At 39.2% G+C, this 72,089-nt stretch overlaps 2 protein-coding genes across 2 annotated transcripts; one reads left to right on the top strand and one right to left on the bottom strand.

Annotated features, from left to right (window-relative positions):
- Nucleotides 1–22,505: 22,505 nt before the first annotated feature.
- On the bottom strand, nt 22,506–41,304 carry LOC133805763 (protein DETOXIFICATION 45, chloroplastic-like). Its single transcript, XM_062243921.1, has 15 exons — nt 41,086–41,304; nt 40,558–40,907; nt 26,868–27,017; nt 26,613–26,755; nt 26,238–26,381; nt 25,950–26,127; nt 25,515–25,651; nt 25,284–25,380; nt 25,090–25,190; nt 24,636–24,799; nt 24,325–24,396; nt 23,524–23,573; nt 23,311–23,443; nt 23,126–23,193; nt 22,506–22,554 (listed from the first exon to the last, which is right to left on the bottom strand). The coding sequence occupies exons 1-15, from the start codon at nt 41,302–41,304 to the stop codon at nt 22,506–22,508; spliced, it is 2,055 nt and encodes a 684-aa protein (XP_062099905.1).
- A 9,850-nt stretch (nt 41,305–51,154) lies between these two features.
- LOC133805764 (uncharacterized) lies at nt 51,155–51,622 on the top strand. The gene has a single exon (XM_062243922.1). It carries the CDS (start codon nt 51,155–51,157, stop codon nt 51,620–51,622), a length of 468 nt encoding a protein of 155 aa, XP_062099906.1.
- The last annotated feature ends 20,467 nt before the right edge of the window (nt 51,623–72,089 follow it).

Genomic DNA, 72,089 nt, shown 5'->3' on the forward strand with positions numbered 1-72,089 from the left:
CAATGAGTAAGATATCATCTACATAAAGAACCAGGAATACCACTATTTGATTTGCCTTCAGTTGGTAAACACATGGCTCATCAATATTTTGTTCAAAGTCATAGGTTTTGATTATTTCATCAAACCTAAGATTCCAGGAACGAGAAGCCTGCTTAAGTCCATAGATGGACCTATTCAACTTGCAAACTTTTCCTTCTTATCCAGATACGTTAAATCCTTCTGGCTGATCCATATAAATGACTCCGTCAAGCTTTCCATTAAGAAAAGTTGTCTTGATGTCCATTTTCCAGATCTCATAGTCGAGAGCGGCTACTATGGATAGGAGGATGCGAATGGATTTGAGCATGGCTATCAGACTAAAAGTTTCCTCATAGTCCACGCCTTCTCTTTGGGTATAACCCTTTGCCACTAATCAAGCTTTATAAGTCTCGATATTTCCATCAACACCTCGTTTCTTCTTGTAGATCCACTTGCACCCAATGGCCCTAAAGTCACTAGGTGCTTCCACAAGATCCCAGACGGAATTTAAGTACATGGACTCCATTTCCTATTTCATGGCTTCGCACCATAGTTCCTTTTCAGGGCTAGCCATTGCCTGTTTGAAAGACAACAGATCATCATCACTAGTGTCACCAACGACCATATTGGTTTCACCATCCAAACCATAGCGAAATGGGCTCCTAGAAACCCTCCCACTACAATGAGGCTCCGTGATTGTTTGCTTAGGAACAGTGGTACTTTCTTTATTTAAACCGACTTGCGTCGGTTGGACGTGAAGAGTGGAAATTTCATCATCAACTCGCGTTGATGATGATGGAACATTGGTTGGAGTCAATTCTTTAACCATCTCCTCTAAAACTACTTTGCTGCGAGGTTTAAAGTTCTGGACATAATCATTTTCCAGAAAAGTAGCATTTGTAGAAGTAAACACTTTCTTTTCTGAATGACTATAGAAAAGTCCACCCCGAGTACCTTTAGGATAGCCAACAAACATGCAAACTTCAGTTCGCGGTCCTAGCTTTCCCTCCTTTTCCTCAGGACGTGAGCGGGAAACCCTCAAATTCTATAATGGTGTAAACTAGGTTCACGACCATTCCAGCGCTCTAAAGGTGTTTTGGGGATTGATTATGACGGACGACATTGAGAATGTCATTCGCGGTTTCAATTGCATGTCCCCAGAATGAAGTTGCTAGATTTGAGTAACTAAGCATGCATCTAACCATTTTCAATAAAGTTATGTTTCGGCATTCCGTTACACCATTTTGTTGCGGAGTACCTGGGGTAGTAAGTTTTGATAAAATCCCAAGTTCAGTTAAATGATCTTGGAACTGTATATCCAAATATTCTCCACCCCTATCAGATCGCAAGATCTTTAATGTTTTACCTAATTGGTTCTGAGCCATTGCTAGGAATTCCTGAAACTTTGAAAATGTTTCTGATTTCCTATGCATTAGGTAAAGGCATGAGTATCTAGAGTAATCGTCAATGAAAGTGATGAAATACTCAAAACCACCCCTGGCTTGTACATTCAAAGGTCCACAAACATCTGAATGCACAAGACCAAGTGGTTCTCTGGCCCTATCACCCTTTGCAGAGAATGGACGCTTGGTCAGTTTGCCTTCTAGACAAGATTCACAGACAGGTAATTCACCTAAGGTGAGTTCCCTCAAAGGTCCGTCCTTTGTAAGTCTTTGAATCCTATCATAGCCAATGTGACCTAGTCTCAAGTGCCATAAATATGTCATATTATTGTTATCGGTCTTTTGACGTTTATTGGTCCTAGGTTTAGCAACTTTGAATAAATCATTATTAAGAGCGAGGGGTTCGTTAGGTCGCAGAATATAAAGCCCGTTTTCCAAACATGCAATACACAATTGTGATCCATTGAAAGAAATAGATATATTAAAACTTGTGAAAGTCATAACAAATCGTTCTAATTGCAACATGGAAACTGAAATTAAATTTCTACTAATATCCAGAATAAAAAATACATCTTTTAAAATTAAAAATTTATTTCTGAACTTCAGACGAGCTCTTCCTCTAGCTTGGACCGCAACGAACGCTCCGTTCCCAACTCTAAGCTTTAAGCCTCCTTTGTTCACTTCCTCGCACGATTCAAGAAGCTCTAAAGAGTTACAAACATGGTTAGTAGATCCAGAATCAATAATCCAAACAGAGTTATCATTCTCTAAAACACATGTTTCCAAGATAAATGAACTATAATCATTACCTTTGTTTTTATCTGCTAGAAACTTGGGGCAATCTTGTTTCCAATGCCCCTTCTCTTTGCAGTGAAAACATTTACCTTTACCTTTCTTGTTTTTCTTGTTTTTCCCCTTAGGCGTCTGTGCACTTGGTTGTGCACTCGCCTTTGCAGGCTTGGGGTTGTTGTTTTGCCCACATTTCCTTTTGTTTCCAGCTTTTGAAGATGAAGCTTGGTTAGCTTTAGCCTTAGCTGGATCAGTAGCAGTAGTGGTAGTTGTCTTCTTTTCTCCTCCCTTACTAGGTCCACCCATGATAGACTCAAAAGTCTGAAGCTTATTCATGAGCTGCGTCAGACCATAGTTGAGTTTATTCAACACATAGTTGGTGGTGAATGGAAGGAAAGCTGGAGAAAGACTATTGAGGATTAAGCCAACTTGAGTTTCCTCATCTATTATGGCTCCGTGCAGATCAGCTTACTGAAAGTAGTTTGTTATCTTGATCAGGTGATCACGAACATGTTGAGAAGGAGCCATTCGAGCATTGGAATATTTCTTGGTGGCCTCAAAACGAGTCTGCGCTGACTTAGCACAAAACATGTCTTGGAACTGATCTATGATTTCGTGGGCTATCTCGACATTCTCCATCTTTGTCTTGCGAGTGTCGACCATACTAGTCAACATGTAGTACCGCGCCTTGTTGTTAGCCGCCTGCCAGCGCTCATACTTGTATTAATTTTACTTTTTACAAGTTATGAAAAACGGTTGGTCATTTTATGTGACTAATCACTTATAAGTGTAAGATCTTTTTTATCACTCGTACAGACACATTTTGTCCATTTATTACGAGAAATATAAGGGACTATGCGCAGCCAGTCATTTTTGCCAATTATTGTATTTTATACAGGTATTTTCTCATTACGTGTGTTGTTTTGCTGTATTACAATTTTAACTATTTTGCTACGAGTTGTATTGTTCAAACAGGTTTAGGTCAAGGAAAGTGACCAAGGACCTAAAGTGTAAGACCCAAAATCACTAATATGGCTTAAGGGCCTTGATTAGTGTGCCGGGAGGGCATAATTGGTTTATGTGTGAATTTATTGATTTAATGCATGATTACATGATAAGAATGCTTGTATGATTATATGATTATAAATGTGATTAAATGTTATACTTGTGAGAACCACATTATTATGTGGGTAAATCTGCAGCAGGCAACTTGAGGCGATCTTAGGGAGCTAGGTAGCGGGAAAGTCACAACGGGGCCTAATGCTTGACTTTGGACAAGTCAAGGGGTATTTCAGGTATCGAGAGGTTATTTAGATTACCGGGTAATGAAAATAAATAATTGGAGATATATTTGAGGTTAGGAAGTCTAGGTGGGAATATTGGGAAATTTTACCATTTTGCCCTCGGGGACGTTTCCGGTACCCCAAGCCTTGGGAATAACTTAATTGCTTAAGGATATACTTAAGAATATTTTAGAAAACTGTGGAATATAGCAAACCGACCCTCTCTTCCTTTCTCTCTTTCTCTCCCAAAGAAAAACACAGAAACTTAGTGGCTTTGGCTGGAATTCTAAGAATTGAAGCTGGAGTTTAGAGGATTAGCTCAAGGATTATCAAAGGAACTTAATCAAGGTTGAGGTAAGCATTGAATCCCATTTTCTATGGTTGAAATTATGTGATTTTGAGTGTGTTCTAAGTGGTTTTTGGGTTTTGGATTTGAAGATTAAATTGAGGCTGGAACCTTGGAAGTTAGGCCAGAAAACTCTTGGAGGATTGGTTCTGCAGCTGAGGTAAGCTCTAATTTAAGGTTTAAAGGTTGAATCATAGTGTTTCCATGGCTGGGTTATGTTGCTGGAATCTTGTGGGAAGTTTTTAGATAATTGAGTTGTGGAATTGGGGTAGTTTTGGGTGAGTTTGCATGAGGTTTGAGAGTTAAAAATGGAGGTTTTTCTGGGTTCAAAGGGGTCGGACCGTGGCATAGTTCTTGGTGAGCCGCGACCCTTCAAAACAGATGTGTGCTGAGGAAGGAGGGTGGGCCGCGACATGGTCTGAGTAGGGCCACGACCCTTAGCTGTTTTTGGGCATTGGGAGGTCTCTAGTTGGGGCCATGCCGCGGCATGGGTGGCTAATGCTGCGACACTTAAGGGATTTTGGGATTTTGAGATTCTAGGCTTGGGAATCTAACCTAGGGTGCTCGGGATTGAATCTTTTACCATGTTTGGTGAAGTTCAATGTTCTGGAGACTAGAGCTTTGTCTAGAAGCTCATTTAAGATTGTTGATGGTATCCTTTATCTTTGTTGTGACTAGGTTCTAAGCTAGGGCTCGGGGATCGGATCGCACTCAAGGAGCATCACTCGTAACTAGTTCACTTGGAAGCCAAAGGTAAGAAAATTGCACTTGGTTGTGTATTTGTAATGGGACTAAGGGTTCCCTAATATGTATGCTTTGAAAAGGATGGTATTGTGCCATGTAAAGAGTAAACCAACGGCCTAAGAGTGCCAAAGGTTACACTTGCGCACAGGGCGCGGCTCGGCCACTGGTAGCCGATGACAACTTAATATGCACTGAGCTCAGTTTAAGCGGGCCGGAGTCAGTGGGGTAAACAGAGGGTGCGGCCTAAGTTGTCGGCCCTAGTTAGTATGTGATTTGACTGTTATTAATGATTGGTTGCATCTTTGATTCTGATTACATGCTATGTGATTAAACAAATTAATTTTTTTTTAAAACCGAAGTCCTATAATTTCTTATTAATTCTAAAGTGTCACATTGAAACAAATTCAATTAATTTAGAATTAATTTGTTGCTAATCAATATTTAGGTTTAACTAATATAATGAACATATACAATTAAGTCCAACTTAGGTAAATGGGCCTTAACAATTGGGCTTGTATGGAGGAGGGCTGGGTCCAGTATGTCATTCCCACTACAAAGGCCCCCTATCTTCCATACAAGGTCCAAAAGACAGGAATTTAAAACTTCGTTTTATTAATTGTTATTAATTGATTAGGCCCACTATAGTCATGCAAAGCAAATGAGCCTTCACAAGTGGAATCACCCACAAGAGAGGAATTTAAACTTTACATTTTTCGAATGGGCCCAAATAAAACCTATCATTTTATGAATATTTTATTTGGAAAAATACCATATATCTAACAAACATATGGGCCACTATATGCATCTAAGTCCAATTGCAAAAATACCACATATAGTGCAAACAGACATGTTATAATTGGATGGGCCTAATCATGTTACTATATGAGCAATTCTAAGAATTTGTGCAAAAATACCACAATTTATTTCATTTGCAAAAATACCACAATTAATTATCTAGAATTTATGAAAAAAATTCAAATTAATTAAATTTTTACAAAAAATAAGTCAATTTAAATGAAATTTATCACCAATTAACAAAAATTAATTTAAATTTCATTTATCAACAATTAACTTGGTTTTAAGTTAATTTGAAAAAAAAATATTAATTTAATTTAAATAGGATTTATCAACAATTAACCAAAGTTAATTTAAATCCCATTTATTAAAAAATATTTTAATAATTGGCTGAAAAATGATATTTTTCAAAATTTAACCAATTTTAAATTTTAAAATCAATATCTAAACTTTTTTCCAAAAATATCTGTTGTTACAACTATTAGCTAATATTTTAACCATTTAAAAAAATATATAAATAGTTATAACAACTCTAAAATATCTCAAAATAGTTAAACAAATTCAAATATCCATAAAAATATCTAACTAACAATATTCAAATTTCAAATAATTTAAATATTAAAAACTATAGAATAAAAAGATATTTATATTTTCAAATAAAGATTTAATAAAATTATCAAGAATTTAAATGAAAATATCTTAAATATCTGATATCATAATTATAATATTTTAATATATTAAAATATTTAAAATTAAGTTGATAGTCTATTTTTTAAATTTGAATTTGAATGTTTGTAGAAAATATCTAATTATTTAAATCTCAACTAACAAAAATATCTTATTAAAAAACAATTTTATATACAAAACATATATGATATTTTTGGCTTTGATTATAAATAATAAATTTTTACAATTTTTAATTTTCTTTATAAAAAAAAATTTGACTAACAGTACCCGTCCGTACGGGTACTATTCACTGGCTAAGCTGCTGGTGGTGCGCGCGAATGGGAGCCAGTGCAAAAAAAAAATTTGAGCAATTTTTCAAACCAGAACCATTTTCTAATTAATTATTAACATGTTTTACACAAAATAAAGCATATATGAAAATTAATAACATAGAAAACACAACAAAATAACCTAAAAATTACTAAAATTCACATAAAATCAATATGCTTCATAAAAACATAAAAACCATCCAATTATTCAAACATATCAAATAATTCAATTTTAAACATGTTCATACATGAAAATAAAGATTACCAAACGCTCTGATGCCAGTTGTTAGATTTGCTTATACATGATCTTTATTTATTTTCATGTATATCTAATATTAAACAAATTAATACGAGATAGCCTAAAACATGTTTCTAAAATTGAATTCAAAGAGAAACAAAGAATAGAATACTTACAGTATATGCAGCGGAATGAAACAGTCCTTCCTTCAGTTTCTCTAACTCTTGTATCCTCTCTGTCGCAAAGTATTATCAAGAAACTGAACCGATCTTGTATTTTCTTCACAATCTTCTAATGTATCCTTAGAACCACCTACACTAGTGTGGGCAATTCTCAACACATGAGATAGATATAGAGAGAAGAATAGAAAATAACAAAGAGGCTTAGAAAATGACTTGTGTTTAGAGAGATTCTAAAACTATCAGAAAATCTGACTTGTGACTTATATTTTGACTTCTTTCTAAGCACTCCTTTTATAGACTCAATTAGGCCATTTAATTTAATGAAAAAATTAATAAAATAATAGCCATTTTGAAGCCCTAGGTTGAAATCCCGTGAAATTTCCCATTTGATTATAAGCCCATTGGACTTAAAATCAAGGCCTGTATTATTTTCTATTGATTTAATTATTTAAATCCTTTATCAAATTAATTATTTATAATTTGAACATTGATTTAAATTTATTTATTAATTTAGATACCAATTTATCTTAATTAATAAATCTGCCATAATTTCTCTTTTCTTCTCAAAATTACATAACTCTGTGAAACTATCCAAAATTGACCTGGTCAACTTTGATAATTCTAATTGATGATTAAATCAATTAATTGAGACTATCTAGATGATTTTATCCAAGGTACAATGGGACCTTGGGCCTGTGAAATCAAGCTCCAATAAGTTATCATAAATCTAACAAATAAATTTACTAACTTATTAATTTCTCGTGACTCCACTATAGACTCGGAATTGCACTCTTGAATTCATAGAACGCTCTATAAAAATATAGATACGCTATTAATTATCCATTGTTACACCCATAATTGTCACTCAATCCTCTATAGACGGTCTACAATGAGATGGGACTAAGATACCGTTTTACCCCTCATTGTATTTTCTCCTTAAAACACTTAGTTCCTTGTAAATGATAGTTAAGTAAACTAATTTAATTACTGAAATGAGATCTCTATCATTGAACACCTTAAACCAAACTAAAAGGAAACCATCGTTTCACTTCTTCATCAGAAGCTATAGATGTTCATATCTATGATTAACACTCCCACTCAATTATACTACCGAGTTCCCAAGATGTAAGTATGGGCTAGCCCGTAGGGTAAGCTGGTAACGAACAAGTCAAAGAACTCAAATAAGACAATCAGTTAGAATACTAACCACTCAGAATTGAGATTGAATTGACCTATGGTTAACTATATGATATGACTAGAATAGATAATAACGGTATGTTTTCTTATCTTATCAACTGTCAATATCGGTCCAGTCTGATGTAACAAATACATCCGATCTTATCTACTTTGCTAATGTTCTGGAAAGAACATAACACTGTAATGTGTAAGTAGATCATATCGTAGATTGGCAAGTCATTGTAAATCCTATGCACTGACTAATCTTAGGACTAACTTATTTGAATATATAATCATACTTATATTCCACTGTGATGACGTCACTATAAATAAGATTAGTTATATGCTCGCGATTTAATAGAAGTTTATATTAAACAAATAATCATGAAAATAAAACATGTGAGCAAAGAGATTGACCAAGTCAAAAAATAATTTATATTCTTTATTGATAATAAAATAAGATTACAAAGAATTTGGGTTTTAATTAGGGCATAAAACCCCAACAAAACGCTGGTGCGACTAGTCAACCACATGTTTAAGGTACTGATCGGCACATACATGGAGGTCTACGTCAACGACATGCTAGTCAATTCAAAAAGGACGGAAGGGCATGTAAGGGATTTGCAGGAATGCTTCAACGTCTTGATCAAATATCAAATGAAGCTGAATCCCCTTAAATGCTCTTTCAGAGTAGGATCATGGAAGTTCTTGGGATTTATAGTTAACTCGAGAGGAATTGAAGCCAATCCCGAGAAAATTAAAGCCCTGATCGATATGAAATCGCCAACAAAGATTAAGGATGTTCAAAGTTTAACCGGAAGAATTTTCGCTCTTAGTATATTCATTTCGAAGTCAACAGATAAGTGTGTTCCATTTTTTAATCTACTTAGAGGCAACAAAAAGTTTGAATGGACGGAGGAGTGCGAGAAGGCTTTTCAAACTTAAAAAACTCACATGGCGCAACCACCCATCCAGTCAAAGCCAATCGATAAAGAAACTTTGTTCATCTACCTAGCGATCACGGAATCTGCTACTAGTGCCATTTTAGTAAGGGACGAAGAAGGCGTGCAGAAGGTTGTTTACTATGTCAGAAAAAGGCTAATTGGAGCATAACAACAATACCCTCCCATCGAGAAGCTAGCCTATTGTCTAATTTTGGCCTCTAGGAAGCTGCAGCCTTACTTTCAAGCTCACCCAATTACAGTTTTGACCGACCAGCCTCTACGACAAGTCCTACAAAAACCAGAGGCTGCGGGTAGATTGCTAAAATGGGCAGTCAAACTTGGGCAGCTCGATATATATTACTTTCCGCGAGCAGCGATAAAAGGGCAACCCCTGGCTGACTTCATTGCAGAGTTCACTGAACTTACAGACGTCGAGCAGATTGAAGAGCCTAGAGAGCCTGAGTGTCAAAACCAAGCTCCCTCGTGGAAATTATTTACAGATGGTTCTTCTAACGAGTGCCATGCTGGAGCAGGAGTGATATTGATAACTCCAGAAGGGCATCGATTTCACTGCACAATCAGGTTTGACTTCACTGCTTCTAACAACGAGGCCGAGTATGAAGCATTACTCGCTGGGTTGCGGTTAGCCAGGGACATGAATATAAAAGTGCTTGACATCTACAGTGATTCTCAACGGGTGGTGAATCAAGTCATGGGAGAATACCAGATGCAAGGTTTAAAGATGGTTGCCTATCTAAACAAAACAAGAGATATGTTGGCTCAGTTCGACAAATATAGCCTCCAGCAAGTACCTCGCGACCAGAATTCCAATGCTTATGCTTTGGCCAAATTAGCAAGTGCGAAGGATGCTGATACTCTAAATATAGTACCGGTTGAATGGCTATCAATGCCAAGCATTGAAGCAGAAGAGACCGCTATGGTGATCCAGATGGAGGATACGTGGATGACACCATATATAGAGTATCTAACGCAAGGCGTATTACCAACGGACAGAAACAAAGCCAGGACCCTTCAGTGACAGTCTGCTAGGTATATCCTGGTCGATGGAATCTTGTACCAAAGGGGATACTCAATACCACTCCTCAGATGTATCCCAAAAGAAAAGCCCAAAGAATTGATGAAAGAGGTACACGAAGGCTTTTGTGGAGACCACGCTGAGGGGGCAAAGCTTGTCAAGAAAGATACTAAGGCAAGGATACTCTTGGCCCATGATGAACGAAGACTCGATGGAGTTTGTGTGGAGGTGCGACAAGTGCCAGAGGTTCTCCAAAATCCCACGAGCAGCCCCTAATGAGCTGAAACAGATGCAAAGTCCATGGTTGTTGGCAGTTTGGGGCATAGATCTAATCGGATCCTTGCCCACAGGAAAGAGCGGCGTCAAGTATGATGTGGTTGCCGTCTACTACTTCACTAAATGGGCCGAAGCCAAGCCACTCGCAACCATAACAACCAAGAAGGTGCTGGATTTTATGATCAAAAACATTGTTTGTCACTATGGAATGCCAAGGAAGATCGTCTCGGATAACGACACCCAGTTCAACAGTGATTTATTCACGGATTTTTGCAGACGGCATGGAATTATCAAAAGCTTTTCTTCAGTCGCTCATCCCCAAGAAAATGGACAAGTCAAAGTAGTCAACAAAATGCTAAAGGATACACTAAAGAAAATACTAGAAGAAGCTAAGGGGGCGTGGCCAGAGTAATTGCCTGAAGTCCTTTGGTCGTATAGAACTCCCCATCAAACAACAACAGGCCATACTCCATTCTATTTAGCTTATGGATACGAGGCAATGTTGCATGTTGAGTTAGATTCGCCTTCGCATCGTAGAATAACATACGATCAGGCCTCGAACAACCAACTACTGATGGAAACCCTAGACTCGATCGATGAGAAGTGTGAGCAAGCCTAACTCCGAGTAGCTGCGTACCAGCAAAAATTCGCTCGGTATTTCAATTCTAAAGTTCGAGAAAGGAAATTCAGTGTCAGAGATCTGGTACTTCGAAGAGTTTTCCTGAACACCCGCGACGAAGCTGCTAGAGTACTCGGACCTAATTGGGAAGGGCCATATCAAATCGAAGAAGTCCTTCACCCAGGCACCTACAAACTTTCTCGCTTAAACGAAAATCTCATTCCTCACTATTGGAATGGAGAACACCTACGCAAGTACTACTAGTAAACAATCCTTCTTAAAGGATTGGCTTGTATTAATTTTACTTTTTACAAGTTATGGAAAACGGTTGGTCATTTTATGTGACTAATCACTTATAAGTGTAAGATCTTTTTTATCACTCGTACAGACACATTTTGTCCATTTATTACGAGAAATATAAGGGACTGTGCGCAACCAGTCATTCTTGCCAATTATTGTATTTTATACAAGTATTTGCTCATTACGTGTGTTGTTTTGCTGTATTACAATTTTAACTATTTTGCTACGAGCAGTATTGTTCAAACAGGTTTAGGTCAAGGAAAGTGACCAAGGACCTAAAGTGTAACGACCCAAAATCACTAATATGGCTTAAGGGCCTTGATTAGTGTGCCGAGAGGGCATAATTGGTTTATGTGTGAATTTATTGATTTAATGCATGATTACATGATAAGCATGCTTGTATGATTATATGATTATAAATGTGATTAAATGTTATACTTGTGAGAACCACATTATTATGTGGGTAAATCTGCAGCAGGCGACTTGAGGCGATCTTAGGGAGCTAGGTAACGGGAAAGTCACAACGGGGCCTAATGCTTGACTTTGGACAAGTAAAGGGGTATTTCAGGTATCGGGTGGTTATTTAGATTACCGGGTAATGAAAATAAATAATTGGAGATATATTTGAGGTTAGGAAGTCTAGGTGGGAATATTGGGAAATTTTACCATTTTGCCCTCGGGGACATTTCTGGTACCCCGAGCCTTGGGATTAACTTAATTGCTTAAGGATAGACTTAAGAATATTTTAGAAAACTATGGAATATAGCAAACCGACCCTCTCTTCCTTTCTCTCTTTCTCTCCCAAAGAAAAACACAGAAACTTAGTGGCTTTGGCTGGAATTCTAAGAATTGAAGCTGGAGTTTAGAGGATTAGCTCAAGGATTATCAAAGGAACTTAATCAAGGTTGAGGTAAGCATTGAATCCCATTTTCTGTGGTTGAAATTCTGTGATTTTGAGTGTTTTCTAAGTGGTTTTTGGGTTTTGGATTTGAAGATTAAATTGAGGCTGGAACCTTGGAAGTTAGGCCAGAAAACTCTTGGAGGATTGGTTCTGCCGCTGAGGTAAGCTCTAATTTAAGGTTTAAAGGTTGAATCATAGTGTTTCCATGGCTGGGTTTTGAGTTCTTGAGTTAGAAAGTTTCAGTGATTGAAGTGGGTTTTTGATGGGTTTCTAGTCTAGGTTTCAGCTGGGTTATGTTGCTGGAATCTTGTGGGAAGTTTTTGGATAATTCAGTTGTGGAATTGGGGTAGTTTTGGGTGAGTTTGCATGAGGTTTGAGAGTTAAACATGGAGGTTTTTCTGGGTTCAAAGGGGTCGGGCCACGGCATAGTTCTTGGTGAGCCGCAGCCCTTCGAAACTGATGTGTGCTGAGGAAGGAGGGCGGGCCGCGGCCCTTAGCTGTTTTTGGGCATTGGGAGGTCTCTGGTTGGGGCCATGTTGCGGCATGGGTGGCTAATGCCGCGGCCCTTAAGGGATTTTGGGATTTTGAGATTCTAGGCTCAGGAATCTAACCTAGGGTGCTCGGGATTGAATCTTTTACCATGTTTGGTGAAGTTCATTTTTCCGGAGACTAGAACTTTGTCTAGAATCTCATTTAAGATTTTTGATGGTATCCTTTATCTTGGTTGTTACTAGGTGCTAAGCTAGGGCTCGGGGATCAGATCACGCTCAAGGAGCATCGCTCGTAACTAGTTCACTTGGAAGCCAAATGTAAGAAAACTGCACCTGGTTGTGTATTTGTAATGGGACTAAGGGTTCCCTAATATGTATGCATTGAAAAGGATGGTATTATGCCATGTAAATAGTAAACCAACGACCTAAGAGTGCCAAAGGTTACACTTGCGCACAGGGCACGGCTCGGCCAATGGGAGTCGAGGACAGCTTAATATGCACTGAGCTCAGTTTAAGTGGGCCGGAGTCAGTGGGGTAAACAGAGGGTGCGGCCTAAGTTGTCGACCCTAGTTATTATGTGATTGACTGTTATTAATGATTGGTTGCATCTTTCATTCTAATTACATGCTATGTGATTAATGTGGAATGCTAAGTGGTTGATCATGCTTGATGAATTATTCTCTTGATATGATTGTTGAGATGTGTAATATGTTTTCTTGCTGGGCCTTGGCTCACGGGTGCTATGTGGTGCAGGTAAAGGCAAAGGCAAACTTGATCAGCCCTGACTTGGAGAGCTTTGTGAGCAGAATGTACATGACCAGCTGTTCAGCCGCCACGGCTGAGAGAGGGATAACGGGAACAGAAAAGCTATAAATGTCTGTTTTACCTTAGAGTGGCTGACGGTAGTCTATATTTTGGAAATTTTGTAAACTAACTTTTAAACACTGTTCCTTGTTGGGATCCCATATGTAAATTTGTTTAAGTATATGAAATGTATCTTTTGAGACCAAAAGCATTTTATATTTAGCACATTTATGGTTTAGTGACACATTTTGACTAAATGACTTGATTAGCACGTCCTGCACCTTATAAGTACACAGTGTAGCGGTCCTGGCTATCCAGGGCGTTACAACTTGGTATCAGAGCGTCCTAGGTTTAAGAGTTCCTGAAGACCAGCTGGACATGTACATTCGCTGCTAGAGACAAGCTCGATTCAGGGTTTGGTAATGTGTATATGTGCTTATATGCTTATATGCCTGGAATTACCTATAATTGTTGTTATCTATTTACTACGACAAAAAATGCTTTTAATAACACAGAAAATGTGTTATCAAAACATACCATAACACTTTTTGATGTGTTAAGACCGACTATGTTATCGTAGGTCAAGGTACTTTACATAACACTTTATCATTGTTATACAGATGTGTTATTATACTGTCAACAATAACACACTTTCTGTGTTATTTTAATATATAGATAAGTGTTTAATTATGTTATTTATAGTCGATTATATAACACATTTCAATACTTATAAATTTGTGTTATACTACACTTTAGTATAACACTTTTTTTGTGTTATACTACACTTTAGTATAACACATTTTTTGTGTTATACTATAGTTTAGTATAACACATTTTTTGTGTTATATAATGAAGTTTGCATAACACAATTCTTTGCATAAAAAGTGTTATTGTAATAGATATTATAACACAATTTTCGTATTATTGTTATATTTAGATATGTTTAAATTCTCATTATATATTTTATTTATATAACACTAATTTATTCTATTATATTTTAATTTTTTTTATATAATTAAAATTAGCTTTCTAATATATACTAGTATCATCAAATGAACTTGATTTTCAAATAACAAAAAGTAAGAACATTCAACATTGTATTAACAATCCACAAATTAGTTTAAAACATTCAACACTGTCATCAACAACAAAATGTTCTTTAAGTATTCAAGGAGACTTAAATATTCAACATAGTTAAAAGTTACTACTTTCAACACAAAGTAATAAATAAAGTTACTACTTTCAAGGAGTCTTAAGTATCCTTTTCTACTTCGCTTGTCACATCTGCAAAATAAACAAAGAAATATTTTATTGTTATTATCTAGCATCACAAATTACTTCAAGAAAAATGCTATGGAAATTATATCCAAGAAAGGACACAACATACAAAATAATGAATTCACAACTACACCAAAGCAAAAAAAGAAACCAAACACTAAATTATAAGACATTGGTTATTTTTTGAGTATGAAAATGTACCTCTTGGAATAACTTTTTTAGAAGGCCATGCAACTGTGGAACCAACTGCTTCTTATATTGTAAGCATCGCATGATTAGGACGAAATAAGTAAGATTCTGGTACTATATCAACATCAACCCATACTCGCATAAAGTCTGGTCCAAGAGGTTTTCCATGTACAGTTATCTTTGGATCACTAGAATCCCAACGACCTTCAACAACAATTACATCTGCCCAATCAAGCAAGTAGCAAGTATTCTTCCCTTCTGTAAATTTATGTCTTTTTTCTAGTGCAATACTCTACCAAATTTATTTTAAAGACAATATATTAGTTTCTGTATTTGTTCTTCTAAAATGAAAATTTAAAACAATAACAACTTTAATAATTTACCTTAGGGGACTGAATATTGTTTGATTGCGGTACATTGCAAGACTGTCCTTCGCTTGGTTACTAACCTGTTACGATGGATCCAACTTTTATCCATCTCCAATGAATTTGAATTTGATGTTGTTATCTTAATAAAATCTTGTTTTTTGTCTGGGTTTAACAACTGTTAGACAAGATAATCACATTATTTGTGATTGTAATTTCAGGGTCATGACAAGGTCATTAACACACATACTTTTAAAACCCTAAACATTACAAGGTTGAGTTAGATTGAGAGGCTCCCCTTTCCCAAAGATTGCCAAATTCTTTTCTCAGTAAATCTCACTCTCTATCTACAATATCTTCCCAACCTAACAGCCCAGACAACTTCTAACACAAGTCTTTCTTATTGGAGGCTTATCTAAATGCTTATCTAGTTATCTTATTGGAGGCTTATCTAAACACAAGTCTTGACCACCAATTTTTGTTAATTCTGCTGGTTTATTTTCTATCCATTTAATAGTCTCTAGTTCAAGAGATTCTAGTGTTGTTTTTAATTTAAAAATCAAATTCTAAAATGGTAGCCACTAACTAATTGGGTTTGGATCAAAGACAAGATTTTAGCTTGGGTTATGGCAATTTTGTTATGGCAATTAAATCTAATCTATACATGTGGAAATAATGAAAACAATATGACTAAACGAAAATTTTAATCTATACATATAATGAAAAATCTAATCTATACATATAAAATCTTACCTAACCATCTATCAATACCAAGTCAAAAAATTCATACAACACACAATAAGTTTTCTTCCTTATATCATTGCAGCACACAAACAAATTTTCTAGAACCTACTTCTCTAATACACACAAGTTTTCAACCTTCCGTTATCACCGCAGCACATAATTTTAATCTCATAACCTACTTCTCTATGGATGAATATTTAAGATATTCAAACTCCTCTAACATTTTTAAGATATTAATAATAAGAGTTAAAAGAACAAATTCTGTACCTCTTGCAAATTAACTTTGCAATGCTCCTTGCCAATTCGATCCCCAACCTAAAGAATATAATCAATACCTAAAAGATTAATACAAAATTAAAATTTGTCAATAGATATTAAAACAGCCTTTGAAATCCAAAATTTATCTAATTCGATCTAAAATTTGGGGATAAAATATATACACACATTTACTTTAAAGGCATTTTAAGTATGACTTAGTAAATTTTGACAAAATGGATAGGAAAGTGTACCTATTTCACACAATACAACAGTAAGTTTTGATCGTTTTCAAAATATATGGGATTAAATGGTAATTTTTCCATAATTGAATTGTTTCTTTCCGGGGATGATTGAGATGTTATTATCCAATAATTTTTTTTCTAGGGGATGCCAGGTATATTCAGTATATACTTGTAGAGTCCAAGAACTTTACTTAGCTAGTTAGATAGTAGTATTATCTTTATGACTGTGGATTTTTGGTTCAGACCGGGAATTATTTGGACACTCATAGTAGTACTTGTAGATTTTCTAAGTTTAACCTATAGTTTAAGAATATTAATTTTAACCTAAGGTTTGATTAATATGACTGATATTAAGGATAATATTTATTATACTATAAGGTTTAGATAACAACCAATAGGATTTTAAGCACATGTTATGAATGGGTGATTAAGGATTAAGTATTTTGAGGATTTAATTTAATAAGGGTAAAGTTTGAATGCCCTAAGGTCAATCAGCAGCTTTGAATACGTTTAAGGGCTTAGTCAAGGCTGTTTACTCCATTCAAACTAAGCTAAAAATGTGTAATTTCGTGTTTAAATAATCAGCGTGTGCCGATATATCGCAGCTATAGGGGGCGATATATCGCAGCACGTAGATACGGAAAACACGAAACGATGCACGACAGCCTCGGGCATACTGGCCCAGGCGATATATCGCCTACAAGGGGCGATATATCGCCCCTCTCAGATTATTTTGAAAGCTTTTGAATTCTTTTTCCATTCATCCATTCAACCTCTTGATAAGTCCAGCACCTTTTTGAACGAGTCTTCAGCCTTTGCTGAACGATTATTCAAATTATTTTCACCTAAAAAGCCATTATTTTTATTCAAGTGAAATTAAGATCCTTTCATTCCTAAACTCTATAAATAGGACCTAGCCATTATTCACCTTTTACTCTAAGTTCAGAGGCTGCAAGTTGCTAGGTGAGTGTGAGAGTTAAACACTTGGGTGGGGAAATCATAAGCTTGATCATCATAAGCTTATCAAACACTTGGGGAAGTAAGGTTTTATAGTATTTCGGTTTGAGGTGTAGATTGGTCTTACAAGTCTTCAAGGTAACCCAAAACTCTAGTTCAATTCTGTACTTTTCTTTCAAGTTCTCATAGTCTTCTACTCAGCCTCTAACCTTAATTTTTATTTTGGTTAGGAAATCTAAGTTCTTGAGCAAAAAGGTTTTGGTAAGTATGTTTCTCAAAGGTTTAGTCCTTCCATTCCTTTCATTTCTTTTTCTTCAAATCTACTCACCCTGTTATATATAGTTTTAGGAGTGTTCCAAAAGTCCCAACTCTGTCCTCACATCCCGGTAACTTTGGTAAGGAAAATAGGATAGAAATTCATATGTTATATGTTTTATATGTTATCTTATGTTTCTTATGTTATGATAAGTATTATGATATGTATGTTTGTAGGCTTGGGCATATGACCCATATGACTAACAAGACCCCAAATAGATTATGGGCATATGACCTGCTTAGCTAGTAGGACCCCACTAATCTCATGGGCATATGACTTGTTTAGTCTATGGGACCCCAAGTAATAATGGCCATTATAGCATGTGCATAATATAAGTGTTATGTTAAGTTTTTATGTTTCTTATGAAATTTATGTAATGAACTATGTGTTAGATTTTTCCTTGCTGGGCATTAGGCTCATTCCTTTTTGTTTATATGTGCAGGAAAATAGCTATAGTGGCAGTAAGATTCGTGGATGCTTGGGGAATGTGTATCGGTGGTGAATGGAGTCAAGGAGTCGAGAGTTCGATTTTTCGAGGATGTAGTCTTGTTTTATGGTTTTACATGTATTTTTCCGCACTTATTATGTAACTCCTTTTATTTTAAATAATGTTTTGTTTTTAAGACAATGGGATCCCATATCCTTCTTGATATTTTATGTAAGTAACTCTTATTTCTACAAGTTTTTCTAATAAAGTTATGGTATTTTCGCAAATGTAAGTTTTATTAAGGATTTGTATGTATAGTTTCGTTAATGGTCCAAAAGTCTAGAGTAGGTGGGTCATTACAATACTCTGGCTGAAATTACAGAGAGAAATTGAAAGGGTAAAGGCTGAACTGAAATTTAGAAGTGATAACCAAAATCTAGGCAAAGTAAATGAGAAATGACCAGCAGGGAAAATGAGTTCATCAAGCGTAGCTAATGAGTGAAAATGAGAAATAACCAACAGAATATAAGCAGTAAAAAAAATAACATATAAGTGATATTCTTTCAAGGCAAAGTAAATGAGACATAAATTCATCAAGCGTAGCAAAAAATGAGAAATAACAAGCAGAATATAAGCAGTAAAAAAAAGAGCTTAGAAGTGATATTCTTTCTAGGCAAAGTACAGATATAAAGATTGTATGAACCCAAACTATAAAAATTGGGAGCTGATATTATTTCAAAACATCAATTAGGATCAAAATTTTATATGCATTGTTAACGTTCATTAATATGGATTCATATTTGCAATCAAACTTGTATGTTTCAATCTAATCCATGCAACTTTCAAAAAAATAATTCCCTACAACTGTCATCACCACTCACTAACCATGTATAATACAGCACTATCGATGGTGAAATTCAATTTTCAGTCATATTGAGGGCCAAAAGGATAGTGCTATAGATCCAGTCATTGGTAAAATGACTTTGATAAAATAGTATAGCATTAATTACTACTGATAGAGAAATTGAGTAGTAAAAAGTAATATCAATGACATGGTTTCAATTCTAGGTGGCACTAATGGGAAAATGTGGATTGACCAACTAATTACAAAGAGCAATAGGAATGAATACAATCTTTAAACATAAACTGGTAAATGCCCAAATAAAAACTCAAAATAAACTGGTAAAGTTGATAAATGAACTCAAGAACAGTTCATCAACACTTGTTTTTTGACTGTAGCTTTTCTCATCAGTTTTGGGAGCTGACTAAAGACTGGTTAGGCACTGCCATTTGGCCCAAGAATTTTGTTCAATGGAAGCTGTGGTTAGAAGGGGAGCCCAAAAATTGGTTGTTGCGGTTTATGGCATCTGGTGCAACAGAAATGCATGTTATTTTTCTCTTTGCTCCAGCACTCCTCTTTGTTTAGTTAAAATGATAAGTTTGAGTTTGAAAGCTAGATTTTTTGGCTGTTTGAGTCAACAGTGTTTGGCTAAGAATAGATCAATTGCTGAGTTGGTTAGGAGTTTATGATTTGGCTTGTATTTTAGTCTCTGTTTTGAGTTTGTTGTAAGTTTGGTGGTGTTTCAAATCTGGCAGTTGTAATTTTTTTCTGTGTTTTTAATATACTCCTTTTTTTGATAAAAAAAAAAGTTGAAAAAACTAAAAAACTCAAAATAGATGGAAGTTGTAACATAAATACTCAAATATCAAATCTGGTAGTTGTAATTTCTTTCTATGTTTTTAATTACATAGAAAGTTTGCTATGTTAGTACATAAAATAGTTCCACCTTCAACAGGGATAAGTATTAAAACTAGAATGATGGACTCTCAACAAATTCATAAAAGGCACAGGATAGAGCAACAACAAAAAAATGGCTGTTCAAATACACAAAATTAGCGAAGATTCATTAATTTATGAGAATGGGGGAAGAGAAGAAAGAGGAGTACAAAACCATTAGACATAAGAAAACTATTGGAACACAGGATAGCCTGGGGAGAAGTTTTTGTAATGACCCAACTACTCTAGACTTTGGACCATTAACGACAACTATACATAGACACTAATCTTTAATAAAACTTACAAGTGAAATAATCATTACTTCATTAAAAACTTGTAAAAAAAACAAATGTTAAACTACATAAAACTTAAAGTAGGATATGGGATGCCATTGTTTTAAAAGAAAAATATAACATAATTGTAAATAAAATTGATTACATAACAAAGTACGAAAAATACATATAAAACCATAATTAACGAGACTTCATCCTCGAATCGAACTCTCGGTCCTTTGATTCCATTCCGCCTCAATACACATCCCCAAGCTTCCAAGAACCTTTCCCGCCACCAAAGCTATTTTCCTGCACATATAAACATAAAGGAGTGAGCCTAATGCCCAGCAAGGAAAACCTAACACATAAACCATATACATAAAATTCATAATGCAACATAAAACATATCATAAAAATATGTCACATATACTATAATGGCCATTATTACTTGGGGTCCCATAAACAAACAAGTCATATGCCCATTAGATTTGTAGGGCTTGCTAGCTAAGCAAGTCATATGCCCATAAATTTATTGGGGCTTGTTAGTTATACAGGTCATATTCCCAAGTCTACAAACATACATAACAACACATAAATCATAGGTTAATCATAACACATATATTATAAAATAATACATAACATAACATATAGAATCCTATCCTATTTTCCTTACCAAAAGTACCGGGATATGAGAACAGATTTGGGACTTTGGAACACTCCTAAACCCATAAATGGAAGGGTGAGTATACTAAAGAGAATGAGATGAAAATAATGGACGAACTATACCATTAAGAATATACTTACCAAAAACCTTATGTTCAAGATTTTAGATTTCCTATCCAAGAATAAAGAATAAAGTTAGGGTGCTGAGTAGAAAACTATAAGAACTTAAAGAAAACAATACCAAAATGAACTAGAGTATGGAATACCTTGAATGCTTCTATGACCAATCTAAACCTTGAACCAAAATGTTCTATAAACCTTACTTCCCAAGTATTTGGTAAGCTTATAATCCCCAACCCAAGTGTTTATACTCTCAAAATAACCTAGCAGCCTCTGAACTTAGCTTGATGAATGAATAAATGGCTGGGTACTAGGTCCTATTTATAGAGTTCAAGAATGAAAATATCTTCATTTAACTTAAATAAAATAATGGCTTTTTAAGTGAAAAATATTTAAATTATCGTTCAGCAGAGGCTGAAGACTCGGTCAGAAAGATGCTGGACTTATCAAGAGGTTAAAGATTAAAATGGGAACGTTTTCAAAAATATTCAAAAGTATATCAAAGGAGCCGATATATCGCCCGTTGTAGGAGATATATCGCCTGGGCCAGCATGCCCGAGGCTCGTCGAGGTGCTCGTGCGAAGTTACGTGTTTTTCGTATCCCCGTACTGTGATATATTGCCCCTATAGTTGCGATATATCGGCATACGCTGAATATTTAAACACGAAATTGCACATTTTAAGCTTAATTTGAATTGAGTAAATAACCTTGACTAAGTCCTCTAACGTTTTCAAAGCTGCTGACAGACCCTAGGATATTAAAATATTACTCTTAATAAACTTATTCCTAAAAAATACTTAAGTATCATTAAACATACACATGACAAGTGTTACTTTCTTATTGGGTCTAACTAAACATTATAATATAATAAATATCACCATCAATATCAGTCATATTAATCAAACCTTAGATTAAAATTAATATTCTTAAACTATAGGTTAAGCTTAGAAAATCTACAAGTGTTACTATGAGTGTCCAAATAAATCCCGGTCTGAACCATAATCCATAGTCATAAAAATACTACTACTATTACTATTATTACTACTTATCTAACTAGCTAAGTAAAGTTCTTGGACTCTACAGTTTTAAAAGCAAGGGTGGTTACACACAAAATGACATATTTGCATCAAAGCTCAAGTACTGAACAAACACCAAATGAGAAGGGGGGGGGGGGGGGGGGGGAGGATAGGACTACGTGTTGGATAACATAAATTCTGTAAGAACACAGAATTTAGTATCGAATATTATGTGACCAAAATGATAAAAGTAACTGAAAAAAAAAAACCCAGCAAAATGCCAATGGTGACAAGCACCAAATGAACAAATAAAGCAATATCATAATACTACTTTCAACGTGATAATGTTAATGTCACGAAATATAGATTGAAAAAAAAACTATCTAGTATCTAGGGGCTAATTTTTTTTTCTTTCTGATTCTTTGATCCCTGAAAGTTTAAGATCCTTAACTCAGTTGATTAGTAAGAATGACCATAACCAATTAACCAACCAAATCAGAATGCATATGAGACAAAAAAGCACAGAAGAAAATCTTTCTTTCAATCAATATCAGTTTTACCATTCTTAGTAATAGAATAGGAAACATACCTATCATGTTTTGACACAATAAAGCTCCATGACTTAATCGATTTTTAATAAACACATCTTCTCACCAATTTCCAAAAATAAACTACCACTAACTATTATTATTTTACTTATGCCAAATACATAAACCATCAAAAGGAGCATGTGCACAAACCAAAAGTAATTCATAACAACTGTAAGGAAAATGAAGAAGAGGAGAAAAATAAAGCAAGAAATAAAAATAGAAATGTAATACGTGATATGTACTAAAAACCCATTAGTAAAAAAATAAAAATCTTCAAATATATATATACTAAAATAGGGAGACAAATTACTTTGCTAGTTCATATAACCACCAAAATTTTCTTCTTCTTTCAATTTAGTTTGACTCCTTTCCCACTTCGCAAGTAACCATAGAAAAATCATTATTGGATACATATATAATATATGTATATAAATATTCATACATATAATTTTATATAAGCCAAAGTGAAAACCAAAAATTGATTTCATTTCAATTAAAAATAAGGCAAACTTAGTTTTTGACAGCTATTGTCGTCTCCAAAAATGAGGACCTCAAAGTTCAAACACATACCATGTATTGAAACTCAAAGAAATCAGAGAAGCATGTGGCCCCCGTATCTCATCATTGTCATTTTTTATCTGCGTAGAGGCCAAAAGAACATTAAAATACAGAAGAAGAAAAAACAGAATCCATTTAACAAAATAATGATTAGAGACAGAAAAAAAAAACCATTAAATCCCACAGCCCCATCTAACCCAATAGAACAACTTATGAACCTTTCTATTGCAGTGAATCCCATCACCTCTCTCGAAGCCCATCCGTGCCAAGTCTACTGCTTTCAATAAGCCCTTAGTCCTTGGCACTTGCGGGGCTTTAAAAAGTAAAAATCTGCAATCACCAACACTCAACGCTAGAAAATGAAATGAAATGCAGCACAACATTATGAAAGTTGTTTTCGTACCTCTTACAAGTGGACTGCCAACACAGTTTCAGGAGACAGGGCAATCGGGAAAGTAACCTGCAAGAAAAATGGAAAGATAACATAGATTTGGAATTACCAAAAAACAAATATACCAGTCCTTTTGAGCAACATTTATCTAAAACACCTACCAGCGAATCAAAGGCCGCCATTTAGTTCGATGATCCACAAGTGAAAAAAAATAAATAAATAAAGTGAAACGAATCAAAGAGTTCAGTACAGTTAACAAATTCTTTAGGGAAAATAAAATAAAATAGAGAAGATAACATCTTGAATACATCTTTTCCCCTACATTGTTTCACTTTCAAAAAAGAAAAATCAAGTTAAAGTGTATCCAATTAATATGGACTTTAGTACAAGTGAATCAACATATTTGCCTTAGTCATAGGCGTATATGTAGAGACCAAATAAACAATAATCCTATTAATTCAAGCAAAAAAAGTAACATAAAAAGTTTAAAATAAAATAAATCTCATATTAGTTCTAATTAATCCATAAAATCTAACATTTGATGTATTCAATTCCACATCTTTGATAACGTAGTAGAGCGCATAAGATTACTTTTATTACTATATCACAATGAAAACATATTAGTTCATAGACACTGAAAAAATATATAAGACTCAATAAATACATTTATCCAAGATATAATATCCAAAGAGATATTAATGCAACAAATTATTTTGAGATGAAAAATAATATACCATAAAAACTCAATGGGTAGGACATTCAAAAATCTTTAGGTACAAGAAAACTCGATAAATAATTAACACAGAAAAAAAGACCTTACCTTCAGCACATAGTGAGCAATTTCCCTCACTGTCTTATAGTCACCTTTAGACATATAACTTGCAGTCAAAGCCTACAAGTAAACAACTCATAAATCAACAAAGACAAATCATGTGCAGACGCTGACTATGCAGAAAGAAATTTCAACAGATTTAAAACTAAAGTATCCCTCTATTATTGACCAGTATGAGCAAAACAAAAAACAATAATAATAAGCAGAACTTTGCCAAAACTAGTGGTCCAAAACAAGGGCAACTTTAGTAGGATCAAAACATTATAGCCAGCAATATAAGTCAAAGAAAGAGATAATACATGTGCAGATGCACCCAGGGCATCAACCAGAAGCGAAACAACCAACCATACTTGTAAGCATATCTGATGAGCAGCCATTGCAACTGGGCCATAACGACCAGCCATTGATGTCCCCAAAGTCATGGTTGTTAGAACAGCAAGAGTTCTTCCAAGAAGAAAACCACTTATAACATCCCAAAATATATGAAAGAATCAAATAAAAATATAACACCTTAGTTATAACAGGCAAAGAAAAAGGTCAACATGTCTAAAACAGAGAAACAGGTAATATTTTTGCTAAAGAAAAGTAAACTATAAAACAGAACATACTATATATCAACTGACTGGTTATGCTTCAGTCAACTTTTAAGACAAGAAAGCATCTTCATACCAAAGAAGGAAGTTCAATAACATAAGGATTATTTTTATTTTTTTAATATTTTAAGAAAAAAATGAAAAACAAAACCAAATTTACCAGATTTTATGTATCCTCCAAATTGTAATGATCCCATCTTTAGAGGCCGTAGTATTGCTCTTTTATTTAGAAACCATAGCATTAAGAAGGTGACAACATATCTGAAATATAAACATTCGAGCAAGATCTTATGTCAAGGGATTATCACAGCAAAAACTAAAGAAAATTTGCAATGCTAGTCAAAGAACACATACTGAGACACAACTATGGAAATTGTTGCACCAGTTGCACCCATTTGGAAAGAATACATAAGTATGGGAAACAAAATCACGGCTAAAAGATTCCCAATACCTGCATACACAGCACCACATGAACTGACATGAAGAGTGGTTCGACTTTGAAGAAATGGAAAAGAACGCAAGGACAACAAATTGAAGACATAATAGTGACATATCTCACGTACAAGTAATTACAATAACACTTGCCTAGACATAAAACAGGAGTTTTTGTATCCTTAAACCCACGGAAAACTCCTTGAAGAGCCAAAGACACTACAACAGCAGGAGCACCGAGAGCCCTTAGTGAAAGAAAACGATGAGCAGGAGCCCGCATGGGTGAATCCTATTAAGAAACTAATTTTTAGAACTACAACTATTCTTAAATTGAGATTTATATACTTGAAAAAATAAAACTAAAAAATGCCTAAAAGGCCTCCAAAAAGCAAGCAAAATTATCCCCGTCGTTACAAGAATGACATTACCCAATTAAACAAAATACAAGTATATTACGGCAACCAAAAGTATATGGAGTACCTAATAATACTAACAAATATTCATTTATGCGTATATCTTCATGCAGAGATAAAAGAAACCAGATTATTAGCCAATATGCCAAGTATGCTGAGTGTTTAGGGCCTTTCTGATGATATTCCCATGATATTTAGAAACAAGCCAGATCCCAAAGACAAGGCTAAAGCCTCAAAAGTACCAATCATAACAGCTAGAAGTAAAGTTGTGGACACGGATGGTAATTGTTTTCTTTCTGCTATTACATCAAAAGGTCTACTACCATTGCTACTGTTGTTTAGAAAGTGCGTCTCTGCACAGCAATCAGTTCAAAAAATAGAAGGATAGTCATTTCTATCTCAATCTTTAATTTGGAACAATACTTTTCTATACAATAATAAATTACAAGGGCATTAAATTTACCTGAAGCAGAAGAATTATTTTCACTTCTTGAAATGTCTTCAGCAACAAAAGAAGTGGCAACACTGAGAAGAAGAATATTAAATAGCTTTGAAATGTAGTTAAAGATGTTCACAGAAACACCAGCTGAACCCAACTCCAGAGAGCCTAAGAAAAAAGGAAAATGCAGAACATAAGGAATAGTCAAGATATCACCTAGAGTAGACCTAAGGATATCTATAAATTCACTCATGAGACTAAAAGCATTCAGAATTTTACTACAAAGAATTAAGAACAAAATTCCAAAACCATAGAGGAGAAGAAAAATCGTCAGACGAAATCAAAATCTCAGACAATCTAGAGGTAGTGAGAATCTTAAAACGAATCAATGAATCATACCTAATCTACCAATGTAAGCAGTCTCCATAAGCTGTGCTAAAGGATCAAGTGCTTGCCCCGCAATAACAGGTATAGAAAGCATCATTATCTCACGCTTGACATCCGAAGAATGTAATACAACGCTAGGAACTTCTGCCAATTCACTATCATAAAGAGACGAGAACCATTGATGAGTCAAGAAAATGTGTATAAAATGCAGAAGACTTGAAAATTTCATAAAAAAAAAACATATAATATATCAAGCAGTAGTCTTACGAAGCACCATTGCCTCCACCGTCAAGAGAACTCTCATCTTTAAAAACCAATCTTTCATCAATCTCAGATGAACTGGCACCACTATCTAAACTCCTCTGATTACTGACCACGGGGAAACGATTCTTTCTACTATGGGTCACCAACGGATTGAAACATTATTTGTGCCTTCTGACCAAATAGCAGCCCCCAACAATATCTACATGGCCTAACTTCTGCCTACTAGTAAAAGAAACAATCAATAAAAGCCAAAAGAATCCAAAGTTTGAAACTTTCGAACACACTACTTCCATGTCCAAATATTTTTTCTGGTAACAGAACAAAAAAGTGAGCAACCACTAGCCAAGTGAAATCAGATTCTTATATGTTTATTTTGTATCTTATAGGTACACATGTATATTATAGTGTTCAACCAAACCAATGTATATTTCGGGTGGCAAAAATCCAATTGTAAACTGCCCAACTGATCTTAGTTTTTTCTAGTGTGTAAAAATGAGATTGATTACAAAGATCATGACATATATATATATATATTCTCTAAGACATTTTTACTATTCAAACAAACAATCATTTAAAATATGCTTATAATTCTCTGAGACATTTTGTGAAACAAACAATAAGTTCAAAACATCAAATATTCTCTGACACATTTTTCCAAACACTTGTGTGCTTTAAAAATGAAAAGCTGAAAAAAATAAAAGATTTGAAACCAAATTTCCAAATGAATCTTCTCAAGTGGAAACAAGATATTAAGCAATATATAAACCAGTAACCACATCAATTACTCACAAAAATATAAAGTATAAACCCACTGCTCAATTCTATATTATCTATTTCAGCATTCAATCTTCTCAATAATAACTATTTCATCTTTCAATCAATTCGATAATAACAAAGAAAAAGTTGAATACAAAGAAAGAAGAGAGCTGACAGAACCTGTTGGAGGAGTCCCTTCCTGCGCCGCTGCTAGTCAGAGAGAGCGAGCCGAGAGCCTGTTGGAGAAGTCGCCGTCGGTGGGTGCTCTGCTTCCTCCGCTGCTCGGCTTGTTGGACTGTCCGTTGCCGAGAAATATGGAGAGAGAGTGTGAGAGCAGAGGTCGGGGGAGGCCGGAGGTGGAGAGAAAGACACGAGAGGGAAACAAAAAATCAAACAACCCCATTAGATTTATTCCCAAATTAAGCTCGATTAGCATAAAAAACCAATGAACCAGATCAATAACACGTAAAACTATATATCCTTATCTGGCTTTCCAAGACCGAAGAGGAGTGAAACAACCCAATGAATGGAACCCTACTGACAGAGAGATAGAGAAAGACGAAAGAGAGATGGAGGAGATATGAGGGATGGAGGCTGAGATTTGAGGGATGGAGGAGATGTAAGCTCAGATTTGAAGCAGGGATGATGAAACCAAAGATAGAGTTCTGACTTTGCTTAGCCGAAGAAGAAAATGGTGAGTTCGAAATTGGTGTGATTTTTTCTGAAAAAAAAATGTATAAGTGGCAGGCTCCCAAAATATTACTACCTTTTTCATTTGCTACATATATAACATTTACCATAATACTTTTTCATTTCTATTATATTCATGTGTTATGGAAATGGGTATTTGGTGTAGTGGTTGGATTAATAGGGAGCATGAGATACTGATAGGGCCTGGCCCTCGACTGTTGTGTGAGAATATTGAGGCATGTTTATTAGCATCGCCGTGCGTGTACATGAATATTTGGATAATTAATTGCATATTGTGTATGGATGAATGTTTGTTTCATAGCTATTGTGTGATGAGAATGGGGCATGCTTATTAGCAGCCGGTACATGTGGATAAATGCCTATATGTTGATTGTTTGTGTGTGGTTATGTTCCTTTGGTGGATTTTGGAGAAGCTTTTACCCTGTCATCATGGTCTGATTGCCGAGTCGTTGATTGCAGATTGACTTGGATAGCCATGCGTCCAAGAAAATCTACCCGACTAGCCGGCACTAGGTCTGGGACCGAGGGTGATGACCAGGGCCAGATTCCTCCGCCAGTCCTTGAAAACTGGCAGCAACTTATGGCCGATATGCAGGATCGGTTGCAGAGCCAAGATGAGCATATCCGTATTTTATGACAGTAGGCTCCATCAGGGAGTGTTGCCCCTATTGTACCACCTGCAGTGGTACCAGTTGTACAGCCGGGGGAGGTTGGGAACAGACCGTTGTATAAGCGGTTCAGGAAGCAGCAACCCCAATCTTTGAGGGTGGACCGGATCCATTGAAAGTCGAGCAATGGCTGACCATGATTACGACTATTCTAGATTTCATGAGAGTAGAGGGGCATGATAGAGTGGCCTGTGCCACTTATATGTTGAGAGAGGATGCCCGCATTTGGTGGGAAGTGGCATCGTAGACCAGGGATGTTACCGCTTTGAGTTGGGAAGGTTTCAGAGACTTGTTCGGTCAGAAATACTATAATGTTGCCGTCATGGCAGCAAAAGTTAATGAGTTCGTGGGTTTGGTGCAGGGCAATATGACCGTTACTGAATATGCCCTAAAATTTGACAGACTTGCGAAATTTGCACCAGATCTTGTGCCTACTAATGCTGCTAGGCAAGATAGATTTATCATGGGGCTTAATGCTATTATAGCCCGGGATGTTAGGATTACAACGGTACCTGGAGGAACAACTTATGCCCAAGTCGTTGAGAAGGCTCTTACAGCTGAGGAAGCGGAGAACAAGATTTGGAAGGAAAGTGCGGTGAGATACGAGGGCCACAGAGTGGTGCCATCTTATTCGGGGACAGGTAGAGGCAGAGGCCCCACTGACTTCAAGAGAAAGACTCTTGACACTTCGACCGCTGCTGGTCCTAATAAGAGGGGTCGGGGTGGACAGGGTGGTCGTGAGACATGGCGGACCTATCCGAAGTGCCCGAGGTGTAGAAGACGCCATCTGGGCGAGTGTCGGGCCAAGGCTTGCTTTGTGTGCGGAGCAGTGGGGCATCTAAGGAAAGATTGCCCAGCAGTGAAGAAAGGTGAAGCAGGAAAGGTGGATAGCTTGACACCAGCTTGAGTATTCACCTTGACTCAGGCAGAGACCGAGGCTAGTCCCTCGGTAGTGACAGGTCAAATTTCTAGTGCTGACTCTCCTTTTACTGTATTGATTGATTCTGGTGCTACACATTCCTTTATTTCTAGTAAAGTGGTTGATAGATTGTGTAGACCTAGTGAATATTGGACTGCAGGGTTTGAGACTTTATTGCCTACAAGGGAACTGGTAGTTTCTAGGAGATGGATTAGGGAACTGCCAGTGATGGTTGATAGTAGAGAACTTTCGGTGGATCTGATTGAGTTAGATATGGAGGATTTTGATATGATCATAGGGATGGATTGGCTGGTTAGGTATGGAGCTACCATTGACTACAAGAAGAAGATGGTGAATTTTGAGCCTGAGGGCGAGGATCCTTTTGTCTTTGTGGGTGCAGTGTCTGGACCCCGCGTACCCATGATTTCAGCAATGAGAGCTAGGGACTTGTTACAGGGTGGATGTATAGGCTTTCTGGCTAGTGTAGTGGATAATACTAGGGTTATGTCAGCAGGGCTGGGAGAGACCAGATTGGTGTGTGAGTTCTTAGATGTATTTCCTGAGGATTTACCAGGGTTGCCGCCGCGCAGGGAGATTCAGTTTGAGATTGAGTTAGCACCGGGGACAGAACCAGTATCACGGGCACCATATAGGATGGCACCAGCAGAGTTGAAGGAATTGAAGATACAGTTGCAAGAACTTCTGGATTGGGATTCATCATGCCTAGTTATTCTCCATGCGGCACTCCAGTGTTGTTTGTTAAGAAGAAGGACAGGACTTTGAGGATGTGTATAGATTATAGAGAATTGAACAAGTTGACTATCAAGAATAAGTACCCTCTACCAAGGATTGATGACTTATTCGATCAGCTGCAGGGAAAGATGGTGTTCTCAAAGATTGATCTTCTATCTGGTTATCACCAGCTGAGGATCAAAGATGAGGATATACCGAAGACGGCCTTCCGAACACGGTATGGGCACTATGAGTTTTTGGTCATGTCTTTTGGTTTGACCAACGCCCCGGCAGCCTTTATGGATTTGATGAACAGGCTGTTCAGGGACTCCTTGGATCAGTTCGTCATTGTCTTCATCGACGACATCTTAGTTTACTCCAGTTCAGAGGCAGAGCATGAGTAGCATCTTCGACAGGTTTTACAGAGGTTAAGGGAGCATCAGCTATACACCAAGTTTAATAAGTGTGAGTTTTGGTTGCCAGAGGTGACTTTTCTTGGGCATATAGTTAGAGCATAAGAGATTAAGGTGGATCCTTCCAAGGCACAAGCAGTAAGAGATTGGCCGAGGCCAAGGAATGCCTCGGAGGTGCGGAGTTTCCTTAGGTTGGCAGGTTATTACAGACGGTTCGTAGAGGGGTTCTCAAAGATTTCTTCACCAATGAGAGAGTTGACAAGAAAGAATCAGAAGTTTGTTTGGTCAGAGAAGTGTGAGAACAGTTTCCAAGAGTTGAATCGACAGCTTATTTCTGCACCTGTGCTGAGTCTTCCTTCGAAGGAAGGAAAGTTTGTAGTCTACTGTGATGCATCGAGGATGGGTTTAGGCTGTGTGTTGATGCAGAATGAGAAAGTTATAGCTTATGCATAGCTGCAGCTGAAGGAGTATGAACAGCGGTATCCGACTCATGATTTGGAACTAGCAGCAGTGGTATTTGCACTGAAGGTGTGGCGTCATTACTTGTATGGGGAGAAGTGCAAGATATACACTGACCATAAGAGTTAGAAATATTTCTTCACTCAGAAGGATCTGAACATGAGGCAGAGGCGTTGGTTGGAGCTGGTTAAGGATTATGATTGTGATATCCTTTACCACCCTGGGAAGGCCAATGTGGTGGCATATGCATTGAGCCAAAGGGGCCCAGGACAGTTGTATAGTTCCACCTAGATCTCGAGAGAATTAGCTGATGAGATGGCCAGGGCAAAGATAGAACTGGTGGTAGGCCAGTTAGCTAATATTACCTTGCAGTCGACCTTGTTAGAGCGGGTCAAGGAGGGTCAGTTAGTGGATGCGCAGTTGCAGGAAGTTAGGCAGCATGCCTTAGCGGGGACAGCTAAGGATTATTCAGTTTCTGAGACAGGTTTGCTCCGATATCAGGGATGGATATGTGTGCCGGCAGATGAGGGGATTAGACAAGAGATATTGGATGAGTCTCACACTACGCCATACTCACTTCATCCGTGTACCATGAAGATGTATCAAGATATACGAACATTATATTGGTGGCCCGGGATGAAGAAGGATGTGGTAGAGTATGTGGCTAGATGTTTGACATGTCAGCAGGTAAAGGCTGAGCATCAGCGACCAGCGGGATTGCTTCAGCCTTTGGGTATCCCAGAGTGGAAGTGGGAGGACATTACGATGGATTTTGTGGGGGCACTACCCAGGACAGTGGGACTTTATGACTCGGTGTGGGTGATAGTGGACAGATACACCAAGTCAGCTCATTTTCTGCCAGTGAAGTTGACGTACTCAGTGGAACAGTATGCAGAGTTGTATGTGAGGGAGATAGTACATCTCCATGGGGTTCCAAAGTCTATTGTATCTGATCAAGACCCTATCTTCACCTCCAAGTTTTGGGGAGCTCTGCAGAGAGCCATGGGAACTTAGTTTAAGTTTAGCACAGATTTTCATCCTCAGACTGATGGATAGTCTGAGAGGACAATTTAGGTATTGGAGGACATGCTTAGGGCGTGTGTGATTGACTTCGAGGGATCTTGGAGTGAGTATCTTTCGTTGATCGAATTTTCATATAACAACAGTTATCAGTCCACAATTAGAGTGGCTTCTTACGAGATGTTATATGGAAGGAAGTGCAGATCACCCATTCATTGGGATGAGATGGGTGAGAGAAGGTATTTGGGGCCAGACATGGTTCAGCAGACCAATGAGGCTATTGAGAAGATTCGAGCCAGAATGCTTGCATCGCAGAGTAGACAGAAAAGCTACGCTGATCCTAAGCGTAGGGACGTAGAGTTCCAGGTTGGGGACCACGTGTTTCTGCGAGTTTCACCATTGAGAGGGGTGAGGAGATTTGGGGTAAAGGGCAAGTTGAGCCCTCGGTTTGTTGGACCTTTCGAGATTTTAGAAAGGATTGGACAGGGGCTTATAGGTTGGCCTTGCCACCGTCGCTGTGAGGAGTTCATGATGTGTTCCATGTCTCCATGTTGCGGAAGTATGTTTCAGATACGACACATGTGTTGAAGTATGAGGACTTAGAGTTACAGGCAGACTTGTCCTATGAAGAGTGACCAGTTCAGATTTTGGATCGGAAGGACAAAGTCTTACGGAATAAGACAATTCTGTTAGTGAAGGTGTTGTGGAGGAATAGCAAGGTCGAGGAAGCGACCTGGGAGTTAGAGACAGCGATGCGAGATCAGTATCCCGAGCTATTCAGGTAAATTTTGAGGACAAAATTCTCATTAGGAGGGGATAGTTGTAACAACCCAAAATCACTAATATGGCTTAAGGGCCTTGATTAGTGTGCCGGGAGGGCATAATTGGTTTATGTGTGAATTTATTGATTTAATGCATGATTACATGATAAGCATGCTTGTATGATTATATGATTATAAATGTGATTAAATGTTATACTTATGAGAACCACATTATTATGTGGGTAAATATGCAGCAGGCGACTTGAGGCGATCTTAGGGAGCTAGGTAGTGGGAAAGTCACAACGAGGCCTAATGCTTGACTTTGGACAAGTCAAGGGGTATTTCAGGTATCGGGTGGTTATTTAGATTACCGGGTAATGAAAATAAATAATTGGAGATATATTTGAGGTTAGGAAGTCTAGGTGGGAATATTGGGAAATTTTACCATTTTGCCCTCGGGGACGTTTCTGGTACCCCGAGTGTAACACCCCAATTTGCTAATAAGGTTTAGGACCTGGATTAGCGTTCCTGGAGGGCAATAAGTGAATTAACATGATAATATATGAATTTAAATGAATATGTGATTAGAATGCATGTTTAGGTGGAATAAATATGCATGTGGGCCCCATTTGTATGATAGGGGTAAATTGATAATTTTAGCCCGCTGAGGGCATAAATTTGATAATTGTATTATATGATTAGTACCATGTGTGTGTGGTGATATTAATGTGATGCACGTACCGAGACGGTTCTATGGAGCTAATTAGTTTAAAAGTCGCAACGGGATTTTATACCCAGCTCGGGAGGAGCCTAGGGGTATTTTGGGAATTTTGTAAATTGGATTAAGAATAAGTGGTTAATGGTTATTGGTGACTGAGTAACTTGAGTAACCATTGGTAAGTAGTAAGGGTAACAAGTCTAGATGAGAAAGTGGTAGATTTGTAGGATTGGTGAAATGGCATGAGTGCCCTTGAGGTTTAGTTAGGAAATGATCTACTTGGAGGGGTAGAATGGTCTTTTGGCAGGATATAGGAACCTTCAGCTGAGGGAAAAGGGTCATTCACGTTTTACACTTAGGCATATTTCTGTTCTTGCTGAAATTGAAAGAAAACCTAGAGGAGGAAAGGGAAAACTAAGGGCAAATCTCTTGGGATCAAGAAGATAATTAAAGCTAAGGGAACTTGGAGGATTACTCAGTGAATTGAGGTAAGGAAATTTTGTGTATATGTTGTAGAATTTAGCTAAGAGTACCATGGAATTGAGAATTGAGTTATGTGTTTTGTTTGGTAAATTCTTGGGATGGACTGAGGTTAGGTTCAGCAAGTGGTTGTGATTTGAGCTTGGAACTTGATTGGGAAGAGCAGCTCAAAGTTGAATTCTTGATTGAGGTAAGAGTTTTAAGCATGTTTGAATTTTCATATCTGATATGTTTAAGAATCTAGAAGTCTGGTTTACATCTTTCTCAAGTTCTAGTTTGAGTTTTGAAAGCTATTGTTTAAGTTTCTGAAATCTAAAACTCAAGTGTGGATTTTGGGTGTAATTGTGTAATTGAGCTTGTTGTTGAGGTTTATAGGTTTTTAAATGGTTTATTTGGGGTTTTAAACTGATTTTGGGGTTTTGGTATGCATTGGGGTTGAATTAGGAGTGTTTTGGCTCGGGGAAAATGCAAGGGAAAACCCAGATTTCTGGGTTCGCGAAGGGGCTCCGCGGCGCGAGGTTGAATCAGGAGCTGGGGGACTCTCTGACTTGTTGGGTGCCGCGGCCCTCAAGGGTAGCGCCACGGCGCTAGGCTATTATTCAGGACAGGGAATTTTGCATTTTTGGGCATTTTTTCTGGGGGCTCGGGGGATGTTCCCGATACATTGTTTTAGGAATTTGGGGATCCTGAGAGTATGAGATTAGTAACGAGAGGTGGTTTTGGATTGGTTAGTATTAAAGAGTGCTTCAAATGTGTTGTGACTAGGTGTTCGGAGAGGCTCGAGATAGAGGACCGTGCTCGTGACTTTAGTGCATTGTGAAGCTTGAGATACAGGTAAGAAAACTGTAACACCCGTAGAGCAGGGCATGGGCCCATAGTGTTGTTGCAGGGCACGGCCCTAGATTGTATTGTTGTAAGGGTGTAGCCTTGATTGAATTATTGTATGTTTGTATGCTGTTTGAGAATGCTATATGTGGTTATAGCAGAATGAACAGCAAAGGAGCCTGGAACGGCGAAGGGCCGAGAATGACAAAGGCCGAGAATGGCAGTGGGGTCGGGAATTACACTTAGCACATGGAGTGCATATGGTTAGGGTGAGACCCCAATGGATACATGGGATATCCTTACGATGAGGACCGAGATCCCAGGCTTTGGTAATGCATTTGGGACGGCATGGCCGTTTATGTGTGTTTAATCTGATGGACTATCTGTTTATCTGTCAGTTATCTGTTTTGATGGTTGTATGATATGCATATGTTATGTGTTGTGTGAGTTTTCTTGCTGGGCTTCGGCTCACAGGTGCTCTGTGTTGCAGGTAAGGGCAAGGAAAAAGTCAACCAGCCATGAGTATGGAGAGCGTGGGGCGACACGTACATGTTTGGCCTGCCCGACTGCTTTGATTGGGGGCATTTTGAGAAATGGCTGTATTAAACTCTGATTTTGATGGTTAATTACCAGTAAACCTATTTTGGAATTGTAAACACTTTTTTTTTAAACTGTACTTAGGGATCCCAAATATAAGACACTTGAAATTTTCAATGAATTAAAGAATTCTTTAAAGATTACAGCCTTAACTTCTGTTTAATCACACTTTTGTTCTAAAAACCTCGTTTAGCGAGTTAATTGCACATTTTAAACACACTTAGTAACGTCTCTAAGGTAGTAGGGCGTTACACCGAGCCTTAGGATTAACTTAATTGCTTAAGGATAGACTTGATAATATTTTAGAAAACTGTGGAATATAGCAAACCGACCCTCTCTTCCTTTCTCTCTTTCTCTCCCAAAGAAAAACATGGAAACTTAGTGGCTTTGGTAGGAATTCTAAGAATTGAAGCTGGAGTTTAGAGGATTAGCTCAAGGATTATCAAAGGAACTTAATCAAGGTTGAGGTAAGCATTGAATCCCATTTTCTGTGGTTGAAATTCTGTGATTTTGAGTGTGTTCTAAGTGGTTTTTGGGTTTTGGATTTGAAGATTAAATTGAGGCTGGAACCTTGGAAGTTAGGCCAGAAAACTCTTGGAGGATTGGTTCTGCAACTGAGGTAAGCTCTAATTTAAGGTTTAAAGGTTGAATCATAGTGTTTCCATGTCTGGGTTTTGAGTTCTTGAGTTAAAAAGTGTAATGACCCACTAATCTAGACTATTTGGACCATTAACGAAACTATACATAAAACTTACATTTTTACGAAAATACCATAATTTATTGAATAACTTGCAAAATAAGAGTTATTTACAAAGTAAATACCAAAACGGATATGGGATCCCATTGTCTTTAAAACAAAAACATAATTTAAAATAATAAAACATTACATAATTAGTGCGGAAAATACATATAAAAAGACATAAAACCGAAACTACATCCTCGAATCGATTAACGCTCGGCCCCTTGACTCCATTCATCATCGATACACATCCTCCAAGCGCCACGAATCTTACCGCCTCTAAGCTTATTTTCCTGCACATAAACAGAAAGGAGTGAGCCTAATGCCCAGTAAGGAAAATCTAACACAAAGTCATATACATAATTTCATAAGAAAACATAAAGACTTAACATAACACATATAACATACACTTATTCTAATGGCCATTATTACTTGGGGTCCCATAGACTAAACAAGCATATGCCCATGGGATTAGTGGGGTCCTACTAGCTAAGTAGGTCATATGCCCATAACCCATTTGGGGTCTTGTTAGCCATATGGGTCATATGCCCAAGCCTACAAACATACACATATACATATCATAACACATTAATAACATAAAACATATAGATAACATAAGCACATAACATATTAATTCTAGCCTATTTTCCTTACCAAAGTTACCGGGATTATGGACTGAGTTGGGACTTTTGGAACACTCCTAAAACCATAAGAAAGAGTGAGTCTAAGAAAGGAGATGAAATGAAAGAGATGGAAAGACTAAACCATAAAAAAAACATACTTACCGACTTATATGCTTAAGAGCTTGGATTCCCTAACCAAAATAAGAATAAGGTTAGGGGACTGAGTAGAAGGTTTTGAGAAAGGAAATAACATAAAATACAGAAAGAAACTATAGTTTTGGGTTTACCTCAAAGATTGCAAGATCAATCTAACCTCCACCGAAATACTATAGAACTCACTTCCCAAAGTGTTTGATAAGCTTATGATGTTTAAGCTTATAGTTTTTCCCCAAACCAGGTGTTTACACTCTCACACTCACTTAACACTAGCAGCTTCTGAACTTAGAGCAAATGGTGAATAATGGCTGGGTACTAGGTCCTATTTATAGAGTTTGGGAATGAAAATATCTTGATTTTACTTGAATAAAAATAATGGCTTTTTAGGTGAAAATCATTTGAATAATCGTTCAGCAGAGGCTGAAGACTCGTCCAGAAGATGATGGACTGTTGAAGGAGTTTGAATGGCTGAAAGGAAAAGAATTCAAAAGTATTTGAAAACATGCTGGTGGAGGTGATATATCGCCCCCTATAGGCGATATATCGCCTGGACCTTTGTTCCCGAGGCGACCGTGCATCGATTCGTGTTTTCCGTATCTACGTGCTGCGATATATCGCCCCCTATAGCTGCGATATATCGGCATACGCTGAATATTTAAACACGAATTTACACATTTTTAGCTAAGTTTGAATGGAGTAACCAGCCTTGACTAAGCCCCCAACGTACTCAAAGCTGCTGACTGACCCTATAACATTAAAACTTTACCCTTATTTAATTTAATCCTCAAAAATACTTAATCCTTAATTACCATTCAAAACATGTGCTTAAAATCCTATTGGTTGATGTCTAATCCTTATAATATAATAATATAATCCTTAATATCAGTCACATTAATCGAACCTTAGGTTATACTTAATATTCTTAAACTATAGGTTAAACTTATAAAATCTATAAGTACTACTATGAGTGTCCAAATAACTCCCGGTCTGAACCAAAAATCCAAAGTAACAAGGATAACACTAAATATACTATCATACTATTATCTATCTTAGCTAAGTAAAGTTCTTGGACTCTACAAAAAGTTTCAGTGATTGAAGTGGGTTTTTGATGGGTTTCTAGTCTAGGTTTCAGCTGGGTTATGTTGCTGGAATCTTGTGGGAAGTTTTTGGATAATTCAGTTGTGGAATTAGGGTAGTTTTGGGTGAGTTTGCATGAGGTTTGAGAGTTAAAAATTGAGGTTTTTCTGGGTTCGAAGGGGTCGGGCCATGGCATAGTTCTTGGTGAGTCGCGGCCCTTCGAAACTGATGTGTGCTGAGCAAGGAGGGCGGGCCGCGGCATGGTCTAAGTAGGGTCGCGGCCCTTAGCTGTTTTTGGGCATTGGGAGGTCTCTGGTTGGGGCCATGCCGCGGCATGGGTGGCTAATGCCGCAGCCCTTAAGGGATTTTGGGATTTTGAGATTCTAGGCTTGGGAATCTAACCTAGGGTGCTCGGGATTGAATCTTTTACCATGTTTGGTGAAGTTCAATGTTCCGGAGACTAGAGCTTTGTCTAGAAGCTCATTTAAGATTGTTGATGGTATCCTTTATCTTTGTTGTGACTAGGTGCTAAGCTAGGGCTCGGGGATCAGATCGCACTCAAGGAGCATCGCTCGTAACTAGTTCACTTGGAAGCCAAAGGTAAGAAAACTGCACCTGGTTGTGTATTTGTAATGGGACTAAGGGTTCCCTAATATGTATGCATTGAAAAGGATGGTATTATGCCATGTAAATAGTAAACCAACGGCCTAAGAGTGCCAAAGGTTACACTTGCGCACAGGGGACGGCTCGACCACTGGTAGCCGAGGACGGCTTAATATGCACTGAGCTCGGTTTAAGCGGGCCAGAGTCAGTGGGGTAAACAGAGGGTACGGCCTAAGTTGTCGGCCCTAGTTATTATGTGATTTGACTGTTATTAATGATTGGTTGCATCTTTGATTCTGATTACATGCTATGTGATTAATGTGGAATGTTAAGTGGTTGATCATGCTTGATGAATTATTCTCTTGATATGATTGTTGAGATGTGTAATATGTTTTCTTGATGGGCCTTGGCTCACGGGTTCTACGTGGTGTAGGTAAAGGCAAAGGAAAACTTGATCAGCCCTAACTTGGAGAGCTCTGTGAGTGGAATGTACATGACCAGCTGCTCAGCCGCCACGGTTGAGAGAGGATAACAGGAACAGAAAAGCTATAAATGTCTGTTTTTCCTTAGAGTGGCTGACGGTAGTTTGTATTTTGGAAATTTTGTAAACTAACCTTTAAACATTGTTCCTTGTTGGGATCCCATATGTAAATTTGTTTAAGTATATGAAATGTATCTTTTGAGACCAAAACCATTTTATCCTTAGCACATTTATGTTTTAGTGACACGTTTTGACTAAATGACTTGATTAGCAAGTCCTGCACCTTTATAAGTACACAGTGTAGCGGTCCTGGCTATCCAGGGCATTACATAAAGCTCCTCGATCACTTAGGGGGCATATAAGGTATCTAGTAAGCAAAGCATATCGAAAGGTATGTAAAAACATGAGCAAAATAAGTGAAAGCATGCTAGGGTTCTTAGAGTATTTTTCAAAATTTTGTTAAAACAAACCAAAGTACTATGCTAAGTTCGCTCATGCGAACAGATGTTGTAATAAAATGCAAATATATTATAATGTTGAAGCGTATCCTTTTACACCGCGAGCAGTCGCTGCTCGGATGTAATTGTTCAATTAAAAGTAAAAGATGCCCATGCAGCAATAAATATTCCACTGGAAAATAAATGTCTTTACATCACGACCTGTGGGCCGTGTACTTGAAAAATTAAAAGAAAAAAAATATTGCAGACTACGAGGCTAGAGGATCTTGAGGGGTGTCCTGGTCAATGACATATGTAGCTTCACTGTCCTCCCCGTCCAAGATAGCACCAAGGAGATTTCGGGCGAGGTAGGTACCCTTGCCCTCTCCTCTTCTGCCAGTCGAGCAACGCAACGGGCTATCTCGGCATGCCTTGTGCGATCGAGAAGGTAGCTGAAGTCAGCCCCTTAGTTGTGTTTCCAGAAGTCATAAAAACACTTACTCATGGCATTCTTGTACCTTTCCAAATTGCTGGCATTGGCCTGTTCAAGCTTCTCGATATGACCCTCCAAGGTTGTAGTCTCTTGTCTACTCGCAGCCAACTCCTGCTCAAGCTTTTTAGCCTCGCAGTAGTTAATGCGGTTGGAATCCTTGAACTGGTCTCTTCGCTCGACGGCCTTATCCAGAGCATTCTGCTTCTCCCTTAGCTCCGTAGCCAGCTTATTCTTCTCCTCGAGCACCGCCTCAAGCTGCTCAGCGTATTTTGCTTCGGCAGCTTTGAGTTCTTCAATGTGTCGTTGCTCCAAAGTCCTGGACTGCTTAGTGGCGGCACCCGAGCGGAGCCGACCAACAGTAAGGGTTAGAATTTTCTGCGATCAGAGCAAAGATTAGACTAACTATAGAATATAAAGGGGGATGTCTCCATAGAAAAAGATAACTTACACTGGCAAACTCATTCAATGCGCGGGTTAGGATCTAGTCGACGTCCATTGTCTCAATCGAAGCCATCGCCTCTCTGCAATGATCGTGCTTCAAAAATTTTATGACCCTGTCTTTGATCAATCTTAAGGCGCAACTTGATATGTCGCCCCCAATGGAAGCAGGACCAGCCTGCTGAGTCTGGTCAGTTGGGGCCGGTGGAGACAGTGACGACCCGACAGGAGTAGAGGGAGTCTGCTGCTCGAGAGGAGAAAGAGGTGGTGTATCATTGGTTGAGGGTTCATCTGTCGGGGGTCCTGCAGCGCGGGCTTTCTTGGCCTGAAGCATTTTACTGGTTTCCCCAGGATGCCTCTTGCTCGTTTTCTTTTTGCTCGAGGGAGCTTTGGTAGCCTCAGGGGCACTGTATATGTCGAACACATTGTAATGCCCTGGATAGCCAAGACCGCTACACTGTGTACTTATAAAGGTGCAAGACTTGCTAATCAAGTCATTAATTTAAAAATGTGTCACTAAACATGTATGAACTAGGGTTAAAAAGGTTTTGGTCTCAAAAGTTTCACTTTATATAATTAATAAGTTATATACATGGGATCCCAAAAGAAACAGAGTTTAAAAGTTGAATTACAGACTCCCCAAAATACAAACAACTGTCAGCCATACTAAGGCAAAATGAACAATTTCTAGGTCTCGCGTCCCTGCCTAAACCTCAACCGTGGCGGCTGAGCAGCTAGCCATGTACATTCCACTCGCAGAGCTCTCCAAATCAAGACTGATCAAGTTTTCCCTTGCCTTTACCTGCACCACGTAGCACCCGTGAGCCAAGGCCTAGCAAGAAAACTTGATGTGCAACACAAACAACAATAACAGATAGTAAATTCACTAAGCATGAACTCTCATCAAATAATCCACATTAACCATTTAGTATATATTCAGAATCAAGGATGCAATCAGTCACTTATAACACTCAAATCACATAATAATCAGGGCCGACAACTTAGGCCGCACCCTCTGTTTATTCCACTGACTCCGGCCCGCTTAAATCGAGCTCAGTGCATAATAAGCTCTCCTCGGCTACCAGTGGCCAAGTCGCGCCCTATGCGCTAGTGTAACCCTTGGCACTCTTAGGCCGTTGGTTCACTGATTAGTTTGCATGGCATAATACCATCCTTTCAAGCATACACAATAAGGAACCCTTAGTCCCATTACAAATATACAACCAGGTGCAGTTTTCTTACCTTTGATCTTTGCGGTTACTGATTACGAGCAACGCTACTCAAGAACGATCCATTCCCGAGCCCTAGCTTTTATCACCTAGTCACAACCAAGGTGTAGGGTTCCATTAATATTCAAATAAGGGTTTCTGGATACAAAACTAACTTCCGGGAATCCAAATTCCACCAAGCACGGTGGTGAAATCGATCCCGAGCACTCTAGGCTAGATTCCCATGCTTTAATGCCTTAAACGTTCAAGTATGCATCTAAGGATTGCGACCCTTGAAGCCTAGCCACGACCCTACCCTAAAACAGAATCCAAGGCCTCCCTGAAAGAAGACACGCGTCGCGGCCCTTGCTTTGGGTGGCGCGGCGCTCACCCCTGGGCGAGCCCTCCTGGCTCATCTTCATCCTAGGGCCGTAGCGCTCTAGAATAGAGCCGCGTCCCTTCCCTTTGTGCCCAGAAAACCCACCATTTCCAACATCTAAGCCTCATCCAAAGCCATCCCAAAGCTCCCTAATTCAAAACCTATTAATCACAACACTTTTATCATGACTCTAACAACACATCCCAACAGAAATCCAGCCCAAAAACCTACTAGAATCCCATTTTCAATTTCTAAAACTCAAGAACTTCAAACACTAAAACCAGCCATACAAACTCAAATTGAAACCTCTAAATCATGAATTAGAGCTTACCTCTTCTGCTGAACCACTTCTCTAAGGAGAATCCAAGTCAATTCCCAAGCTTTTCCACCTTAATTCTGCCCTTAACATCAAAATTACAATTATCTCAATACCCAGCCAAAACTCGGAATTTCTAACCACAAAGAAGGGAATTTAATGCTTACCTTAGTACTGATTAAGTTTCCTGGTTGATTCTTGAGCTAAGCCTCTAAATCACTCCTTCAATCCACTGAATTCCAGCTGAATTTCCCCTAAGATTTTCAGTTTTTTCTTATGTTTTCCTTGAGAGAGAAAAGGCTGAGAATAAGAGTCCGTCTTATTTTTGTTCTACTATTTTCCCTTTAATTCAGTTTACCCTTATCCCGTTAAGTCAATCCTGAGGTTCGGGGTGCTAGAACCGTCCCCGAGGGCAAAACGGTAGAATTCCCCAATATTCCCGCCTAGACTTCCTAACCTCAAATATATCTCCATATATTTATTTTCATAACCCGATAATCTAAATAACTACCTGATACCTAAAATACCCTTGACTTATCCAAAGTCAAATGCTAAGCCCCGTTGTGACTTTTCCGCTATCTAGCCCTAGGATCGCCTCGAGTTGTGGTCTGCAAACCTACCCACATAATAATGTGGTTCTCACAAATACCATATATATATCATATTAACATCAATATAGTCATACAAGCATTATTAATCATATAAGTATGCATTTAAATCAATAAAATCATTCAAATCACATTTAACCCAATTATGCCCTCCCGACACACTAATCAAGGCCCTTAAGCCTCATTAGCGAATTTGGGGTCGTTACACACATACTCAGAGTCCATGTCTGAAAAAGAAGCAAATACTCGAACAGCGAGATAGTATAAACAATTGAGTATGTTATGTCAGAAAAAGAAACAAAGAAAATTGTATGTGAAATACCCGAGCTATCATTACTGGTCGCTACATTATATACTCTACTAGTCTTACACTCACTCTCTTGCATGAAGAAGTCTGAATCTAAATTTGGAGCGTACTTAAAATTTTCGTCCTCATCAAATAAGTGACAGGGAATTGGCAATCTATCTAAGAGCGAGAGATCAGTACCGTTCTCATCCAAAGATTCGTTGAGGGGCTCGAGGGGTTCGGTGGCCTTCTTTTTCCCTTTGGGGCGAGGGGAGCAGCAGCCCGCGGGGTGCTGGAAGGTTCCCTGATTGTTACTCCAGTGGCTCTCCTCGGAGTGGGTTGTTCCACGTCTGGGTGCTTCTCGGGAACCTCTCCGCCAGTGGCACTCCCCACCATTGACTCCTTCACATCCTAATGAGGGGCCAAAATTCCGACCAGTCTCAAATTGGCCTCCGTGACCAGTTGTTTGACGCTTTTCTCTATGTCGGTCATGCTGGCCAGGAGAGTTGATCGCATCTCCATGTCTGGAGTAGGGTTGATCGCAACCATGAGCCTGAAACAAACTAAATTTCTAAGGAAAATGCAGCAAAAAATTGAAGAAAGATTGACGACCAATGGTATAAAGACTTTACCTCCTTGAGTGAAGGCCAAGTTGTTCGCAACCATGTCAGTCGTCAAGAAATACTCCTGATGGTACTTCCCCACGTTCGAGATATGAGTGGTGTCGGGTAGGAAAGTATGACCTATCTGTTGGTGACTAAAGTGGAAAAACCCCGTGTTTTCTAGGTTGGGGTTAGATTTGAGGTTGAACAGATAGTTGACCTCATGTGGAGTGGGGACAGACCATTTTTTGTGGCCATAAAGGATATAGAGTGCAGCAAGCATTCTATATCTGTTGTGAGTTATTTGAAAAGGGGTGACCACGAAGTAATTGGCCACCCCTAGAAAAAAGGATGAAGAGATAGGGTCGCTCCTGCCTCAATATGATACCTCGACCAGGCGCTAAAGGCGCCTCCAGGAAAGTTCGCTTCTTGGTCTTGAGTGGGTTGAACTAATGTCACCCCAGGGAGTCCATATTTTTTGATATAATTGGCGATCATCCTGATCGTTACCTGACTGACAGGTACGATATACCATTCAACATCTGGTTGAACGGTGTTTTGGGGCTGAGCATGAGTTTGAATGTTTGGGTCGGGGATATTCCTTTCCCGACCACTAGTCAAGGGAATTCCAGCCTGAGGAGCGGGCTGGTCTGAAGGTTTGGAAGATTTCTTTTTCTGGGCTGTGGATTTTACTCTACCCATGGCTGGAAGGTTTGTCTGAGGTCTATTGCGTGGGGTTCGAGAGAAAGGAATCTCTGACACCAGCTGCGACGGATGCTCCTCGTCTTCAAGTAATTGGGCAAGCAAGTCGTCGTCGATAGGCTTCTCACCTCCCGAAGGATCTTGCATGAAGAGCTGCGAACAGAGAAAGGGGGAGGTGAGAACGTAAAGCCTAAAAATATGTGTTTAAACTTAGAATAACGTTGTTCGCGTATAAAAGTTAAGCTTTTATACGACCAGCAGCATTCTAGCAAAAACACTAAGTTCTATACGAGCAGTTTGAAAAACAGATTGAAAAGCAGAAGTAAAAAGTTTTTTAGTAAAAAGCTTTTTCGACTCTGAAGGGGCGGGAAAAACCCAGTTTTTCAACTAGCCTAAAAATTGAATTTTTACTTCGATTTTACGCCCTAAGACTACAATCTCGACTACCAAACTAGCTCTTAACTCCTACAAGATGTTATCTCATCACCTTTTCAAGCATCGGTTAATATTCCTAATCTCCCCAAAGTAGTTTCAGTCAAGAACTCATAAATCAAGAATAGAGACAAACGAGTATTGCATGGCATATTAACAAATGAAAGGTTCAAAGAAACATACTTGTCTGAAAGATGGAGTGAAGTTCTGAGGCACTAAGTTGATTCGGCTGGGCAAGAGCTTCATGATCCGTCTGAGTTTCTAGGCTTCTAGAAGTATTGCTCCTGGTTCTTCAGTTTCTTGAAGGTAAAGTTAAAGTGTAAAAAGTAAAAACCGATTCTGAAGGGTCATTTATATTAGCCGAGGAGCAGTTACCAAGGTAATCATAAAGGGTAACTTTCCAAGGCATGGGGAAGTGTGATAGCCGTCAGAAAAGTTATTGGGAAACCGAAGAGACTTGATTAGACATGATTGGTCACCTTTTTCGAGAAAGCATGGGCGGCTCTGACAGATTTTGTGGGGTATTCGAAGAGTCATTTTCCTAAGTTTACTTATTGCTGGTCGCAATAAATAAACTTGGGGTAAATGTTTACCCTAAAAACGGCTTGCAGATGACGTGGCAAAGATTTCTCACGCGTAGTTGACACATAGCAGGAGTACTGCTCGACTATCAACCCGAAGCACACCACTTCGTCAATGTTAATTTTTAGATACGACCAGGCTGGTCGTATAACCTGATTTATTTCTTTCTTAAACTATAATCTCATAATAATTACATTGAATATTTCTTCATTATTATCTTAATACGCGATTATTAAGGAAAGATAGGGCACGTTGGTGTATGTAACCCTCCTTGAGCCTATAAATATACATGAAATAACTCAAGGAAGGGACTTTTTGATCCCTGAATTTTTTTGCTAAGATAGAGAAAAAGAGAGAGCTATAGTGCAATTACCCATCGCTTTATTGAATTTCTTCCAAAGTTTGTGAAACTCAAGAACCCTAGTTCTTTGATCACTTCTTTGAGATTCGATATTAATAATAGCACTAAGTGGACGTAGGTCATTACCATCTTTTGGGGTCGAACCACTATAAATCCTTGGTGTTTTCTTCTCTTCCATTAGATCATCTTTCTTATTGTCATTTTATCCTTTTTCATATATTTGACTCCGTGTCGTTGGCCAAATCGTGGGTCAACAACAATGAACATCCTACTCAGAACAGCCTTCGAGAAAAAGATCAAGCTAACTATAAGCTGTTGGATTTTATGCCCTTATAAAACCACATTTCTTATGTAATTCATTTATTATTAATATAGTAGTAGAAATCATTTTTTTCAATTAAATTGTGTTGTTTACATGTTTTATTACGTGATTAATTATTATTAATATAAATGTTTATAAAATCCCCAACATATGTATAGTTACAATTATAGTGACTCTATCACAGTAGATTGTAATTATATGTTCAAAAACATTTTGTCCTAAGATTAAATTAGTACACTGGATTTTTACTGATTGGGTAATCTATGATAAGATCTACTTACAATTTTGGTGTGATGCCATATCTAGGACATTGACCAAGTAGATAAGATCAGATGTATTTTGTTACATTGGACTGGACCGATATTGATTATTGACAAGATAAGTAAGTATCGTTATTATCTAATCTAATCATATCACAACGTTGACCATAGGTCAATTCAATATTAATTTTGAGTGATTAATATTCTGCTAATTGTATTATTAAAGTCTTTTGATTTGTTCGTTACCAGCTTACCCTACGGACTAGCTCATACTTACATATTGGAGATTTGGTAGTATAATTGAGTGGGAGTATTTATCATAGATATGAAATCTATAACTTCTATTTAAGAAGTGAAACGATGGTTTCCTTATAGCTTGTTCAAGTGTTAAATGATAGAGTACTCATTTTTGTAATTAAATTTACGAAAATATCATTTACAAGGAACTTAGTGAGAGTTAAGGATAAAATACCAATGAGGGGTGAAACGGTAATTTGCACCAGTCTCATTAGTAGATCATCTATAGATGATTGAATGACGATTATGGTTAGAACAATGGATAGCGTATTTACATTTGGTGTAAAGCGCTCTATGAATTCAAGAGTACAATTCTGAGTCTATAGTGGAGTCACGAGGAATTAATAAGGTAGTGAGATTATTTGTTATAAATAAACTCACGGTAGCTTATTGGAGCTTTAGTTCACAAATCCATGGACCCCATGATGTCATCTCTTATCAAAATGAACCTAGTAGTCTTGAATAATTAATTTAATTATTAATTATAAAAATATCACATTGACTAGTTCAATGGAAATAAATAATGTTAAATTATTTATTGAAATTTTGTGAGAAAAGAAATAGAAGAAACTTTGAGGCTTTTATTGCAAAGTCTCAAAAAGAGAGTATTATAGCCAATTAGGACAATTTTGTTAATATTGATAGATTGGTATTGATATTAATAAAATGAATTAAATAAAGATCAAAATTATAATTGGTTAATTTTGACAAGTATTTACATAATTAAATTAAAATGAGAAACTAAAACATATTTTATGTCCTAGCTAATGGCCTATATATACTAGTGTTATAGAATGAATTAGGTAAGATGAATTTGTCAAGGTAAAAATTCACTACAAATATTCTATAACTAGACGCCTACTCTCTCGTAGTTTTCTCTCCAGGAATTCTCTTCTCATGTGTTCAGACTTGCCCACACAAACACTAGGTTTTTTTAGAGAAAGACTTGGAAAACTGTGGTCTTGTTTCAAAGCGGTTTGGATTCCTTGCAATGCCTAGCATTCAACAAGGACAAAAGGTTAGGGAATCCAAAGGGTGTAGTCATTGTTCCACTACGCATCTCGTAAGTACTCTAATAGTTTTGTTACTGTATTTACGTTTCTCTGTAATATTCACACACATGTATGATTTTATGCTTTCTACTATGTATATTGTTTTGAATATATATTTATAGGGAGCATGCATATAGACTTATATAAATTAGATCCTACACAAGCGACCTCTCCCATGCACCTTGATGCTCTATGGGTTCTCGGGTGAGGGCTTGATTCCTACGAGGAAGATCAAGCTGCCAGTGACACTTGGAGCTTGCTAGGCCTTCAAGTACTGCACATTCATGGTGGTGAACTGTTCCTCTGCTTATAGTGCCATCCTGGGACATCCAGCCTTGGTGGAGTTTGGAGCGGCCACCTCTATTCGCCACTTATGCATGAATTTCCCCACGGAGGCAGGAATTGGCACTATTCACAGGGACCAAAAAGAGGCATGCCAGTGCTACAACGTGTCACTTAAGCACCCACGGATGGTGATTGTAGTAACAGCCTCCTCTAGTTGAGATGGAGGTCCAAGATGTTCTCAATGAAAGGGAGTCCAACAAGTTAGACCCCAGGGTTGGAGATGATAGGGCTATCGATCCCATAGAGGAGGTTGAAGAAGTCATCCTCGACGACTCCAACCCAAAGAGGAAACCCAAGGTCAGGAAGAACCTCAAGGCGGTGGTCCGAGAAGCTCTGGTGAGCTTTCTCCATAGTCTCACGCATACATGACGGGGATCGACCCCAACATCATCTACCACGCCTTGAACATAGATCCAAACATTGCCTCAATGCAACAGAAAAGGAGGATGATAGACCCGAAAAGGGAAGAGGCCTTGAAGGCAGAGGTTGATAAGCTCCTTAGGAATGGTTTCATTCAGGAACCCCAGTACCCCACATCGTTGTCAAATCCAGTGTTGGTCCTGAAACCGAAGGGCACTTAGAGAACATGTATTGACTTCTCCGGCCTCAACAAGGCATGCTCTAAGGATTGCTTTCCTTTGGAAAAAATTAATTAGATGGTGGATGCCACCTCCCAGTATGAGCTCATCGCCTTCATGGATGCCTACTCGGGTTATAACCAAATCTCCATCCATGTCGATGATCAGAAGCACACTAGCTTCCAAACAGACAAAGGCGTCTGCTACTACAAAGTGATGCATTTTGGCTTGAAGAATCTGGAGCCACATACCAGAGGCTGGTCAACAAGATGTTCAAGAACCAGCTTGGTCAGAATCTGGAAGTGTAATTGAACGACATGCTGGTGAAGTCCGAAACAGCCCCCAACCACGTGAAAGATTTGGTGGAAGCATTCTCTGTCCTCCGTAGGTTTGGGAAGAAGCTAAATCCCCAAAAGTGCACATTTGGGGTAGCTTCCGAGAAGTTCTTGGGATTCATTATCAGTGCATGAGGAATAGAGGCAAATATTGAGAAGATCAGAGCCCTGATCGAGATGTCATCCCCCAAAAAGCATAAGGACGTACAAAGCTTGACTGGTCGGATAGCAGCTCTCAGCCGCTATGTTTCTAAGGTTACCGAGAAGTGCATCCCATTCTTCAACACCCTCTGAGGAGGTTAGAGGTTTGAGTGGATGGAAGAATGTAAGCAAGCATTCCAACAACTTAAGGTGCACGTGGAAAAACCTCCAATTATGTCAAAGCCCAAAGACGGAGAACCCCTTCTCATCTACATGGTTGTCTCCGAGAATGCCATTAGTGCAGCTTTGGTGTGCGAGGAAGGCCGCGTCCAAGATCCTGTATCCTACGTGAATAAAATATTCCCCGGGGCATAGTCTCGGTATCAACTCATGGAGAAGCTGACTTTCTGTCTAATGATAGCTTCTAGGAAGCTCAGACCATACTTCCAAGCACATCTCATCAAAGTCCTTACCAACTAGCCTTCAACGCAAGTCCTCCGGGAGACTCCTCAAATGGGCAATTAAACTTAACTAGTTTAACATCACTTACCACTCAAGGACTGCCATAAAGGGGCAAGCATTAGCAGCATTTATTGTGGAGTGCATGGGAACACATGAGGGGCCCGAGGAGGCCCAAATTGTCGGGCCCATATGGAAGTTGTTCATGGACGGGTCCTCCAATGAGAATGGGGCATGAGCAGGCCCATCTTGGTATTCCTCGAGGTACATAGATTTCACAGTGCCTTGGGGTTTGGTTTTGATGCCTCAAAACCCTGATTGTCGGACTTTGGGTTGCCTTGGAGCTTAAAGATAAGGGCTTCGAGATATACAGTGATTCTTAGCTCTTCATGAACCAACTTCTCAGAGAGTACCAAGGTTGAGGAACCAAGATGGCTACTTACTTGGCCAAGACCCAAGAAATGATACACAACTTCAAAAGGTTTACCATCTGACAGGTTCCACGGGAGCAGAATTCTAATGTTGATGCTCTGGCAAAACTTGCTACCACCAAAGACACAAAGTTTGTCAATGTGGTCCTGATTGAATACTTGGCTTCTCCGAGCATCACAGCTCCTAAGGAGGTAGAAGTGGCCCAACCCCAAGATGGTTGGATGGAACCTATTATGAGGTACCATGTCTCCGGAGAATTGCTGCTTGAAAAAAAAGTGGCTCGAAATCAGCTTTATCAGGCGCCTCGGTACGTAATCATGGACAATAAGTTGTACATGCAAGGATATTCATTGTCAATGCTTCAATGTGTGTCTGAGCAAGAAACCAAACTCATCCTCTAAGAAGTGCATGAGGGCTTTTGTGGCGACCACACTGGGGACAGAGCCTCGCCAAGAAAATCCTAAGACAAGGGTACTTCTGGCCTATAATGAAGGGAAATTTGATGGATTATGTCAAGAAATGCAACAAATGTCAGTGTTACTCCAACATCCTCCAAGCTCCTCTGAATGAGCTCACTCTAATGACAAGTCCCTGGCCCTTTGTAGTCTGGGACATTGACCTAATAGGTTCCTTGCCCATGGGAAAGGAAGGAGTAAAGTACGCTATTGTGGCTATCGACTACTTCATGAAGTGGGTTGAAGTCAAACCTCTTGCTACAATCACCTCCAAAAAGGCGATGGACTTCGTCATTAAAAACATGGCTTGTCATTATGGGTTCTCGAGGAAGATAGTCTCCAACAATGCCCTCCAGTTTGACAGTGAGTTGTTTACGGTCTTCTATGAAAGGCATGGAGTCATGAAGAGTTTCTCCTCCATAGCTCATCCTCAGTCAAACGAACAAGTGGAAGCAGCCAACAAGACGCTTAAGGCCAATTTGAAAAAAAGGCTAGAGTAGATGAAAGGCACTTGACCTGAGGAGCTTCCTAAGGTATTGTGGAGTCATCGCACCATTATTAAGACCTCTACTAGCCATTCGCCATTCTCCATGGCCTACGAGTATGCAGCCATGCTCCCAGTTGACGGTACAATCTCCACGCACCGACAAGATACTTACAACCCGATCACGAATCATGCTTTACTTCAAGAATCACTGGACCTTGTTGAGGAGCTTTGAGAGGCTTCACAGCTTCTTGTAGCATCCTACCAACAAAAAGTGTCCATGTATTTCAATTCTAAAGTAAAGGACATGAAACTCGAGGTCGGAGACTTGGTGTTGTGAAGAGTTTTCCTAGCAACCCGAGATCCAAGTGCTGGAGTGTTGAGCCCTAACTGGGAAGTTCCATGCCAAGTCAAGAGCATCGTGTGTCCCGGAACATGCTAGTTGGCCAGACTAAACGTGGAGTAGGTGCCCCACACCTGGAATGCCGAGCACCTTCGTTTGTATTACCAGTAATATGAGTAGTTTGTATTTTCTAAATTTTGTAATAATTTGTAGCCTCTGGACACCTTAATGAAAACTGTGTGTAAAACACGATAGATGAAATTCAAATAAATTTCTTGTACTTTTAAAAAAAATTATTTCGTTTACATTTTATTACCTGAGGGGCACCACCTGCTCGCTGGTCTAGACAAGTGAACGCAGACTAGTCTCCGATCACTTGGGAGCATAGTTGGGTCACCAAGAAAGGTAACTGCTAGTGGAGCATGACCTAGGGAACTCAATTTGAGGAGCCTGTACGGACACCTGAGGGTAAACCTAGTATCACAAAAAAACCTAAATAGCCTAAGGGCGGAGAACTCGAGTACTACCCGAGGACTAAGCGCCCGTGATGCAATAATGAGTTCCCGACTTCTAAATGGTGAAAGGTTTTAGTTCTGAGTGACCTGTACACGGATTCAAGCCTTAAGTTTCCTATACTTAAGTAAGCAAGACCTAAGTAGCCTATACTCGGGCACAAGTCTAAAGTTGTGTAAACTGACTTAAGTTCCCAAACATCCCGAGGACTGAGTGCCCCACGAAGTAACACTAAGTCCCTGAGAACCTAAATTTTTTTAGGCTCCCAAGACCCAAGTCGCCTAGACTCGAGTGCAACTCAAAGTTATTTCCTAAGGACCAAGTGCCCATGAAGTAACATTCAGTACTCAGAAGAAAAGGTTTGTTTTGGGTTTGCAAGACCCGAGTCGCCAAGACTCAGGCCCACGTCCCAAGTCCCAAATTGCACGAACTGGGGCATTCAAAACCTAAGTTCCTTAAGAATAAGGCCCACGTATGGTGGATTAAACAATGTAACGCCTTGGTTAGCCAAGACCGTTACACTGTGCATTTTAGATAGTGCTTAACTCGCAAAACGAGTCATTAGGCCATAAACGTGCATCTAAATGTGATTAACGGTCCAGCTTTAAAAGCTTCGATCAAAAGGAATGGATATTTCATTAAAACGTTAAGTTGTATATGGGTTCCCATAATAAACGTTTACAAAGTTGTTTACTGTAACGCCCTCCTAATCCAAGACCGTTACACTATGTACATAAAATTATGTCAGACCTGCTAATCAGGTCATTTGGCTTAAGACGTGTAACTAAGGTTAGGGACAAGGGTTAGGGTTAAAAATTTTAGTCAAAGAACCATTGACTTTTATTCCAAAATTTTTGTACAACATGGGATCCCAAAATATTACAACTCAATGGTTAAAAATAGTGAATACATAACAAAAGTTACATCAGCCGGCTTAAGCGAAAAAATAGAGTTATAACCCTAGTTCCTCTAAGAAAACCCCAGCCGTGATGGTCGAGCAGCTGCATATGTACACGCCGTCACTGAAGCTCTCCAACTCATGGTTGGTTAAGCTTTCCCTTTCCCTTACCTGCACCACAAAGCACCTGTGAGCCGAGACTCATCAAGAAAACAGAACGTGCAACAACAGAGAATATAATTTTAAAATAACCATTCAACAATAATCATTAACATTAATTCATAGCCAATATCATTAAATCTCAATCACATAATCATTGGATCAACCTGGGGTCGTTGCCTTATTCAGTTGGCTTTTAAGTCAACTCTCGGGCCTATGCCCTAGCTACGTGACCATAGAGTCACCTAGGGCCTCGCCCTTAGCTCTGTCTCACTAGCCATAGAGCTAGCCCAACCCCCGTGGTTCACCATCGACCTTAGAGTCGATCAACGTAAAAGTACGTTACTGGTTTAGGCCAATGCCCTTCGACTAGCGCACAGCGCGCTATTGCCGTCCTTGACTCTTAAGTCAAGCCCTAATCCAGGATTTCATATCTTACTTATATGAAACAGATGTGGAAAGGCACATCCCAAAAAATTAAGCACATATTCATGCTAATCATATAATCCCATAGGACAACCATTTTCATAATATTAACATATTCTTATAACGGGGCCACATTCCCCAACCATAGAGTTCATACAACGAATATAAACACTTAAGCATTTATCAACAAGCATTTAGAACAATAGCCTAACATAACCAATCCTGCGGCCCAAGCCCTAATCATATCAATATATAACAGACGAGCTAAGCCCTAATCACATACAACACGTTCTGGGTGCAGTTTTCTTATCTTAGGTCCAAGCAAGCGTAAATGAGAATGACCCTCGAGCACGATTATGATTCTGAGCCCTTAGCAATAGCCTAAGTCACAAGCATAAAATGGGATTCTATTAATATCGAGTGATCAAAGGCTTCCGGACCAAGTCCTAGGCTCCGGGACCTCGGGTTCCACCAAACCGGGTAGTGGAAGCAATCCCGAGCCCCTAAGGTTAAGTTCCCGCGCTCAAAACCTTCTAGGGGTCCTAAAACCCCTTAAGAGTTGCGGCCCTATGCCCCTATGTCGCGGCCCGCCTCCAACCAGAGGCCCAGCCTCCCTAACCAGAAGACACACGCCACGGCCCATCCATAGTGGCGCTGCGGCCCACCCTCCTTCACTGGCTCCCATCTGCTCTAGAAGGTCGCAACACAACAAGAACAAAGATGTGGCCTGACCTTTTCGAACCCAGAAAAACCTCCATTTTCAGCAGCCAAATCTCAACCAAATTAACCCAAAATCATCCCATCATCCCAATAACATAATTCAACCAACACAACAACTCTAATATGTTCCCAAAAAACAAAACCCAACAAAAAACCAATCTCAAAACTCACTAAATCCTTACTTCAATCTTTGAACCTCAAAGGCTCTAAAACACTTAGAACCAGCCATGAAAACTCAGAATTTAAATGTTAAAACCTTAGTTTAAAGCTTACCTCTACTGAAGATTGAATCCACCAAATTGCTACTGAGTTAATCCCCAAGATTTTAGCTCCAATCCTTGTGTTTCTAGCCCAAATTTCCCTTTAGTTCAAAGGTTAGCTTGGAAGTCCTTGAGAGAAAAAGAAGAGAGTAATTGGAGAGGGAGAGTCGGTTTTAGGCAGAGCTTCTAAGGTGTTCTCTTGTTTTGTCTTATCTAACTTAAGTCACTTAAGTTAATCCCAAGGCTCGGTAAATTTCCCCAATATTCCCTCCTAAACATTCTAACTCCAAATGTATCTCCAATTATTTATTTCAATAACCTAATTAATTATCTAATACCCAAAATACCCCTTGACTCGCCCTGAGTCGAGTATCGGGTTCCGTTATGACTTTCCTGCTAACTTGCTACCTAGGATCGCCTCGTGCCGAACAACCCAGATAAACCCACATAATAATGTGGTCTCTCACATATATGCACAAAAATACACATTTATGCCCGCAACAGGCCAAATTACTAAATCGCCCTTCTAATAAGAAGCGGGCCCACATGCATATTTAATATCCCTAAATATGCGCAACTAATCATATTATCACACAATTCACATATTAGCAATTAATATAGCAGTTTTACACGTAATTCCATATATTGCCATCATTGCTCCCTGATAAAGGCCCTAAGCCTTATTAGGTAATGTTGGGACATTACAACTACCCCCTCCTTACAGAAATTTCGTCCTCGAAATTTTACCTGAACAACTCGGGAAATTTAGCTTGCATATCTGCCTCCAGCTCTCAGGTCGCTTCCTTGACCCTGTTGTTCCTCCAGAATACCTTAACCAAAGGTTTAGTCTTGTTCCTCAGGACCTTGTCCTTCCTGTCAAGAATCTGAACTGGTTGTTCTTCATAAGACAAGTTTGCCTCCAATTCCAAATCCTCATAACTCAGTACATGAGTTCCATCTAACACATACTTCCTTAACATGAAATCTGGAATACATTATGCACACTAGACAGTGCAGGGGGTAAGGCCAACCTGTAGGCCACCTGCCCGATCATCTCCAGAATCTCAAATGGTCCCACAAACCTAGAGCTCAGCTTGCCCTTCTTCCTGAACCTCTTCACCCCTCTCAGAGGTGAAACCCTAAGGAAGACATAGTCTCCCACCTGGAACTCTACGTTTCTCCGCCATAGGTCAGAACAACTCTTCTGCCTACTTTGAAAAGCGAGCATCTGAGCTCTAATCTTCTCGATAGCCTCAGTAGTCCTCTGGACTGCATCCAGACCTAGATATTTCCTCTCACCCATCTCATCCCAGTGAATGGGTGATCTGCACTTCCTACCACATAACATCTCATAAGGTGCCACTTTGATGGTAGACTGATAATTGTTGCTATAAGAAAATTCTATCAGAGTCAAATATTTACTCCATGACCCTTCAATGTCCAACACGCACGCTCTTAGCATGTCCTCCAATATCTGAATACTCCTCTTATAGACTGACCATCAGTCTGAGGATGATAAGTTGTGCTGAACTTCAGCTGTGTACCCATCGCCCTCTACAAACTCCCCCAAAACTTGGAAGTAAAGATAGGGTTTCTATCAGACACGATAAACCTCGGTGTCCCATGAAGGCAAACTATCTCTCTCACATAGAGATCTGCATACTGGTTAACTGTGTAATTTGTCCTCAATGGTAGAAAATGAGCTGACTTCGTGTATCGATCCACAATGACCCAAATAGAATCATGCTGGCCCACTGCCCTGGGCAAGCCTACCATGAAATCCATCGTGATATCCTCCCACTTCCATTCTGGGATATCCATAGGCTGTAACAGTCCTACCGGCCTCTGATGCTTAGCCTTGACCTGCTGACAAGTCAAACATCTTGTTACATACTCTGTCACATCCCTCTTCATTCCAGGAAACCAATATAAAACTCTCAGGTCTTGGTACATCTTCGTGGTGCCTGGAGGAAGAGAATACGGGCTGGTACATCCAGAATCTCTCGTCTGATCTCAGTGTCCATCGGAACACATATCCAACCCTTATACCTCAGTAAACCCATACTCGACGCCGAAAAGTCCTTAGCTACTCCAGCTAGGACGTCCTCTCTAACCTACCCCAACTATGGATCATCCAATTGTCTCTGCTTGATTTTTTCCAAGAGAGTTGACTATAAAGTGATATTAGCCAACCAGCTCACCATTAACTCTATCCCTGCTCAAGTCATCTCATCAACCAACGTCCTCGATATCTGTTTGGCACTATATAACTGTCCCGGCCCCTTCCGGCTCAAGGCATCTGCTACCACGTTGGCCTTTGCAGGGTGATAGAGGATTTCACAATCATAATCCTTTACTAGCTCCAACCAACGTCTCTACTTCATGTTCAGTTCCTTCAGAGTGAAAAAGTACTTCAGGCTCTTGTGATCAGTGTATATCTCACACTTCTCACCATACAAGTAATGCCGCCACACTTTCAGTGCAAAAACTACCGCTACCAGCTCTAAATCATGCGTGGGGTATCTCTCATCATAGTCCTTCAACTGACGTGATGCATAGGCAATCACCTTCCCAGTTTGCATAAGTACACAACCCAGACCATGTCTCAAAGCATCACAATAAACCACAAATTTACCTTGATCTGTAGGAAGGCTCAAAACTGGTGTTGTGATCAAACTCTCCTTAAGCTTCTGAAAACTGTCTTCACACTTGTCCGACCAAACAAATTTCTGATTCTTGTGTGTCAACTCTATCAATGATGACGCAACCTTGGAGAACCCTTCCACAAAGCGCCTATAATAACCCACCAAACCCAAGAAACTTCTGATCTCTGAAGCATTCTTCGGTCTTGGCCCATCTCTGGCCGCTTCAATCTTCACTGGATCCACCTTAACACCGTCTTCGCTGACTATGTGACCCAAGAAAGTCACCTATGGCAACCAAAACTCGCATTTCTTGAACTCCGCATACAGCCTATGTTCTTTTAACCTCTGTAATACCAATCTGAGGTGAAGCTCGTGCTCTGTCTCCGTTCGAGAGTATATAAATATATCGTCGATGAAGACGAACACAAATTGATCCAGGTAATCCTTGAACACTCTGTTCATCAGATCTATAAATGTTGCCGGGGCATTAGTCAATCCAAATGACATCACCAAAAACTCATAATGCCCGTACCTGGTGCAAAAAGTTTTCTTCGGTATATCTTCCTCCTTGATCCTCAGTTGGTAATAACCAGATCGAAGATCTATCTTAGAGAATATTGTTCTACCCTACAACTAGTCAAATAGATCATCAATCCTTGGCAGAGGATATCTGTTCTTGGTAGTCAACTTATTCAATTCCCTATAATCAATGCACATCCTCAGAGAACCGTCCTTCTTCTTCACAAAGAGAACTGGTGCGCCCCATGGTGAAAAACTGGGCCTAATAAAACCCAAGTCCAGTAACTCCTATAATTGAACCTTCAGTTCCTTCAGCTCTGCTGGAGCCATCCTGTACGATGCCCTAGACACTAGCTCTGTCCCTGGCGCCAATTCAATCACAAACTAAATCTCCCTATGTGGAGGTAACCCTGGCAAGTCCTCTGGAAACACATATAGAAACTCACAGACTAACCGAGTCTGTTTTGGTCCCACTGGCATGACCTGAGTGGTATCCACCACACTAGCTAAGAACCCTATGCATCCTCCCTGCAATAGGTATCTAGCTCTAAGTATTGATATCATAGGTATACGGGATCCATGCACAGTGCCAACAAAAACAAAGGGGTCCTTACCCTCTGGCTCAAAAGTTACCATCTTCTTCTTACAATATATCGATGCTCCATACTTCTCTTGCCAATCCATACCAAGAATTATGTCGAAATCAGTCATCTCCAACTCCACTAAGTCAATTGAAAACTCCCTGCCAACCACTGTAACTAGAAGTGACTGAATCCATCTCCTGGATACCACTAATTCTCCAGTAGGAAATACTGTACCAAACCCCACAGAAAAGAAATCACAAGGTCTACACAACCCTAGCAACAAAGGAGTGCGTAGCACCCGAATCAATAAGAACAGTGTAAAAGGTTCCAACACTAGAAAGCTGACCTATAACCACCGAGGGACTAGCCTCGGCCTCTATCTGGGTTAAGGTGAACACCCGAGCTGGCGTCAGGCTATCCACCTTCTTCGACTCCTCCTTTGTAGCTCTTGGGCAATCTTTCTTCAGGTGCCCCGTACTACCACAAACAAAATAGGACTTCGCCCGACATTCCCCAACATGGTGCCTCCTGCACCTAGGACACTCTGGGAATGCCTTCTATGTCTCACCTCCACTCTGGCGACCCATCTGTATACCTTGTGGCCTCCTATCTGGCATTGGAACTGAAACTGTGTCTGGGGTCTTCCTTTTCTGATCACTGGGGCCTCCACCCCTACCAAAACCTGGAAATGGAGGTCCCGGCCTCCTAGAATCCCTTCTGGCTTCATTATCACGCCAGATCTTGTTCCCAGCGCTCTCATCGATAAGCGCCTTCTCCACAGCCTGTGCATAGGTAGTCACTCCCGGCACAGTAGTAATGCGAACATCCCGGGCTATCATAGGTTGTAATCCCTACAGAAATCTCTCTCTTCTGGCCCCATCAGTGGGCACCAGATCCCTAGCAAACTTTTCCAGTCTGTTAAACTTCAGGGCATAATCAGTCACTGACATGTTACCCTGAAGTAACCTGCTGAACTCCTCAGCCTTCACAACCTTAAGTGCGTCATTGTAGTATTTCTCGTTGAACAAAGTTCTGAATTCTTCCCTCTCCATGGTGGCAACTACTCTGGTCTAGGATACCACCTCCCACCATATTCAGGCATCCTCTCGAAACATATAAGTGGCGCAGGCCACTCTCTCACTACCACCTACCCTCATAAAGTCCAGTATAGTGCTTATCATAGTCATCCACTGCTCAGCCTTCAGTGCATCAGAACTGCCCTCGAAAACTGGAGGGTGTTGCTTCCTGAATCTCTCATATAGGGGTTCCCACCTATCTCCCCCTGTCTGGGGCTGTGCTACTGCTGATACCTCAGGTTGTACCACTGCTGGCACCGCGGCCTGTAGGTTCCCTGCTGGAACCTGTTGCTGTCTCAAGAGGTGTATCTCTTCCTCTCCAACCTGGCTTGCATATCAGTAAGCACTTGGTGCCACCTCTCTGGAGCTGGCAGTGGGGCCTGGCCCTGGTTATTCCCTTCACTAGCCTGTAACTCTTGGCCAGCCAGTCTCTTTGACCTTTGAGGGTTCATTCTGACACTCTATCCACCCTTACAGAGATCAAATCGGCCATTAGGTAAGTGATAACTATACCACTTGCTGCCTGATGGTCCAAGATCATCAGATAACATACATATGCAATGCTAATAAGCACCTCGTGATATTCATCAGCAAATAACAATACACATAATCATATCCAAGTACTTTTCACAAGTCCAACACAGCTAATAAGCATGTTCTTTTAATTCTGCCAGTAACAATAATGCTAACAAACATTTTCCCCTGGCCTATATACAAATAATAGTGCTAATAAGCGATTCCCTTGCATTCACAAGTAATAACTATGCTAATAAGCATGTTCTTTAACATTCATGCAATAGTCAAGGGTCAGGTCCTATCAAATAATCTCATGCTTCCTAAACAGGCATGCAGATAAGGCATTCATATCATGTTTAAGCATCTAAACATATAAACATATAACAATTACCGAACCCTGAGTCGAGCTTGTCTTTAGTGGCGAGTGTACATGCCCTGCCAGTCTTCAGGAACCCTTAAACCTTGGTAGCTCTGATACCAAGTTGTAACGCCCTCCTAATCCAGGACCGTTATATTGTGTACTTAAAATTATTTTAGACCTGCTAATCAGGTCATTTGGCTTAAAACATGTAACTAAGGTTAGTGACAAGGGTTAGGGTTAAAATATTTGGTCAAAGAACCATTGACTTTTATTCCAAAAGTTTTGTACAACATGGGATTACAAAATATTACAACTCATTGGTTAAAAAGAATGAATACATAACAAAAGTTACATCAGCCGGCCTAAGCGGCAAAATGGTGCTGTAACCCTAGTTCCTATGAGAAAACCTCAATCGTGATGGTTGAGCAGTTGCATATGTACACGCCGCCACTCATGGCTGGTCAAGCTTTCCCTTTCCCTTACCTGCACCACAAAGCACCTGTGAGCCAAGGCTCAACAAGAAAATAGAACGTGCAACAACAGAGAATATAACTTTAAAATAACCATTCAACAATAATCATTAACATTAATTCATAGCCAATATCATTACATTTCAATCACATGATCATTGGATCAACCTGGGGTCGTTGCCCTATTCAGTTGGCTTTTAAGTCAACTCTCAGGCCTATGCCCTAGCTACGTGACCATAGAGTCTCTTGGGGCCTCGCCCTTAGCTCTGTCTCACTAGCCATAAAGCTAGCCCAACCCCCGTGGTTCACCATCGACCTTAGAGTCGATCAATGTAATAGTGCGTTACTCATTTAGGCCAATGCCCTTTGACTAGCGCACAGCACGCTATTGCCGTCCTTGACTCATAAGTCAAGCCCTGATCCAGGATTTCATATCTTACTTATAAGAAACAGATTTGGATAGGCACATCCCAACAAATTAAGCACATATTCATGCTAATCATATAATCCCATAGGATAACCATTTTCATAATATTAACATATTCATATAACGGGGCGACATGCCCCAACCATGGAGTTCATACAACGAATATATGCACTTAAGCATTTATCAACAAGCATTTAGAACAATAGCCTAACATAACCAATCCTAGGGCCCAAGCCCTAATCATATCAATATATAACAGACGGGCCAAGCCCTAATCACATACAACACGTTATGGGTGCATTTTTCTTACCTTAGGTCCAAGCAAGCGTATATGAGAACGACCCTCGAGAACGATTCTGATTCTGAGACATTAGCGATAGCCTAAGTCACAAGCATAAAATGGGATTCTATTAATATCGAGTGATCAAAGGATTCTGGACCAAGTCTTAGCCTCCGGGACCCCCAGTTCCACCAAACCAGGTAGTGGAAACAATCTCGAGCCCCTAAGGTTAAGTTCCCGCGCTCAAAACCTTATAAGGGTCCTAAAACCCCTTAAGAGTCACAGCCCTATGCCCCCATGCTGCGGCCCGCCTCCAACCAGAGGCCCAGCCTCCCCAACCAGCAGACACGCGTCGCAGCCCACCCTCCTTCTTTGGTTCCCATTTGCTCTAAAGGGCCGCAGCACTCCTAGAATAGAGTCGTGACCCGACCCCTTCGAACCCAGAAAAACCTCCATTTTCAGCAGCCAAATCTCAACTAAATTAACTCAAAATCATCCCAATAACATAATTCAACCAACAAAACAACTCTAATATGTTCCCAGTAACAAAACCCAACAGAAAACCAATCTCAAAACTCACTAAATCCTTACTTCAATCTTTGAACCTCAAAGGCTCTAAAACACTTAAAACCATCCATGAAAACTTAGAATTTAAATGCTAAACCCTTAGTTTAAAGCTTACCTCTACTGAAGATTGAATCCACCAAATTGCTACTGAGTTAATCCCCAAGATTTTAGCTCCAATCCTTGTGTTTCTAGCCCAAAATTCCCTTTAGTTCAAAGGTTAGCTTGGAAGTCCTTGAAAGAAAAAGACAAGAGTTATTGGAGAAGGAGAGTCAGTTTTAGGCAGAGCGTCTAAGGTGTTCTCTTGTCTTGTCTTGTCTTATCTAACTTAAGTCACTTAAGTTAATCCCAAGGCTCGGGGTACCAAAAACGTCCCCGAGGGAAAAATGGTAAATTTCCCCAATATTCCCTCCTAAACATTCTAACTCTAAATATATCTCAATTTATTTATTTCCATAACCCAATTAATTATCTACTACCCAAAATATCCCTTGACTCGCCCCGAGTCTGGTATCGGGTCCCGTTGTGACTTTCCCGCTAACTTGCTCCCTAGGATCGCCTACTGCCGAACAAACCAAATAAACCCACATAATAATGTGGTCTCTCATATATCACATTTATGCCCGCAACGGGCCAAATTACTAAATCGCCTTTCTAATAAGCGGGCCCACATGCATATTTAATATCCCTAAATATGCGCCAGTAATCATATTATCACATAATTCACATATTAACAATTAATATAGCAGTTGTACACGTAATTCAATATATTGCCATCCCAACCCCCTAATCAAGGCCCTAAGCCTTATTAGGTAATTTTGGGATGTTACATTTATAGTTCCAAAAAGGTCATTACAACTCAAAAGTTACAAACTGCTGACCTAAGCGGCAAAAATAGGGTTTAACCCTAGTTCCTCTAAGAAACCTTGGTTGTGGTAGTCAAGCGGCCTCATATGTACACGTCGTCACCTAAGCTCTCCAACTCATGGTTAGTCCAACTTTCCTTTCCCTTTACCTATACCACATAGCACCCGTGAGCCAAGGCCCAGCAAGAAAACTTAAACATGCTCATAAGCAGTTAATAACACATTTCCAAATCATAATAAAAATGTCCGGAAGTAATAACCCTACTCATGCATGCATACCATTCATATAAATGACTACAACATCATATGGATCCAATTACCTAATTAAATTATTAACTGAATCATAACAAGGCCCACTTCCCAAGTACATGACTAATAAATCACATCGAGGCTCAGCACCCTAGGATATGGGACTAATAAGTCACCCCGGGGCCCATTGCTCTATCCTCTGAATAACTAGCCTTGGAGCTGGCCCAGCGTACCTGGCGCTTTAGTTTTCTACGACCATTGGGTCGGACAAGCATATAATGTGCTCCTGATTAGGTCTAATCATATCGACCAGTGCTTAGCGTGCTATTGCCGCCCTTGACTCATAAATCAATGCTTTTCGACCACTTATCAATCAAGGACTTCTCAGCATTATTGCCATCCTTGACTGATAAGTCAATGCTTTTCGACCAACGCTCAGCGTTATTGTCGTCCTTGACTCATAAGTCAAGTCTCTCTCAATTATATAATGCTAACAAGCATTCATCATATAGAAAATATACATATACAGAGCACCCAACATGCTTAATCAATAATCACAGGCATAATCATAATCATGCGCATTTACAGGGTCGACGCACTAATCAAGACTATGTTAAGCATTCGGACCAAGCCCTAATCATGTACATCACATAATGGGTGCAATTTTCTTACCTCAAGTCCAAGTGTAATGTAAAATAAGAATGACCCTCGAGCACGATCCTGATCTCGAGCCCCTAGCAATAACCTAGTCACAACCAAGTATAGAATCTCGTCAATAACGAGCAAACACAGGCCTCTGGACAAGGTCCTAGCCTCCGGGACATCGAATTCTACTAAACCAGGTAGTAGGATTGATCCCGAGCCCTAAGGTTTGAGTTCCTGCACTCAAAAGCTCCATTGGCCAAAAACTGCCATTTGCATCGCGGCTCACCCTATTAGGGCTGCGGCGCCCCACACTAAGAGGTGCATCTCTCACAACCAGAGAAAACACACAAGACCAGGGCTATGCCTTAGCCTATCAGGTGCCGCAGCGCTACCCAACTTCAGGAAACTGCCAGATGACTGAGTTCATGAGAGCCGCGGGGCCTAAGAACAGGGCCGCGGTGCAACCCCGCAAACTCAAATTTCTCAGCCCAAAATCTTCTCAAAATCATCCCCGAATCTGTACCAAACTCACCATTCAATCACATAACATCCCTAGAACCTCTCAAGCATCAAAACTCGCAGTTCAGATGGGTCAAAAACCCACCAAACTGTGAAATCCAATTCAAAACTTAAGAAACTTAAGAAAACGAAAACTCTGAAATTCAAAGCTTAATTTATCTCTAATTATGTCATTTTCCCGCTAAATCCTCAGGCTATCAAGCTTCTAGTCTTCCCTAGAATCGTTATGACTCTAACCTTGCTTGAATCTAAGCCCTAAAACTTGATTTTCCTTCGAAAATGCAATGAGCGGTAAAAAGGAGAACAGGAGAGAGAGAGAGAGAGAGAGAGAGAAAGTGTTACTTTTCTGTTTTCTATTAGGTTACTACGAACTCAAGTAACCTTAAGTAAAACTCAGGGCTTGGGGTCCCAAAAATGCCACCGAGGGTAAAATAGTCAAAATTCCCTGAATTCCCTCCTGATCTCACTAACTCCAAATATATCCTCGGATATTCATTCCCATTACCCAATATCTCGGTAATGTGCTAAATACCCAAAATACCCATTGACTCACCCTGAGTCAAGTATTAATCTCGTTGTGACTTTCCCGTTAACTTGCTCTCTAAGATTGCCTCGTGTCGAGTAACCCAAATATACCCAAAACGGGCCAAATTACGAAAATTGCCCTTCTGATAAGAAACGGGCCCACATGCATAGCATATCAAGTCATATTATAATATAACTCACATAATCATGCAATGATACACATATATATCACATAAGCATATAATGTTCATAATTTTCCATCATGGCCCCCTAATCAAGGTCCTAAGCCTTATTAGTTAATTTGGGACGTTACAAACAAGGTTGTACAAATCAATTTTTTCGTGATACTACATTATGTTAAAAATTTGAGAAAAACCTTGTACATTTTAAGTCCAATTTGCATTATTACTAAATGACATGATAAAAATGTGTTAAGTAAAAAGGCAAAGAAGGCAAGTAATTAGTCTAGGCGAATGAGCCATTTCCAAAACGTTATGTACAACCATGCTCGAGGGCTCGAGCAGTATATTGTTTGTACCCCAAGGAAAAGTGGCACGCAGGCCTAACTACTAAAATAAAAGATAAAAAATGACCTCAATCTCACCGGGAGGAATTTTCTCGATGATGTCAATGATGGGGTCAGTCTCTAGAGCTTGGCATGCCTCCTTAGCAGCCTTGGCAACCTCATCAGTGCGGAGACGCTCCTCGAGGAGCAAACTCATGTTGGGATCATCGGTGAAGGCCAAGTCCATTTCCCAGTTGACATAGAGAGTGTCCTTGGCCAATACTTTGACTTCCTTGTTCAACTCCTCCACTTTGCGCCGAAGAGCCTCCACCTTAGATGCAGATGTTCGGACCCTCTCAGCTGCATGATTGGCATCCCTTCGAGCCCCGGCATCCTCATCTGTAGAGTGAGAGGCTTCCCCCAAGGCTTTAGCGGCCTCCTTCTAGCCACTTTGGTCTCGTAACGGGCTGCCCTGGCCACTTCCCGGGCAACCCTGGCCTCTTCGGTCATTTTGGATAGAACTTCCTCAAGGGCTTTGGAATGGGCCTTCTCATCTTCAATCTCCTTAGTCGAAGTCTCCTCTAGACTCGGGCCCGAGTCTGTTCTGTCTCCATTGACTTCTCCTTCTCCTGAGAGCAAGCCTTCTCCTCCTCCAAATTTTAATGACACGCCTAGCTCCTCGGGAAAGACTTCTTGGTGTGCCCTTAATGCAGTCATCTCCTCCTGAGCCTGCTTCAGCTAGAAAGACCTCATGGTCATGACATCCCCCAAATGTTGGCACATGACAGTAGCTTGAAAACAAAAACACATGTCAGTATTAAAATTGGGGGTTGTTTTAAAAGACAGATAAAAGCCTGAATGCTTACCCCGGGTAGTGGAGTAGCGGCATGAGGTGAGAAGGGCAGCCTCGTTGTCACTGCCAATTCTTGCAAAGCTGCAATAGGCCATCTTACACATGGTGGAGCTTATCACTTGGAGAATCTATGTCGACAGTGGAGCGAAAATGTCGCCCTGCTTTTCTGCAAAAATCGACTCCAACTCGGTCCTGCCGATTAGAGGCACCAGGGGCTTGCCTTTTGGGGGATTGTATTGGCGGGTGTGGTTGGCCAACACCTGGAAGGACTACTCCCCTTCTTCCAGGGGGAGTTCAAATGTTCCACCACCTCCTAATACCTTTCGAGCTCCTCACCCTCATAGAATTCTAGGATTATCAGCAACTAGGGAAGCTCAACTCCTGAGTTGTCCAAGACTCAAAAGAAATATAGGCTGCCTTTGCCCCAGGAAATCCTCATCCAAGGGTAGGAGACCCCCCCACGAGGTCGATCATGGGTGGATCCACCATAGTAATTTCTACTTTGACTGCTGACTCCAGAGTTTGGATCGTGGGAATCTCCGCAAGAGCCACAGGCACCATCACTGGTGTCATGGGAACATCGATCTGGGCTGGGTCCTCTAGCCATTGTTTCTTGGCGCGAAGGACATCCACCAACTCCATTTGATCTGCAAAAGGAAACAGCCAATATATTTAGAATACAAGTATAATACACAAGACTTGTACATAAAATATATATAAGAGGTGTCGAGAGCACGCGTGCTTCTCGGAAAGCCCCATCACTAGACGACTCCTCCAAGATGGGTAGGCTTATCGAATGCGCGAACTCCCATATAATCCTATCCATCTCTTGGGTTGAGTTGGTCACGTATTGGCAGAACCAATGGGCATGAAAAGAAGTCACGTCATCTAGTGGCACGAATCCCCAAGGAGATAGTTGCCTATTCGGGTGATGGAGATAAGGATCTATCATATCTTGGTAATCCTTGTACTCCACCTGAGTCTAGGGCCAATCCGAGGTAAGCCTGCACTAGAGGAGTGATGGAGAAACCCACACGTGCTCGCGACTTACCCCATCCCCTACATGTTCAACCCAAAAACGTTTTCTAAATAATGTTTACAATGTTTTACACCAAATAAAGCATTTATAAAAATTAATTGCATAGAAAACACAACAAAATAACCCAAATTTGCTAATAATCACATAAAAATCAATATGCTTCATAAAAACATGAAATCCATCCAATTACTCAACACATAAAATAATTCAATTTTTATCATGTTCATGCATGAAAATAAAGATTACCAAAGGCTCTGAGGCCTGTTGTAGGGAAATACTTATACAGGATCTTTATTTATTTTCATGTAAATCATATATTAAACAAATTAATATAAGAAAAACATGTTTCTATAAGTGAATTAAACAGAGATAATGGTAAGAACACTTACATTATATGCAGCGGAATGAATAAGTCATTCATTCAGTTTCTCTAACCCTTGTATCCTTTCTATCGCGGGGTATCACCAAGAAACTAAATCGATCTTCAAATTTCTTCACAGTTTTCCACAGTATCCTTAGAATCACCTAGACTAGAGTAGGCAATTCTGAACATATGAGATAGATACAGAGAGAAGAAGAAGATAAGAGAATATAGAGGCTTAGAAAATGACTTTTGTTGTAGAGAGAGTCTAAAACCCTAAAGTATCAAAACTAGATCTTCTGATCATCTGTTCATCTTCTGATCATTTTTTTCAACTCTCACTTAGCATTCCTTTTATAGGCTCAATTAGGTCACTTATTTAATAAAAAAATTAATAAAATAATAGGTAATATCAGCCACTAGGTCGAAATTCTCATGGGCTTTAGGCCCGTGAAATTTCCCATTTAATAATAAGCCCGTTGAACTTAAAATCAAGGTCCGTATTATTTTCTATTGATTAATTAATTAAATAATTATTTAGATCCTTTATCAAATTAATTATTTATAATTTGAACTTTGACTTAACCTTATTTATTAATTTAGACACCAATTTTTCTTAATTAATAAATCTGCGCTAAAATCTCTTTTATTCTCTAAATTGCACAACTCTTCAAAAATATCCAAAATTGACCTGGTCAACATTGAAAATTCTAATTGATAATTAAATCAATTAATTGAGACTATTTAGATGATTTTATCCAAGGTACAGTGGGGACCATGGGCCTATGAAATCAAGCTCCAATAAGTTATCATAAATTTAAAAAATAAGTTTACTAACTTATTAATTCCTTGTGACTCCACTAAAGACTCAGAATTGCACTCTTGAATTCATAGAATGCTCTATAACCAATATAGATACATTATTAGTTATCCATTGTTACAACCATAATTATCACTCAATCCTCTATAGACGGTCTACAATGAGATGGGACTAAAATATGGCTTTACCCCTCATTGTATTTTATCCTCAAAACACTTAGTTTCTTGTAAATGATATTTCAGCAAACTAATATTAATTACTGAAATGAGATCTCTATCATTTAGCACCTTGAACCAAACTAAAAGGAAACTAGTGTTTTACTTCTTCATCAGAAGCTATAGATGTTCATATCTATGATTAACACTCACACTCAATTATACTACCGAGTTCCTAAGATGTAAGTATGGGCTAGTTCGTAGGGTAAGCTGGTAACGAACAAGTCAAATAATTTAAATAATACAATCAGTTACAATACAAACAACTCAGAATTGAGATTGAATTGACCTATGGTCAACTATATAATATGACTAGAATAGATAATAACCGTACGTTTACTTATCTTATCTATTGTCAATATCGGTCCACCGATGTAACAAATACATCTGATCTTATCTACTTTGCTACTGTTTTGGAAAGAACATAATACTACAATGTGTAAGTAGATTATATCGTAGATTGGCAAGTAAGTGTAAATCTTGTGCACTGACTAATCGTAGGACTAACTTATTTTTGAACATATAATCATATTTATATTCCAATGTGATTACGTCACTATAAATATGATTAACTATATGCTCGGGATTTAATAGAAGTTTATATTAAACAAATAATCATGAAAAACATGTGAGCAAAGTGATTGACCAAGCCAAAAGTGATTTCTATTCTTTTATTGATATTAAAATAAGATTACAAAGAAATTGGGTTTTAATTAGGGCATAAAACACTAACATGTACTTGAATGTGATCCAATGGTCACGATTACCAAGGCACGGGTCATGATAAAAAAAAATGGGAAAAGGACGCCTCGGTACAGCATGAAAGGACACTTCCGATACAGAATAGGCGTCTTGGGCGTAGAAAAGACCTCTCATTAAATGGCATCGATTGATGAGTCCAGCAATAGGAATTCAGCACGTGGTGTCACCTTATTAAAGGAGTCGGGCCTCTAGGAAGCCCAACTGTCTCCACCCAAGTGCATCCTACAAAATTACTCTTCTCAATATAAGTATCCACTATTTGAGGACAAGTGAAGACTTGGGGGGCAAATGTTGTCAGCGTTTTCACCAGGTGACACGTGGCATACATTAAGAATAATTGGATCTTTACGAAAGCTGAGTAAATTCTTAGAGCTCACCTAGAGTTCCTCAGAAGGAAAACCCTGCCTTTTATTCCCTGTTCACCACCTCCGGAGAAGTATGTCTTCAAGGTAGGCTACTTCCTGAGAGCCACATGCAGAATGTCCTCTCTGTCTCACATCTCCTCCATTCAAGTCCTCTAGGTCTGTGAGACTCCTCCTCCGGGCGTGAAATAAAGTGTCAGACATCAAGCACAACGGTCTTGGACCACAAGCAGCTATTTAACTTTATTGTTGCACAAATCGTGGTGTCGAAGCAAGATGTCTCGCAACACTGCCTGACATGGGAAAATGTGCATCTACCTCTGACACTGTCAAGGACGTGCTACCCCAAAAAGTAGGCCCACCAGCACATTAGCTTGTTGAATGTGTCATTTATTATTCATGTAATACCCCATTAAGGGAGAAAAATTGTAATTACCCCTGATTATGGAATTAATTTCCCTCAGCCCTCTATAAATATGGCTAGGGCACGCATTGTAAAGGATCCAAGACTTTTTGTATTCAGAACATTGCCAAACGCTACTTGAAACTCCATAGAAGCTTGAAACCTCCAAGCTTCTCTCATCCTAATATGAGAGAAGCTTGCAATTTATGAGAATTAATCACAATTAGATATGACCTTTGTAGTGAAAACCTAGTAAAAAAAAGGCTTGACACAATTCGAATTGTTATCCAAAAATCTCTATTCCTAGCTAATGTCGCTCAATAAAATCCTATGCGGTCGCGGTAGTGATCGGGCTATGTCGTATCCACAGAGAGGCAAAATACAAACAAAAGGAAATTTTAGTAAATTAGGAAAGTAGAAACAAGAAACTTGGAAATAATGTAACTTTGAGAAAAATAATTTTTATAAAAATTAAACACTAAATTAAAATGAATTTTAATCAAAAAGAGAACATGGAAGGCACACGTTTCATTCATGCAAACATATTATTTTAATAAAAGTGATTCCTTCTACACAACTATAATTCTACATCATTAATTATAGTTGGAAAATATATATAATAAAACTCACATTAAAATATGTTCTTAATTAAATTTACACTAACTTCTAATTTTATAATCTATCATATTATATACCTTAGAGCAACAAAATACCAATAGCAGAATGCGATAAAAAGCATATAATATAGCAAATATCCTAAATTAAATCAATAACTTAAATTACATTGGAAAAGCATGCTTATGTAAAAGACACCAATAAATTTAGAATAAAAATTAGAAGAAAAGAAATTTAATTGAAACAAATATAGAAATGAAAAACACAGAGAATCAATATATTAGAAAAAAATAATGTTGAACATGAACTCCACTCTAGCCTTTCCACACAAAAATTTAGCCTGAAATAGGCATTGTATTCACTCAAATATATAAAATAAATAAAAGAGAAACAAAATAACAAAGTGTATCTTTCTCTCTAAATTCTGCTCTCTAATCTCTGATGGTTTGCACTAGCTTTTGGGTCCAATTTATAGAGAAATTTTTCTCAAAAAACTAGTAAAAACGTGTAATAGAAAGTGGGAAAAATGCTTCAATTTCTGATGCAATATGGGATAAGTGGGACATGTGTCAAGCTAAGATTGGCTTTGCTAAAAAGGTTGCTAGTGGAGTGGGAGACAAACTCGAACATATTTCGTGAGCTGAGATGGTGTGCAGGGAAGTGGCGGGTTGTTATAGAGACAAGGACAACACGTGTTGGGCTCTGGAGGCTGTGGTAGGTGGTGGCAGGCAAGTGGGCAGCATGGTGGGCCCCATGTATCAGCTACAGCTGGAAAAGAAGAGACAGTCGCCACATGTCACACGGTGGAGGGCTCGGTCAGAAAGTGGCAAAGATAGGTGTCGTGCGTTGGAGACTCGATCAGAAGTAGCAGGTGGCTTGACTCAGCAAATCAAAAACTGGCACGTCGCAGCTTGGCTCCAAAATGGCTTGGGCTCAACTTGGGCTGCTCAAGAAGGTTCTAAAAAATTCCACTTTTTCATTCT

Source organism: Humulus lupulus, chromosome X, assembly GCF_963169125.1.
Source record: "Humulus lupulus chromosome X, drHumLupu1.1, whole genome shotgun sequence".
Taxonomy (NCBI): Eukaryota; Viridiplantae; Streptophyta; class Magnoliopsida; order Rosales; family Cannabaceae; genus Humulus; species Humulus lupulus.

What these genes read in the sequence shown, in the direction of transcription:
- LOC133805763 (XM_062243921.1), bottom strand. Translation starts at nt 41,304, where the DNA reads ATGCTTCAGGCCAAGAAAGCCCGCGCTGCAGGACCCCCGACAGATGAA. An exon ending in CCCTGGGTGCATCTGCACAT is followed by an intron (nt 24,397 to 24,635) that starts GTATTATCTCTT and finishes GTTTACTTGTAG; the next exon opens with GCTTTGACTGCAAGTTATAT. An exon ending in TTGCTCACTATGTGCTGAAG is followed by an intron (nt 23,574 to 24,324) that starts GTAAGGTCTTTT and finishes TTTTTCTTGCAG; the next exon opens with GTTACTTTCCCGATTGCCCT.
- LOC133805764 (XM_062243922.1), top strand. Translation starts at nt 51,155, where the DNA reads ATGAAGGGAAATTTGATGGATTATGTCAAGAAATGCAACAAATGTCAG.